At 34.4% G+C, this 72,089-nt stretch overlaps 2 protein-coding genes across 2 annotated transcripts; one reads left to right on the top strand and one right to left on the bottom strand.

Annotated features, from left to right (window-relative positions):
• Positions 1-39,991: 39,991 nt before the first annotated feature.
• LOC145933769 (growth/differentiation factor 8) lies at positions 39,992-62,722 on the bottom strand. The gene is made up of 3 exons (XM_083033759.1): positions 61,078-62,722; positions 43,473-44,082; positions 39,992-42,561 (listed from the first exon to the last, which is right to left on the bottom strand). Exons 1-3 carry the CDS (start codon positions 61,448-61,450, stop codon positions 42,342-42,344), a joined length of 1,203 nt encoding a protein of 400 aa, XP_082889885.1. The 5' UTR covers positions 61,451-62,722; the 3' UTR covers positions 39,992-42,341.
• Positions 62,723-67,680: 4,958 nt separating this feature from the next.
• LOC145934173 (uncharacterized) lies at positions 67,681-71,546 on the top strand. Its single transcript, XM_083034539.1, has 8 exons — positions 67,681-67,701; positions 67,834-68,055; positions 68,192-68,286; positions 69,023-69,160; positions 69,726-69,961; positions 70,197-70,417; positions 70,553-70,818; positions 71,147-71,546. Exons 1-8 carry the CDS (start codon positions 67,681-67,683, stop codon positions 71,544-71,546), a joined length of 1,599 nt encoding a protein of 532 aa, XP_082890665.1.
• Positions 71,547-72,089: the final 543 nt, after the last annotated feature.

Genomic DNA, 72,089 nt, shown 5'->3' with positions numbered 1-72,089 from the left:
ACGCTGGTGTCTGCATGGTACGAAAAGATTCTGTAATCAATGTACTATTAAAATGTATAATCGATGAATTTTTGGCTCGTCTTAAAATATTGGAAATCGATACTTTTTACCGCTGACCCTATGCGACGCAACCTTATTTTAAATTTATCAAGTAAAAAAATTTGTACGCTGGTGTCTGCATTGTACCAAAAGATTCTGTAATCAATGTACTATTAAAATGTATAATCGATGAATTTTTGGCTCGTCTTAAATTATTGGAAATCGATACATTTTACCGCTGATCCCATGCGACGCAATCTTATTTTATGTATATCAAGTTAAAAAATTTGTACGCTGTTGTCTGGTTGGAACCAAAAGATTCTGTAATCAATGTACTATTAAAATGTATAATCGATGAATTTTTGGCTCGTCTTAAAATATTGGATATCGATACTTTTTACCGCTGACCCTGTGCGACGCATTCTTATTTTATGTTTATCGTATTAAAAAATTTGTACGCTGGTGTCTGCATGGTACCAAAAGATTCTGTAATCAATGTACTATTAAAATGTATAATCGATGAATTTTTGGCTCGTCCTAAAATATTAGAAATCGATACTTTTTTGAAGCGGACCCTGTGCGACGCATATTTATTTTATGTTTATCGTATTAAAAAATTTGTACGCTGGTGTCTCTTTGGTACCAAATGATTCTGTAATCAATGTACTATTAAAATGTATAATCGATGAATTTTTGGCTCGTCTTTAAATATTAGAAATCGATACTTTTTTACCGCTGATCCCTTGCGACGCAATCTTATTTTATGTATATCAAGTTAAAAAATTTGTACGCTGTTGTCTGGTTGGAACCAAAAGATTCTGTAATCAATGTACTATTATAATGTATAATCGATGAATTTTTGGCTCGTCTTAAAATATTGGAAATCGATAATTTTTACCGCTGACCCTATGCGACGCAACATTATTTTAAGTATATCAAGTTAAAAAATTTGTACGCTGGTTTCTGTTTTGTAACAAATGATTCTGTAATCAATGTATTATTAAAATGTATAATCGATGAATTTTTGGCTCGTCTTAAAATATTAGAAATCGATACTTTTTTACCGCTGACCCTGTGCGACGCATCCTTATTTTATGTTTATCGTATTAAAAAATTTGTACGCTGGTGTCTGTTTGGTACCAAATGATTCTGTAATCAATGTACTATTAAAATGTATAATCGATGAATTTTTGGCTCGTCTTAAAATATTAGAAATCGATACTTTTTTGACGCGGACCCTGTGCAACGCATACTTATTTTATGTTTATCGTATTAAAAAATTTGTACGCTGGTGTCTGCATGGTACGAAAAGATTCTGTAATCAATGTACTATTAAAATGTATAATCGATGAATTTTTGGCTCGTCTTAAAATATTGGAAATCGATACTTTTTACCGCTGACCCTATGCGACGCAACCTTATTTTAAATTTATCAAGTAAAAAAATTTGTACGCTGGTGTCTGCATGGTACCAAAAGATTCTGTAATCAATGTACTATTAAAATGTATAATCGATGAATTTTTGGCTCGTCTTAAAATATTGGAAATCGATACTTTTTACCGCTGACTCCATCCGACGCAATCTTATTTTATGTATATCAAGTTAAAAAATTTGTACGCTGTTGTCTGGTTGGAACCAAAAGATTCTGTAATCGATGTACTATTATAATGTATAATCGATGAATTTTTGGCTCGTCTTAAAATATTGGAAATCGATAATTTTTACCGCTGACCCTATGCGACGCAACATTATTTTAAGTATATCAAGTTAAAAAATTTGTACGCTGGTGTCTGTTTTGTAACAAATGATTCTGTAATCAATGTACTATTAAAATGTATAATCGATGAATTTTTGGCTTGTCTTAAAATATTAAAAATCGATACTTTTTCACCGCTGACCCTGTGCGACGCATCCTCATTTTATGTTTATCGTATTAAAAAATTTGTACGCTGGTGTCTGCATGGTACCAAAAGATTCTGTAATCAATGTTCTATTAAAATGTATAATCGATGAATTTTTGGCTCGTCTTAAAATATTAGAAATTGATTTTTTTTGACGCGGACCCTGTGCGACGCATCCTTAATTTATGTACAGCAAATGAAAAAGTTTGTACGCTGTTGTCTGGTTGGAACCAAAAGATTCTGTAATCAATGTACTATTAAAATGTATAATCGATGAATTTTTGGCTCGTCTTAAAATATTGGAAATCGATACTTATTTGACGCGGACCCTGTGCGACGCATCCTTATTTTATGTATATCAAGTTAAAAAATTTGTACGCTGTTGTCTGGTTGGAACCAAAAGATTCTGTAATCAATGTACTATTAAAATGTATAATCGATGAATTTTTGGCTCGTCTTAAAATATTAGAAATCGATACTTTTTTGGCGCGGACCCTGTGCGACGCATACTTATTTTATGTTCATCGTATTAAAAAATTTGTACGCTGGTGTCTGCATGGTACCAAAAGATTCTTTAGTCAATGTACTATTAAAATGTATAATCGATGAATTTTTGGCTCGTCTTAAAATATTAGAAATTGATACTTTTTTGACGCGGACCCTGTGCGACGCATATTTATTTTATGTTTATCGTATAAAAAATTTGTACGCTGGTGTCTCTTTGGTACCAAATGATTCTGTAATCAATGTACTATTAAAATGTATAATCGATGAATTTTTGGCTCGTCTTTAAATATTAGAAATCGATACTTTTTTATCGCTGATCCCATGCGACGCAATCTTATTTTATGTATATCAAGTTAAAAAATATGTACGCTGTTGTCTGGTTGGAACCAAAAGATTCTGTAATCAATGTATTATTAAAATGTATAATCGATGAATTTTTGGCTCGTCTTAAAATATTAGAAATCGATACTTTTTTGACGCGGAACCTGTGCAACGCATACTTATTTTATGTTTATCGTATTAAAAAATTTGTACGCTGGTGTCTGTTTGGTACCAAATGATTCTGTAATCAATGTACTATTAAAATGAATAATCGATGAATTTTTGGCTCGTCTTAAAATATTAGAAATCGATACTTTTTTACCGCTGATCCCATGCGACGCAATCTTATTTTATGTATATCAAGTTCAAAAATATGTACGCTGTTGTCTGGTTGGAACCAAAAGATTCTGTAATCAATGTACTATTGAAATGTATAATCGACGAATTTTTGGCTCGTCTTATAATATTAGAAATCGATAATTTTTTGACGCGGACCCTGTCCGACGCATTCTTATTTTATGTTTATCGTATTAAAAAATTTGTACGCTGGTGTCTGCATGGTACCAAAAGATTCTGTAATCAACGTACTATTAAAATGTATAATCGATGAATTTTTGGCTCGTCTTAAAATATTAGAAATCGATACTTTTTTGACGCGGACCCTGAGCGACGCATACTTATTTTATGTTTATCGTATTAAAAAATTTGTACGCTGGTGTCTGTTTGGTACCAAATGATTCTGTAATCAATGTACTATTAAAATGTATAAACGATGAAATTTTTGCTCGTCTTAAAATATTGGAAATCGATCCTTTTTACCGCTGACACCATGCGACGCAATCTTATTTAATGTATATCAAGTTAAAAAATTTGTACGCTGTTGTCTGCATGGTACCAAAAGATTCTGTAATCAATGTACTATTAAAATGTATAATCGGTGAATTTTTGGCTCGTCTTAAAATATTAGAAATTGATACTTTTGTGACGCGGACCCTGTGCGACGCATCCTTAATTTATGTATAGCAAATGAAAAAGTTTGTACGCTGTTGTCTGCTTGGTATCAAAAGATTTTGTAATCAATGTACTATTAAAATGTATAATCGATGAATTTTTGGCTCGTCTTAAAATATTGGAAATCGATACATTTTACCGCTGACCCTCTGCGACGCAACCTTATTTTAAGTATATCAAGTTAAAAAATTTGTACGCTGGTGTCTGGTTGGAACCAAAAGATTCTGTAATCAATGTATTATTAAAATGTATAATCGATGAATTTTTGGCTCGTCTTAAAATATTAGATATCGATACTTTTTTGACGCGGACCCTGTGCGACGCATCCTTAATTTATGTATAGCAAATGAAAAAGTTTGTACGCTGGTGTCTGCATAGTACCAAAAGATTCTGTAATCAATGTACTATTAAAATGTATAATCGACGAATTTTTGGCTCGTCTTATAATATTAGATATCGATAATTTTTTGACGCGGATCCTGTGCGACGCATCCTTATTTTATGTTTATCGTATTAAAAAATTTGTACGCTGGTGTCTGCATGGTACCAAAAGATTCTGTAATCAAAGTACTATTAAAATGTATAATCGATGAATTTTTGGCTCGTCTTAAAATATTGGAAATCGGTACTTTTTACCGCTGACACCATGCGACGCAATCTTATTTTATGTATATCAAGTTAAAAAATTTGTACGCTGTTGTCTGGTTGGAACCAAAAGATTCTGTAATCAGTGTACTATTAAAATGTATAATCGATGAATTTTTTTGCTCGTCTTAAAATATTAGAAATCGATACTTTTTTGACGCGGACCCTGTGCGACGCATCCTTGTTTTATGTTTATCGTATTAAAAAATTTGTACGCTGGTGTCTGCATGGTACCAAAAGATTCTGTAATCAATGTACTATTAAAATGTATAATCGATGAATATTTGGCTCGTCTTAAAATATTAGAAATCGATACTTTTTTGGCGCGGACCCTGTGCGACGCAACCTTATTTTAAATTTATCAAGTAAAAAAATTTGTACGCTGGTGTCTGCATGGTACCAAAAGATTCTGTAATCAATGTACTATTAAAATGTATAATCGATGAATTTTTGGCTCGTCTTAAAATATTGGAAATCGATAATTTTTACCGCTGACCCTATGCGACGCAACATTATTTTAAGTATATCAAGTTAAAAAATTTGTACGCTGGTGTCTGCATGATACCAAAAGATTCTTTAGTCAATGTACTATAAAAATATATAATCGATGAATTTTTGGCTCGTCTTAAAATATTGGAAATCGTTACTTTTTACCTCTGACCCTATGCGACGCAATTTTATTATATGTATATCAAGTTAAAAAATTTGTACGCTGTTGTCTGATTGGAACCAAAAGATTCTATAATCAATGTACTATTAAAATGTATAATCGATGAATTTTTGGCTCGTCTTAAAATATTAGAAATCGATACTTTTTTGACGCGGACCCTGTGCGACGCATCCTTATTTTATGTTTATCGTATTAAAAAATTTGTACGCTGGTTTCTGTTTTGTAACAAATGATTCTGTAATCAATGTATTATTAAAATGTATAATCGATGAATTTTTGGCTCGTCTTAAAATATTAGAAATCGATACTTTTTTACCGCTGACCCTGTGCGACGCATCCTTATTTTATGTTTATCGTATTAAAAAATTTGTACGCTGGTTTCTGTTTTGTAACAAATGATTCTGTAATCAATGTATTATTAAAATGTATAATCGATGAATTTTTGGCTCGTCTTAAAATATTAGAAATCGATACTTTTTTACCGCTGACCCTGTGCGACGCATCCTTATTTTATGTTTATCGTATTAAAAAATTTGTACGCTGGTGTCTGTTTGGTACCAAATGATTCTGTAATCAATGTACCATTAAAATGTATAATCGATGAATTTTTGGCTCGTCTTAAAATATTGGAAATCGATAATTTTTACCGCTGACCCTATGCGACGCAACATTATTTTAAGTATATCAAGTTAAAAAATTTGTACGCTGGTGTCTGTTTTGTAACAAATGATTCTGTAATCAATGTACTATTAAAATGTATAATCGATGAATTTTTGGCTCGTCTTAAAATATTAAAAATCGATACTTTTTTACCGCTGACCCTGTGCGACGCATCCTCATTTTATGTTTATCGTATTAAAAAATTTGTACGCTGGTGTCTGCATGGTACCAAAAGATTCTGTAATCAATGTTCTATTAAAATGTATAATCGATGAATTTTTGGCTCGTCTTAAAATATTAGAAATTGATTTTTTTTTACGCGGACCCTGTGCGACGCATCCTTAATTTATGTATAGCAAATGAAAAAGTTTGTACGCTGTTGTCTGCTTGGTACCAAAAGATTCTGTAATCAATGTACTATTAAAATGTATAATCGATGAATTTTTGGCTCGTCTTAAAATATTAGAAATCGATACTTTTTTGGCGCGGACCCTGTGCGACGCATACTTATTTTATGTTCATCGTATTAAAAAATTTGTACGCTGGTGTCTGCATGGTACCAAAAGATTCTTTAGTCAATGTACTATTAAAATGTATAATCGATGAATTTTTGGCTCGTCTTAAAATATTAGAAATCGATACTTTTTTGACGCGGACCCTGTGCGACGCATATTTATTTTATGTTTATCGTATTAAAAAATTTGTACGCTGGTGTCTGTTTGGTACCAAATGATTCTGTAATCAATGTACTATTAAAATGTATAATCGATGAATTTTTGGCTCGTCTTAAAATATTGGAAATCGATACTTATTTGACGCGGACCCTGTGCGACGCAATCTTATTTTATGTATATCAAGTTAAAAAATTTGTACGCTGTTGTCTGGTTGGAACCAAAAGATTCTGTAATCAATGTACTATTATAATGTATAATCGATGAATTTTTGGCTCGTCTTAAAATATTGGAAATCGATAATTTTTACCGCTGACCCTATGCGACGCAACATTATTTTAAGTATATCAAGTTAAAAAATTTGTACGCTGGTTTCTGTTTTGTAACAAATGATTCTGTAATCAATGTATTATTAAAATGTATAATCGATGAATTTTTGGCTCGTCTTAAAATATTAGAAATCGAAACTTTTTTACCGCTGACCCTGTGCGACGCATTCTTATTTTATGTTTATCGTATTAAAAAATTTGTACGCTGGTGTCTGTTTGGTACCAAATGATTCTGTAATCAATGTACTATTAAAATGTATAATCGATGAATTTTTGGCTCGTCTTAAAATATTAGAAATTGATACTTTTTTGACGCGGACCCTGTGCGACGCATATTTATTTTATGTTTATCGTATTAAAAAATTTGTACGCTGGTGTCTCTTTGGTACCAAATGATTCTGTAATCAATGTACTATTAAAATGTATAATCGATGAATTTTTGGCTCGTCTTTAAATATTAGAAATCGATACTTTTTTATCGCTGATCCCATGCGACGCAATCTTATTTTATGTTCATCGTATAAAAAAATTTGTACGCTGGTGTCTGCATGGTACCAAAAGATTCTTTAGTCAATGTACTATTAAAATGTATAATCGATGAATTTTTGGCTCGTCTTAAAATATTAGAAATTGATACTTTTTTGACGCGGACCCTGTGCGACGCATATTTATTTTATGTTTATCGTATTAAAAAATTTGTACGCTGGTGTCTCTTTGGTACCAAATGATTCTGTAATCAATGTACTATTAAAATGTATAATCGATGAATTTTTGGCTCGTCTTTAAATATTAGAAATCGATACTTTTTTATCGCTGATCCCATGCGACGCAATCTTATTTTATGTATATCAAGTTAAAAAATATGTACGCTGTTGTCTGGTTGGAACCAAAAGATTCTGTAATCAATGTATTATTAAAATGTATAATCGATGAATTTTTGGCTCGTCTTAAAATATTAGAAATCGATACTTTTTTGACGCGGAACCTGTGCAACGCATACTTATTTTATGTTTATCGTATTAAAAAATTTGTACGCTGGTGTCTCTTTGGTACCAAATGATTCTGTAATCAATGTACTATTAAAATGTATAATCGATGAATTTTTGCCTCTTCTTTAAATATTAGAAATCGAAACTTTTTTATCGCTGATCCCATGCGACGCAATCTTATTTTATGTATATCAAGTTAAAAAATATGTACGCTGTTGTCTGGTTGGAACCAAAAGATTCTGTAATCAATGTATTATTAAAATGTATAATCGATGAATTTTTGGCTCGTCTTAAAATATTAGAAATCGATACTTTTTTGACGCGGACCCTGTGCAACGCATACTTATTTTATGTTTATCGTATTAAAAAATTTGTACGCTGGTGTCTGCATGGTACCAAAAGATTCTTTAGTCAATGTACTATTAAAATGTATAATCGATGAATTTTTGGCTCGTCTTAAAATATTAAAAATCGATACTTTTTACCGCTGACCCTATGCGACGCAATCTTATTATATGTATATCAAGTTAAAAAATTTGTACGCTGTTGTCTGATTGGAACCAAAAGATTCTATAATCAATGTACTATTAAAATGTATAATCGATGAATTTTTGGCTCGTCTTAAAATATTAGAAATCGATACTTCTTTGACGCGGACCCTGTGCGACGCATCCTTATTTTAAATTTAGCGTATTAAAAAATTTGTACGCTGGTGTCTGCATGGTACCAAAAGATTCTGTAATCAATGTACTATTAAAATGTATAATCGATGAATTTTTGGCTCGTCTTTAAATATTAGAAATCGATACTTTTTTACCGCTGACCCTATGCGACGCAACCTTATTTTAAGTATATCAAGTAAAAAAATTTGTACGCTGGTGTCTGTTTGGTACCAAATGATTCTGTAATCAATGTATTATTAAAATGTATAATCGATGAATTTTTGGCTCGTCTTAAGATATTGGAAATCGATACTTTTTACCGCTGATCCCATGCGACGCAATCTTATTTTATGTATATCAAATTAAAAAATTTGTACGCTGTTGTCTGGTTGGAACCAAAAGATTCTGTAATCAATGTACTATTAAAATGTATAATCGATGAATTTTTGGCTCGTCTTAAAATATTAGAAATCGATACTTTTTTGGCGCGGACCCTGTGCGACGCATACTTATTTTATGTTCATCGTATTAAAAAATTTGTACGCTGGTGTCTGCATGGTACCAAAAGATTCTTTAGTCAATGTACTATTAAAATGTATAATCGATGAATTTTTGGCTCGTCTTAAAATATTAGAAATTGATACTTTTTTGACGCGGACCCTGTGCGACGCATATTTATTTTATGTTTATCGTATTAAAAAATTTGTACGCTGGTGTCTCTTTGGTACCAAATGATTCTGTAATCAATGTACTATTAAAATGTATAATCGATGAATTTTTGGCTCGTCTTTAAATATTAGAAATCGATACTTTTTTATCGCTGATCCCATGCGACGCAATCTTATTTTATGTATATCAAGTTAAAAAATTTGTACGCTGTTGTCTGGTTGGAACCAAAAGATTCTGTAATCAATGTACTATTATAATGTATAATCGATGAATTTTTGGCTCGTCTTAAAATATTGGAAATCGATAATTTTTACCGCTGACCCTATGCGACGCAACATTATTTTAAGTATATCAAGTTAAAAAATTTGTACGCTGGTTTCTGTTTTGTAACAAATGATTCTGTAATCAATGTATTATTAAAATGTATAATCGATGAATTTTTGGCTCGTCTTAAAATATTAGAAATCGAAACTTTTTTACCGCTGACCCTGTGCGACGCATTCTTATTTTATGTTTATCGTATTAAAAAATTTGTACGCTGGTGTCTGTTTGGTACCAAATGATTCTGTAATCAATGTACTATTAAAATGTATAATCGATGAATTTTTGGCTCGTCTTAAAATATTAGAAATTGATACTTTTTTGACGCGGACCCTGTGCGACGCATATTTATTTTATGTTTATCGTATTAAAAAATTTGTACGCTGGTGTCTCTTTGGTACCAAATGATTCTGTAATCAATGTACTATTAAAATGTATAATCGATGAATTTTTGGCTCGTCTTTAAATATTAGAAATCGATACTTTTTTATCGCTGATCCCATGCGACGCAATCTTATTTTATGTATATCAAGTTAAAAAATATGTACGCTGTTGTCTGGTTGGAACCAAAAGATTCTGTAATCAATGTATTATTAAAATGTATAATCGATGAATTTTTGGCTCGTCTTAAAATATTAGAAATCGATACTTTTTTGACGCGGACCCTGTGCAACGCATACTTATTTTATGTTTATCGTATTAAAAAATTTGTACGCTGGTGTCTCTTTGGTACCAAATGATTCTGTAATCAATGTACTATTAAAATGTATAATCGATGAATTTTTGGCTCGTCTTTAAATATTAGAAATCGATACTTTTTTATCGCTGATCCCATGCGACGCAATCTTATTTTATGTATATCAAGTTAAAAAATATGTACGCTGTTGTCTGGTTGGAACCAAAAGATTCTGTAATCAATGTATTATTAAAATGTATAATCGATGAATTTTTGGCTCGTCTTAAAATATTAGAAATCGATACTTTTTTGACGCGGACCCTGTGCGACGCATCCTTATTTTAAATTTAGCGTATTAAAAAATTTGTACGCTGGTGTCTGCATGGTACGAAAAGATTCTGTAATCAATGTACTATTAAAATGTATAATCGATGAATTTTTGGCTCGTCTTAAAATATTGGAAATCGATACTTTTTACCGCTGACCCTATGCGACGCAATCTTATTATATGTATATCAAGTTAAAAAATTTGTACGCTGTTGTCTGATTGGAACCAAAAGATTCTATAATCAATGTACTATTAAAATGTATAATCGATGAATTTTTGGCTCGTCTTAAAATATTAGAAATCGATACTTTTTTGACGCGGACCCTGTGCGACGCATCCTTATTTTAAATTTATCGTATTAAAAAATTTGTACGCTGGTGTCTGCATGGTACGAAAAGATTCTGTAATCAATGTACTATTAAAATGTATAATCGATGAATTTTTGGCTCGTCTTAAAATATTGGAAATCGATACTTTTTACCGCTGACCCTATGCGACGCAACCTTATTTTAAATTTATCAAGTAAAAAAATTTGTACGCTGGTGTCTGCATTGTACCAAAAGATTCTGTAATCAATGTACTATTAAAATGTATAATCGATGAATTTTTGGCTCGTCTTAAATTATTGGAAATCGATACATTTTACCGCTGATCCCATGCGACGCAATCTTATTTTATGTATATCAAGTTAAAAAATTTGTACGCTGTTGTCTGGTTGGAACCAAAAGATTCTGTAATCAATGTACTATTAAAATGTATAATCGATGAATTTTTGGCTCGTCTTAAAATATTGGATATCGATACTTTTTACCGCTGACCCTGTGCGACGCATTCTTATTTTATGTTTATCGTATTAAAAAATTTGTACGCTGGTGTCTGCATGGTACCAAAAGATTCTGTAATCAATGTACTATTAAAATGTATAATCGATGAATTTTTGGCTCGTCCTAAAATATTAGAAATCGATACTTTTTTGAAGCGGACCCTGTGCGACGCATATTTATTTTATGTTTATCGTATTAAAAAATTTGTACGCTGGTGTCTCTTTGGTACCAAATGATTCTGTAATCAATGTACTATTAAAATGTATAATCGATGAATTTTTGGCTCGTCTTTAAATATTAGAAATCGATACTTTTTTACCGCTGATCCCTTGCGACGCAATCTTATTTTATGTATATCAAGTTAAAAAATTTGTACGCTGTTGTCTGGTTGGAACCAAAAGATTCTGTAATCAATGTACTATTATAATGTATAATCGATGAATTTTTGGCTCGTCTTAAAATATTGGAAATCGATAATTTTTACCGCTGACCCTATGCGACGCAACATTATTTTAAGTATATCAAGTTAAAAAATTTGTACGCTGGTTTCTGTTTTGTAACAAATGATTCTGTAATCAATGTATTATTAAAATGTATAATCGATGAATTTTTGGCTCGTCTTAAAATATTAGAAATCGATACTTTTTTACCGCTGACCCTGTGCGACGCATCCTTATTTTATGTTTATCGTATTAAAAAATTTGTACGCTGGTGTCTGTTTGGTACCAAATGATTCTGTAATCAATGTACTATTAAAATGTATAATCGATGAATTTTTGGCTCGTCTTAAAATATTAGAAATCGATACTTTTTTGACGCGGACCCTGTGCAACGCATACTTATTTTATGTTTATCGTATTAAAAAATTTGTACGCTGGTGTCTGCATGGTACGAAAAGATTCTGTAATCAATGTACTATTAAAATGTATAATCGATGAATTTTTGGCTCGTCTTAAAATATTGGAAATCGATACTTTTTACCGCTGACCCTATGCGACGCAACCTTATTTTAAATTTATCAAGTAAAAAAATTTGTACGCTGGTGTCTGCATGGTACCAAAAGATTCTGTAATCAATGTACTATTAAAATGTATAATCGATGAATTTTTGGCTCGTCTTAAAATATTGGAAATCGATACTTTTTACCGCTGACTCCATCCGACGCAATCTTATTTTATGTATATCAAGTTAAAAAATTTGTACGCTGTTGTCTGGTTGGAACCAAAAGATTCTGTAATCGATGTACTATTATAATGTATAATCGATGAATTTTTGGCTCGTCTTAAAATATTGGAAATCGATAATTTTTACCGCTGACCCTATGCGACGCAACATTATTTTAAGTATATCAAGTTAAAAAATTTGTACGCTGGTGTCTGTTTTGTAACAAATGATTCTGTAATCAATGTACTATTAAAATGTATAATCGATGAATTTTTGGCTTGTCTTAAAATATTAAAAATCGATACTTTTTCACCGCTGACCCTGTGCGACGCATCCTCATTTTATGTTTATCGTATTAAAAAATTTGTACGCTGGTGTCTGCATGGTACCAAAAGATTCTGTAATCAATGTTCTATTAAAATGTATAATCGATGAATTTTTGGCTCGTCTTAAAATATTAGAAATTGATTTTTTTTGACGCGGACCCTGTGCGACGCATCCTTAATTTATGTACAGCAAATGAAAAAGTTTGTACGCTGTTGTCTGGTTGGAACCAAAAGATTCTGTAATCAATGTACTATTAAAATGTATAATCGATGAATTTTTGGCTCGTCTTAAAATATTGGAAATCGATACTTATTTGACGCGGACCCTGTGCGACGCATCCTTATTTTATGTATATCAAGTTAAAAAATTTGTACGCTGTTGTCTGGTTGGAACCAAAAGATTCTGTAATCAATGTACTATTAAAATGTATAATCGATGAATTTTTGGCTCGTCTTAAAATATTAGAAATCGATACTTTTTTGGCGCGGACCCTGTGCGACGCATACTTATTTTATGTTCATCGTATTAAAAAATTTGTACGCTGGTGTCTGCATGGTACCAAAAGATTCTTTAGTCAATGTACTATTAAAATGTATAATCGATGAATTTTTGGCTCGTCTTAAAATATTAGAAATTGATACTTTTTTGACGCGGACCCTGTGCGACGCATATTTATTTTATGTTTATCGTATAAAAAATTTGTACGCTGGTGTCTCTTTGGTACCAAATGATTCTGTAATCAATGTACTATTAAAATGTATAATCGATGAATTTTTGGCTCGTCTTTAAATATTAGAAATCGATACTTTTTTATCGCTGATCCCATGCGACGCAATCTTATTTTATGTATATCAAGTTAAAAAATATGTACGCTGTTGTCTGGTTGGAACCAAAAGATTCTGTAATCAATGTATTATTAAAATGTATAATCGATGAATTTTTGGCTCGTCTTAAAATATTAGAAATCGATACTTTTTTGACGCGGAACCTGTGCAACGCATACTTATTTTATGTTTATCGTATTAAAAAATTTGTACGCTGGTGTCTCTTTGGTACCAAATGATTCTGTAATCAATGTACTATTAAAATGTATAATCGATGAATTTTTGGCTCTTCTTTAAATATTAGAAATCGAAACTTTTTTATCGCTGATCCCATGCGACGCAATCTTATTTTATGTATATCAAGTTAAAAAATATGTACGCTGTTGTCTGGTTGGAACCAAAAGATTCTGTAATCAATGTATTATTAAAATGTATAATCGATGAATTTTTGGCTCGTCTTAAAATATTAGAAATCGATACTTTTTTGACGCGGACCCTGTGCAACGCATACTTATTTTATGTTTATCGTATTAAAAAATTTGTACGCTGGTGTCTGCATGGTACCAAAAGATTCTTTAGTCAATGTACTATTAAAATGTATAATCGATGAATTTTTGGCTCGTCTTAAAATATTAAAAATCGATACTTTTTACCGCTGACCCTATGCGACGCAATTTTATTATATGTATATCAAGTTAAAAAATTTGTACGCTGTTGTCTGATTGGAACCAAAAGATTCTATAATCAATGTACTATTAAAATGTATAATCGATGAATTTTTGGCTCGTCTTAAAATATTAGAAATCGATACTTCTTTGACGCGGACCCTGTGCGACGCATCCTTATTTTAAATTTAGCGTATTAAAAAATTTGTACGCTGGTGTCTGCATGGTACCAAAAGATTCTGTAATCAATGTACTATTAAAATGTATAATCGATGAATTTTTGGCTCGTCTTTAAATATTAGAAATCGATACTTTTTTACCGCTGACCCTATGCGACGCAACCTTATTTTAAGTATATCAAGTAAAAAAATTTGTACGCTGGTGTCTGTTTGGTACCAAATGATTCTGTAATCAATGTATTATTAAAATGTATAATCGATGAATTTTTGGCTCGTCTTAAGATATTGGAAATCGATACTTTTTACCGCTGATCCCATGCGACGCAATCTTATTTTATGTATATCAAGTTAAAAAATTTGTACGCTGTTGTCTGGTTGGAACCAAAAGATTCTGTAATCAATGTACTATTAAAATGTATAATCGATGAATTTTTGGCTCGTCTTAAAATATTAGAAATCGATACTTTTTTGGCGCGGACCCTGTGCGACGCATACTTATTTTATGTTCATCGTATTAAAAAATTTGTACGCTGGTGTCTGCATGGTACCAAAAGATTCTTTAGTCAATGTACTATTAAAATGTATAATCGATGAATTTTTGGCTCGTCTTAAAATATTAGAAATCGATACTTTTTTGACGCGGACCCTGTGCGACGCATATTTATTTTATGTTTATCGTATTAAAAAATTTGTACGCTGGTGTCTGTTTGGTACCAAATGATTCTGTAATCAATGTACTATTAAAATGTATAATCGATGAATTTTTGGCTCGTCTTAAAATATTGGAAATCGATACTTATTTGACGCGGACCCTGTGCGACGCATCCTTATTTTATGTATATCAAGTTAAAAAATTTGTACGCTGTTGTCTGGTTGGAACCAAAAGATTCTGTAATCAATGTACTATTAAAATGTATAATCGATGAATTTTTGGCTCGTCTTAAAATATTAGAAATCGATACTTTTTTGGCGCGGACCCTGTGCGACGCATACTTATTTTATGTTCATCGTATTAAAAAATTTGTACGCTGGTGTCTGCATGGTACCAAAAGATTCTTTAGTCAATGTACTATTAAAATGTATAATCGATGAATTTTTGGCTCGTCTTAAAATATTGGAAATCGATAATTTTTACCGCTGACCCTATGCGACGCAACATTATTTTAAGTATATCAAGTTAAAAAATTTGTACGCTGGTGTCTGTTTTGTTACAAATGATTCTGTAATCAATGTACTATTAAAATGTATAATCGATGAATTTTTGGCTTGTCTTAAAATATTAAAAATCGATACTTTTTCACCGCTGACCCTGTGCGACGCATCCTCATTTTATGTTTATCGTATTAAAAAATTTGTACGCTGGTGTCTGCATGGTACCAAAAGATTCTGTAATCAATGTTCTATTAAAATGTATAATCGATGAATTTTTGGCTCGTCTTAAAATATTAGAAATTGATTTTTTTTGACGCGGACCCTGTGCGACGCATCCTTAATTTATGTACAGCAAATGAAAAAGTTTGTACGCTGTTGTCTGCTTGGTACCAAAAGATTCTGTAATCAATGTACTATTAAAATGTATAATCGATGAATTTTTGGCTCGTCTTAAAATATTGGAAATCGATAATTTTTACCGCTGACCCTATGCGACGCAACATTATTTTAAGTATATCAAGTTAAAAAATTTGTACGCTGTTGTCTGGTTGGAACCAAAAGATTCTGTAATCAATGTACTATTAAAATGTATAATCGATGAATTTTTGGCTCGTCTTAAAATATTGGAAATCGATACTTATTTGACGCGGACCCTGTGCGACGCATCCTTATTTTATGTATGTCAAGTTAAAAAATTTGTACGCTGTTGTCTGGTTGGAACCAAAAGATTTTGTAATCAATGTACTATTAAAATGTATAATCGATGAATTTTTGGCTCGTCTTAAAATATTAGAAATCGATACTTTTTTGGCGCGGACCCTGTGCGACGCATATTTATTTTATGTTTATCGTATTAAAAAATTTGTACGCTGGTGTCTATTTGGTACCAAATGATTCTGTAATCAATGTACTATTAAAATGTATAATCGATGAATTTTTGGCTCGTCTTAAAATATTAGAAATCGATACTTTTTTGACGCGGACCCTGTGCGACGCATATTTATTTTATGTTTATCGTATTAAAAAATTTGTACGCTGGTGTCTATTTGGTACCAAATGATTCTGTAATCAATGTACTATTAAAATGTATAATCGATGAATTTTTGGCTCGTCTTAAAATATTGGAAATCGATACTTATTTGACGCGGACCCTGTGCGACGCATCCTTATTTTATGTATATCAAGTTAAAAAATTTGTACGCTGTTGTCTGGTTGGAACCAAAAGATTCTGTAATCAATGTACTATTAAAATGTATAATCGATGAATTTTTGGCTCGTCTTAAAATATTAGAAATCGATACTTTTTTGGCGCGGACCCTGTGCGACGCATACTTATTTTATGTTCATCGTATTAAAAAATTTGTACGCTGGTGTCTGCATGGTACCAAAAGATTCTTTAGTCAATGTACTATTAAAATGTATAATCGATGAATTTTTGGCTCGTCTTAAAATATTAGAAATTGATACTTTTTTGACGCGGACCCTGTGCGACGCATATTTATTTTATGTTTATCGTATTAAAAAATGTGTACGCTGGTGTCTCTTTGGTACCAAATGATTCTGTAATCAATGTACTATTAAAATGTATAATCGATGAATTTTTGGCTCGTCTTTAAATATTAGAAATCGATACTTTTTTATCGCTGATCCCATGCGACGCAATCTTATTTTATGTATATCAAGTTAAAAAATTTGTACGCTGTTGTCTGGTTGGAACCAAAAGATTCTGTAATCAATGTACTATTAAAATGTATAATCGATGAATTTTTGGCTCGTCTTAAAATATTAGAAATCGATACTTTTTTGGCGCGGACCCTGTGCGACGCATACTTATTTTATGTTCATCGTATTAAAAAATTTGTACGCTGGTGTCTGCATGGTACCAAAAGATTCTTTAGTCAATGTACTATTAAAATGTATAATCGATGAATTTTTGGCTCGTCTTTAAATATTAGAAATCGATACTTTTTTACCGCTGACCCTATGCGACGCAACCTTATTTTAAGTATATCAAGTAAAAAAATTTGTACGCTGGTGTCTGTTTGGTACCAAATGATTCTGTAATCAATGTATTATTAAAATGTATAATCGATGAATTTTTGGCTCGTCTTAAGATATTGGAAATCGATACTTTTTACCGCTGATCCCATGCGACGCAATCTTATTTTATGTATATCAAATTAAAAAATTTGTACGCTGTTGTCTGGTTGGAACCAAAAGATTCTGTAATCAATGTACTATTAAAATGTATAATCGATGAATTTTTGGCTCGTCTTAAAATATTAGAAATCGATACTTTTTTGGCGCGGACCCTGTGCGACGCATACTTATTTTATGTTCATCGTATTAAAAAATTTGTACGCTGGTGTCTGCATGGTACCAAAAGATTCTTTAGTCAATGTACTATTAAAATGTATAATCGATGAATTTTTGGCTCGTCTTAAAATATTAGAAATTGATACTTTTTTGACGCGGACCCTGTGCGACGCATATTTATTTTATGTTTATCGTATTAAAAAATTTGTACGCTGGTGTCTCTTTGGTACCAAATGATTCTGTAATCAATGTACTATTAAAATGTATAATCGATGAATTTTTGGCTCGTCTTTAAATATTAGAAATCGATACTTTTTTATCGCTGATCCCATGCGACGCAATCTTATTTTATGTATATCAAGTTAAAAAATTTGTACGCTGTTGTCTGGTTGGAACCAAAAGATTCTGTAATCAATGTACTATTATAATGTATAATCGATGAATTTTTGGCTCGTCTTAAAATATTGGAAATCGATAATTTTTACCGCTGACCCTATGCGACGCAACATTATTTTAAGTATATCAAGTTAAAAAATTTGTACGCTGGTTTCTGTTTTGTAACAAATGATTCTGTAATCAATGTATTATTAAAATGTATAATCGATGAATTTTTGGCTCGTCTTAAAATATTAGAAATCGAAACTTTTTTACCGCTGACCCTGTGCGACGCATTCTTATTTTATGTTTATCGTATTAAAAAATTTGTACGCTGGTGTCTGTTTGGTACCAAATGATTCTGTAATCAATGTACTATTAAAATGTATAATCGATGAATTTTTGGCTCGTCTTAAAATATTAGAAATTGATACTTTTTTGACGCGGACCCTGTGCGACGCATATTTATTTTATGTTTATCGTATTAAAAAATTTGTACGCTGGTGTCTCTTTGGTACCAAATGATTCTGTAATCAATGTACTATTAAAATGTATAATCGATGAATTTTTGGCTCGTCTTTAAATATTAGAAATCGATACTTTTTTATCGCTGATCCCATGCGACGCAATCTTATTTTATGTATATCAAGTTAAAAAATATGTACGCTGTTGTCTGGTTGGAACCAAAAGATTCTGTAATCAATGTATTATTAAAATGTATAATCGATGAATTTTTGGCTCGTCTTAAAATATTAGAAATCGATACTTTTTTGACGCGGACCCTGTGCAACGCATACTTATTTTATGTTTATCGTATTAAAAAATTTGTACGCTGGTGTCTCTATGGTACCAAATGATTCTGTAATCAATGTACTATTAAAATGTATAATCGATGAATTTTTGGCTCGTCTTTAAATATTAGAAATCGATACTTTTTTATCGCTGATCCCATGCGACGCAATCTTATTTTATGTATATCAAGTTAAAAAATATGTACGCTGTTGTCTGGTTGGAACCAAAAGATTCTGTAATCAATGTATTATTAAAATGTATAATCGATGAATTTTTGGCTCGTCTTAAAATATTAGAAATCGATACTTTTTTGACGCGGACCCTGTGCAACGCATACTTATTTTATGTTTATCGTATTAAAAAATTTGTACGCTGGTGTCTGCATGGTACCAAAAGATTCTTTAGTCAATGTACTATTAAAATGTATAATCGATGAATTTTTGGCTCGTCTTAAAATATTAAAAATCGATACTTTTTACCGCTGACCCTATGCGACGCAATCTTATTATATGTATATCAAGTTAAAAAATTTGTACGCTGTTGTCTGATTGGAACCAAAAGATTCTATAATCAATGTACTATTAAAATGTATAATCGATGAATTTTTGGCTCGTCTTAAAATATTAGAAATCGATACTTTTTTGACGCGGACCCTGTGCGACGCATCCTTATTTTAAATTTAGCGTATTAAAAAATTTGTACGCTGGTGTCTGCATGGTACGAAAAGATTCTGTAATCAATGTACTATTAAAATGTATAATCGATGAATTTTTGGCTCGTCTTAAAATATTGGAAATCGATACTTTTTACCGCTGACCCTATGCGACGCAATCTTATTATATGTATATCAAGTTAAAAAATTTGTACGCTGTTGTCTGATTGGAACCAAAAGATTCTATAATCAATGTACTATTAAAATGTATAATCGATGAATTTTTGGCTCGTCTTAAAATATTAGAAATCGATACTTTTTTGACGCGGACCCTGTGCGACGCATCCTTATTTTAAATTTATCGTATTAAAAAATTTGTACGCTGGTGTCTGCATGGTACGAAAAGATTCTGTAATCAATGTACTATTAAAATGTATAATCGATGAATTTTTGGCTCGTCTTAAAATATTGGAAATCGATACTTTTTACCGCTGACCCTATGCGACGCAACCTTATTTTAAATTTATCAAGTAAAAAAATTTGTACGCTGGTGTCTGCATGGTACCAAAAGATTCTGTAATCAATGTACTATTAAAATGTATAATCGATGAATTTTTGGCTCGTCTTAAATTATTGGAAATCGATACTTTTTACCGCTGATCCCATGCGACGCAATCTTATTTTATGTATATCAAGTTAAAAAATTTGTACGCTGTTGTCTGGTTGGAACCAAAAGATTCTGTAATCAATGTACTATTAAAATGTATAATCGATGAATTTTTGGCTCGTCTTAAAATATTGGATATCGATACTTTTTACCGCTGACCCTGTGCGACGCATTCTTATTTTATGTTTATCGTATTAAAAAATTTGTACGCTGGTGTCTGCATGGTACCAAAAGATTCTGTAATCAATGTACTATTAAAATGTATAATCGATGAATTTTTGGCTCGTCTTAAAATATTAGAAATCGATACTTTTTTGAAGCGGACCCTATGCGACGCATATTTATTTTATGTTTATCGTATTAAAAAATTTGTACGCTGGTGTCTCTTTGGTACCAAATGATTCTGTAATCAATGTACTATTAAAATGTATAATCGATGAATTTTTGGCTCGTCTTTAAATATTAGAAATCGATACTTTTTTACCGCTGATCCCTTGCGACGCAATCTTATTTTATGTATATCAAGTTAAAAAATTTGTACGCTGTTGTCTGGTTGGAACCAAAAGATTCTGTAATCAATGTACTATTATAATGTATAATCGATGAATTTTTGGCTCGTCTTAAAATATTGGAAATCGATAATTTTTACCGCTGACCCTATGCGACGCAACATTATTTTAAGTATATCAAGTTAAAAAATTTGTACGCTGGTTTCTGTTTTGTAACAAATGATTCTGTAATCAATGTATTATTAAAATGTATAATCGATGAATTTTTGGCTCGTCTTAAAATATTAGAAATCGATACTTTTTTACCGCTGACCCTGTGCGACGCATCCTTATTTTATGTTTATCGTATTAAAAAATTTGTACGCTGGTGTCTGTTTGGTACCAAATGATTCTGTAATCAATGTACTATTAAAATGTATAATCGATGAATTTTTGGCTCGTCTTAAAATATTAGAAATCGATACTTTTTTGACGCGGACCCTGTGCAACGCATACTTATTTTATGTTTATCGTATTAAAAAATTTGTACGCTGGTGTCTGTTTGGTACGAAATGATTCTGTAATCAATGTACTATAAAAATGTATAATCGATGAATTTTTGGCTCGTCTTTAAATATTAGAAATCGATACTTTTTTACCGCTGACCCTATGCGACGCAACCTTATTTTAAGTATATCAAGTAAAAAAATTTGTACGCTGGTGTCTGTTTGGTACCAAATGATTCTGTAATCAATGTATTATTAAAATGTATAATCGATGAATTTTTGGCTCGTCTTAAGATATTGGAAATCGATACTTTTTACCGCTGATCCCATGCGACGCAATCTTATTTTATGTATATCAAGTTAAAAAATTTGTACGCTGTTGTCTGGTTGGAACCAAAAGATTCTGTAATCAATGTACTATTAAAATGTATAATCGATGAATTTTTGGCTCGTCTTAAAATATTGGATATCGATACTTTTTACCGCTGACCCTGTGCGACGCATTCTTATTTTATGTTTATCGTATTAAAAAATTTGTACGCTGGTGTCTGCATGGTACCAAAAGATGAAAAGATAAATATTATAATTGTTGTATAATATGTAATTAACGTACAAGCTGTGGATCGAGAATGCGCTACGAATAATTCGAAACATCATTCTATCTTTGTTCCATATTAGTAGCACATTCTCGACCGCAGCTTATATGTATAGTTGAAGGAAATAAATGGCGCGCGCGAAGCGCGCCCTTTGTAGTGTTCTAGTATTTTAAAAAGAGACAAAAAATAATTGATTGTTTTTTTTAATAGTACATTATATGCAGATTATTTCTGTACCAAATAGATTCGAGCCTACAAATTTTTTCATTTAATATGAACCTGAGTTTCAATGGGTTCGCAGCTATAAAGTATCGATTTTTAATATTTTAAAAAATGGAAAAATTAATCTTTTATATATTTCAGCAGTGTAATGTTTGCAGATTATTTTGGTACCATAAGCATACCAGCGTACAAACTTCTTGAGCTAATATACGTAAAATAAATCCGCGCCGTATAGGGTCCGCGGTCTAATTATTTAAATATTTAATATTTTAAAACGAGCCAAAAATTAATCTTTTATATATTTCAACAGTACATTATATGCACATAATGATGGTACCATCAGCATACCAGCGTACAAAATTTTTGATCCATTATACGTAAAATGAATTCGCGCCGTATGGGGTCCGCGGTATAAACACTTTAATTTTCAATATTTTAAAACGAGCCAAAAATTAATCTTTTATATATTTCAACAGTACATTATATGCACATTATGATGGTACCATCAGCATACCAGCGTACAAGCTTTTTGATCCATTATACGTAAAATGAATTCGCGCCGTATGGGGTCCGCGGTTTAAACATTTTAATTTTCAATATTTTAAAACGAACCAAAAATTAATCTTTTATATATTTCAACAGTACATTATATGCACTTTATTATGGTACCATCAGCATACTAGCGTACAAAATTTTTGATCCATTATACGTAAAATAAATCCGCCCCGTATGGGGTCAGCGGTTTAAACATTTTTATTTTCAATAGTTTATAACGAGCCAAAAATTAATCTTTTATATATTTCAACAGTACATTATATGCACTTTATTATGGTACCATCAGCATACCAGCCTACAAGCTTTTTGATGTAATATACGTAAAATAAATCCGCGCCGTATGGGGTCCGCGGTTTAAACATTTTAATTTTCAATATTTTAAAACGAGCCAAAAATTAATCTTTTATATATTTCAACAGTACATTATATGCACATTATGATGGTACTATCAGCATACCAGCGTACAAGCTTTTTGATCCATTATACGTAAAATGAATCCGCGCCGTATGGGTTCCGCGGTTTAAACATTTTAATTTTCAATAGTTTATAACGCGCCAAAAATTAATCTTTCATATATTTTAACTGTACCTTGTCTGCACATTATGGTGGTACCATCAGCATACCAGCCTACAAACTTTTTGGTATAATACACGTAATATTATTATGCACCGAATGGAATCCGCGGTTTAAAAATTTTAATTTTTAATATTTTAAAACGAGCCAAAAATTAATCTTTTATATATTTCAACAGTAATTAGTTAATTTGTTAATTAAATTTTAAAATAAAAATATATGTTATAGAAATTTAAATAATGTTATAAATAATATGTTGTAATACTATAATCTAAACTCGTATAATATTTTTTGTTACAAATCAGCTTATAATTGTCAAGAAATATTAATCGAGTTTAAAGTACTATAACATTTTATTTAAAACATATTATCATATTTTTATAATATTTATAATATATATAATTTATAACATATATATTTATAATATTTTTATAATTTTATAATATATTCTAATTTTAAAAATTAATTAGCAAATGAATACTTTAATCAGCTGATCTCTGTCAAAAAATATTAAAGCGTTAATTTGCTAATTAAATTTTAAAATAATAATATGTTATAAAATGTAAAATAGTAATATGTTGTAAATAATATGTTATAATGTCTTATTTGCTATTAATATTTTTTGACAAAGATCAGCTGATAACTGTCAAAAATATTAATCGAATTTAAAGAGTTACAACATATTATTTAAAACATATTATTATTTTAATTTTTGTAACATATTATTATTTTAAAATTTAATTAGCAAATTAATGCTTTACTAATATTTTTTGACAGAAATCAATTGATTAAAGAGTTAAGTTGCAAATTAATTTTTAAAATAATAATATGTTATAATTCTTTAAACTCAATTAAAATTTTTGACAGAAATCAGCTTACTGTCAAAAGATATTAATCGAGTTTAAAGTACTAGAACATTCTATTTAAAACATATTATTTTAATTTTTATAATATATTATTTTAAAAATTAATAAGCAAATTAATTCCTTAATCAGCTGATTTCTGACAAAGTTATTAATCACAGATAGGTCATTATAACATATTATTTACAACATATTACTATTTTACAGCATATTATTTTTAAATTTAATTAACATATTAATGTTTTATTAATATTTTTTGACAGAAATTAGCTGATTAAAGCGATAATTTAAAATTATTTTTTAAAATAATAAGATGTTATCACATGTAAAATAGTAATATAATATGTTGCAAATAATATGTTATATCTAATGCCATATCTACGATTAATATTTTTGATAAAAATCAGCTGATAATTGTCAAAAATATTAATGGAATATAAAGAATTATGACATATTATTCAAAACATATTATTATTTTAATTTTTATAACATTATTATTTTAAAAATTAATTAGCCATTTAATTTTTAATCAGCTGATTTCTTTTAAAAAATATTAATCACAGATAAGGTATATTACCTATAACATATAATTTACAACATATTATTATTTCAAAATTTAATTATCAAATTTTCGGGTTGCCCGGACCGCCGAGCCGAGCCGAGCTCCGAGCTCGCACGCCATTCTTACGCTGCGACCCCCACCACTACGACTTGGGACTCGGCCATCTTGTCGCAACGTGTGACGTGTTGCGCGGCTCGTAACTGGCAGTGTATGTGTGGCGTGCGAGCTCCATCGCTGCCACCCCCACCACTACGACTTGGGACTCGGCCATCTTGTCGCAACGTGTGACGTGTTGCGCGTCTCGTAACTGGCAGTACCAGTCCGGCGTCCGTCACCTGTACAGCTGTTGTTAGGTGCATTTTCGTTGTTCGCGATCAACGTTTGCACGCTCATCGCCGGTCCGCGACAATACAAGTGTGAGTTTAGTGTTTTCGCGTGCTTAATTATCGTACAAAACCGATTGCGTCGCGAAATCGTGTACCGACATCGTGATCGTGCGATCGCACGGGCGAGTCGAATTACCGTTGCGCTTTCGACGTGAATTTCCGGTGTTTTTCGGCGTTGTCGATCCGCGATTTCTACGTCGTTGAATTGTGATATATAAAACATAGCGAAATGTGCCTGTGAATTTCGTGGAATATCGGCGACTCCTGACCTAACCTGAGTGCGTCGCGGGGGAGTCGCCGCATCATCGTCGTTCGATGAGGTTAGGCCCACCTCCGATAAGTGGGCCTTGAAAAAAGCGACGACGCGAAAACAGAGCATCGGTTTTATTCGCGCGCGAATAAGCTCTCGCGATTCTCGCGTTTTCGAAACGCGTCGAAAATGTAATATCTAAGTCGCGAACGAAAGAAATAACGCGTGTGCAAGTGTTTCGAGTGAGTGCCATAAAGGAACGGTGCGGAGAAAGAGAGCGTGGTCGGTGGCCCGGGGAGGCATCGGGCAACAGCGGAGCAACGATAGAGTAAATATAATTTATAATTTATTTAACTTTTTATTATTTGTTATTTTTGTGAGATTATCTATTTATCTTGGCGATAATGATTCAAATTTTACATTGTTGTATAATAATGAATATAAAATATCCTGGATTTTATGTTTTGAAATACTTAGAATATTTAATAATAAATATAATAATTTTTAATAAATTAATAATAATAAATATTTGTATATGTATAAAATTCAATTTCTACATTATATGTATTATATTTAAGAGATATGTTTATGATAGATATAATTATTTATGTAATGCGTAACTAAATTCTTTTTTACTATTAAATATTTTAATTAAAATATATAATAGTAAAATATTTTAATTTAAATATTTTTTATAATTATTTCTATCTTTCTTTAAAAAATATTTCTTTGCAAATTATGTAGCTTTTTAATATCTTAAAGTAAATAACAAAAGTTAACTATACGCATAATACATATAATCATTTTTTGAAACATTAAAATTAATATTTAAATTTTCAAATTAATTTTAATATTTCAAAAAATGATTTGAAATATTATAAATGATTTAAATATTTTAATAATTATTTTATATAATATTTATACGTTTATATTTTACAGATTAACATTGTCTACAATTCCGCACATCAAATTGGTGAGTGTTGAATTATTTTAAAAGATTTTAAGATAATGTATTTGTGAAAATTATATCAGAAATATTTTAATACATATACATACATATATGTACAGAAAAGTTGCCGCCACCTCTAGTTGTAAGGTACTCTAATAATAATAATAAATATATGACACTGCTCGTGAACTCTGAATTAGTTATCTCTTTGCACAATATGTAACTCCTAATTATAGGCTTCTTCGCAAAATATATTCTCCAAATAACTCATTGTCAGACGAATTTTCAAGCGTATTAAAAGGTACAAACATATACAAATATTATTGATGGACATCGAGTTTATTTCTTGTTTAGAAAAATGCACACAGTTTTTAAAAATTTATTTATAAGAAATTACAATTAATACACTACAAAGTAAGAAATTTTTCTTTCTTTTATTTATTTTTATTCCAATTAAAAATAAAAAAAGATTTGGTCAAAATTTCAGTGAAATATGACGATGTGCGATCGGACATCGATCTTATTTTTTGTTTAGAAACATTCATACATTTTTAAAAATATATTTATAAGAAATTACAATTAATATACTATAAAATAAGAAATTTTTCCTTTCTCTATTTATTATTATTCCTATAAAAATGAGAAAAAAATTTGGGCAGAACAATATATCTTACATTGTCTATTCGAGTGCATGTTCTATGCACAATAGCTTACAAATTAAGCGATGTTTGATTGTTAATTAGCTCACATAATTATAATTTGTTATTTTTTATAATGTAAAATTATTTTTAATTTTCAATACTTGGATATTAAAGAAGTCATTTATTAATAATATAAAAAAAAATCTTTATTTCGATAGTAATATCTTATTTTATCAACTGTAGTAATAAACATGTAGGTAAATAATTCCATTAAAAAGTAACTCAATAAGCTTCTTAGAATTATTTTCATGATATAATTTATTCAAATAATTTATTTAAATAATTTATTCAAATAAATTAGTCATGAAAATAATTCTAAGAAGCTTATTGAGTTACTTTTTAATGGAATTATCTACCTACATGTTTATTACTACAGTTAATAAAATAAGATATTACTATAAAAATAACGATTTCTTTTTATATTATTAATAAATGATTTCTTAAAATATCCAAGTATTGAAAATTAATAATAATTTTACATTCTTGAGAATTCAAACAAATTTATATCTAAATATCTATTTATTTAAATATACATATTCTCTTTCTAAAAAAAGGCATGTTAAGTCGATTCTCGCAAGTATTGTTGCATCTTTTCCGCGATGCTGATAGACTGTCTCGATTCGCATTGTGCATTATATTCGTAGCATCGAGAGGCTGTCATTGCGAGTTAGTAGTTTGACAGTTTGTTTAAAATAAAATTAAATAAAATAATAATACGTATTAAATAATATGTTTTAATACTTTAAATTCGATTAATATTTTTGACAGAAATCAGCTGATAACTGTCAAAAATATTAATCGAGTTTAAAGTATTATAACACATTATTTAAAACATATTATTTAAACATATTATTTAATTTTATTTTGAACAAACTGTCAAACTGTTAACTTTCGCGATAACAGCCTTTCGATGCTATGAACATAACGTACAACGCGAATCGAGACAGCTAATCAGCATCGCGGAAAAGCAGTAACAATATTGCAATAATCGACTTTGCATATACCTTTTTTAGAAAAGGAGGATTTGGACATCCTTCTCCGCCTCTTAATATAAGAAAGTCTGATAATCACGTCTCCACAAGATGTACGAGATGATACGTAATCACGAGACTTGAAGATTTGTTTTTGTCACCTGATTGTACGTCGATTTTTCGCGTGGAATTATTGTCATCTGTAAAATTATATAAGATTATTATCGAACCGCGTTCGATTTATGAATGAATGGGCGTGCGGGGTGATGCGGGGAGTGAGACAGATCGCGGCTATACGCGCGCAGTAACACAGGTACGCAAAGCGTGCTCATTCACATAAGTAAGGAAACGCGGGATCGTGCCGCGCGGACTCTCAGTCACGTGTGCGAATCAGCTGTTCATCATCGCGTCGTGTAACTCGCGTGACTCGTACGCGCCTTCACCCGCGTACATCACCGGTAGAAATATCTCCGATAAAAAGAATCGCAACGAATTGAGACGCAAAAGATTGCAGAATATGAAAGCCGAAAATACAGCGCGATAACGTTATCTTGACATTATATAATGCACATATGCAATATTTTAGATTTATTTTAAAAAAAACCTAAATTTCTATATTTTTAATAAAACATAATTATAATAATTATAATATTTGTATATAAAATATTTTAATATTGTGTTTAATATTTATAAAATTAGATTTTTGTATTTTTATAATATTTTATAGAAGTTCTGGAAATTTGTTACAGTGATAATCTTTTCAAAGTTAATCCTTTTGTCTTTGAAATTATCCTTTCGGCTAAAACTATAGCCCAAATATATTTTATTTCTTTATCAAAAAATTAATATTTCTTTATTATTAAGTTGGCTTTTCTTAATCAAAGAAGCGGGCTCATTACAAACGTAACGGGGAGATTTTTATTTGCCAGTATTTACTCTTTAAATTTAAAGTAGAAAACCAAATTTTACCTATCACTATTTCTAGTATTAATCAACAACTTATTTTTTATAATCGATTATTTGAACAGTGTCATGTAAAACTTTGCGTAGCTTGAGAAATGCGCTGTTCGCTACCGCCCTCTCGAAATTACAGCTAGATTGCGAAACAGTAAGATAAAACAAGTATGCATGATAACAGAAGAAATATAGTTACGTATATGTATATTTATCAAAAAATTATTTTATCGCACTCTTTAATTGCACTAGACATTATCATTTACCCAGTTTTCTAACTAATTATCAAATTTACATTGATTAATTTTTTGGAATATAATGTGTCGAGTTTGCTTCTGATAATAGTACAATATAATTATCTTATTATAAATTTTATAATATGTATTGAAATTGTATATTTTTTCCTAATTTATATTAATTAAGTGTTCGCACGATTTATAGTAGGTACAATAATAATCGGAGCATTAATTCTATCACTTATAATATACATATACATATCTAAAATATCTTTAAAACATCTCGATTGTGCTTAAAAACAATTATTATTAAAATTTTCTCTATCATTCTTTGCCGGTGTAAAGCATGATAAAGATGTAGCATTAAATATAATTTGTTTTCCTTATTTAAATCACTCTCTTTAAAGATTCTTTGTACTAAAAATACCGAGAGTGGATTTATAGTGTACGCGCGTGTATTCTGTTATGTAGGCACAAAATCATATGCATAGAAAAAATTTTATTTAAAAAAATCAATGATATTAATCAAATGGAAAAATATTAATTAAATGTGAAATGACAATAAAATACTTTCATACAGTTGTATTAATGCAATCAAATATTTTTCATGGGTTCTGCAAAATATGATATTTTGGAGTAATGTTCAATTTTGGAGTAATTATTTCTGAAATGATTGAATCAATTAATTTGCAAGGGAATGGAGTTCTTCTTTATCTTCTTTATTCTTTATTAAGTAACTCTCTTCTCGACCTCATTGGCATATTTTATCATGGCAAGATGGCGCCTCGACGACGATCAAAAGATCTCATTGACTCATTAGCATCATTATCAGCATCATCATCATCATTATCATCGCATCATCATCCATAAGTCACTTTCTGTGTTTACACTATCGTTCGCCTCTCGCTACCGTTGACCTCCCGATCAGTCGAGGCTACTGACTCGGTTGAAGGAAAACGCGCTTACCTCACTGTCGAAAACGACGGCTGCAAATTGGCCACGGTCGTGTACCGTGGTCATCGTTGACTCTTTAGTTCTAAGTCAGCCAGCCCGACGTCGGCAAATGCGATCGTGAGGTCGCGAAGCGGGTGAACGGATTGACGTGACGCGCATCCGAGCGTGCGAGACTTACAAGATTGATCTATCATTGTCTTGTCTGGCCGCCGTCTGGACGGTTGATTGCCATCGAGGCAAATATTATTATCTTCCCAGAATTCTCCCGCAGCCGATTACAGATTTCGCGTCGTCTCGCGCTATAGCTACTTTGTAGAATATGGGAGAATCCAAGAAAAACAGAGATATCGGCTTATTTTGCGTGTAGAATTACGCATAAGTTATAAAGTTAGAAATTTTTCAAATTAGGGACTGCTTTAAAAAGTGAGAAGCAATCGAAAATTTAAAAAAAATGAAAGAAAAGGAAATATTGCAATATCAAGATTATGAAGATAAGTTTCTTTTATATGAGAGATATTTTGAATAGATAATTGCATGTTTATTACTATGTTATAAACAGAGGAATAGAAAATAATTCAGTAGTATTGATATATTGACACTGCTTAGCCATAACTGATGAACTCATGACTTTACGAGACAATTCTTATTCTATTTGATAACGCGATATAATTCTATAATAGAGATCTCTATAATAGAGATCTTAATAGTAGTTGTCAAATTTGCTTTTATTATTTCATTATTATACGTTAACGAAAGAAAATTATTAGACTTTTTCTACAAGTAGAGTAACTATATAATGAGGCTTCGTAATTAATATTTCTTTTATTGAAATAATGGAAAGAATTTGAATAAACATTGAATTTGTATATGTTCAAAAATTATTTTTGAATCTTAAGATGTTCTCAGTTTTAAGTCTTGCTCGTGCTTTTAAAATTTATAGCACAAGAATAAGAAACGATATACAATGCATATTACAATTTAATTATTTCTTAAAACTCGGAAACGTGCGAGCATCTTATATAAAAGTAATCATCAAGAATCATTTATATTCTTGATTTCCAAAAATGTCCAGGTACTTATGTATTGCATCTTCTATACAGATATATTATTATTTGCAGTTGTGCATACAAGTTTTAATAATTCTACGTCTGTATTATTATTAAATTTTTGAATGAAAGTTCTGAATTATAAAAGGAGCTTACAGACAAGTGTCTTCGAGTAGCTTTTCCATTATTTCAAAGCATCTAGACATAAAAATATTCGCGCTCAAAAATTATATCAGATTTGATTCTAATACAATATGATGATTCGATAATATTGCCAATTGGTCATTTATCAATGCAAGTGAAACCGATGAAGGATAATCTATACCTCCCTCCATCTCAAAACAAAATTTTCGTTATCCGACAAACAACGTTGAAAAATAAAGATGTAAAGTACGGCATGTGCATTCCGCTTGGACGATCAGAAAAAGATAGGAAAGAGAATAGAAAGTCGAGGAACTGACGCGCGCGGGGAAGAGGAATAGTATAGGGACTGTGGCGGTGAAGACGAGAGAGGGTGAGAAAAAGGGGGGAAGAAATAAAAAAAGAAAGAGAGCAAAGAGTTCGCGGTGTACGCGGCTTGATTGAATGCGGATGTGCGTGCAGCCGGTAGCCGGTGGTCGACAGCCCACGAATCGGGGGAAAATTATGGGTAGGTCCTCTTTCTCGTACATGTCGGTGCGGTTCGATGCTATCTGCCTTCACCTTCCGGGAATTTCGCGGTATAAATAGGAGGGCCGGCGTTATATGTGTGTTACATATGCGTGTGTGTGTGTGTGTATGTACGAACGTGTATATGTCTCGGCACGACTGCACCCGCAGTTGCAGCGGGTCTCTCTCCGTCGGTGGAGAAACCCAAGTGGCACCCGAATATTCGGCATCCGCGCGATTTATGCACCCCTCTTGTGCCGCCGCAAAACGGAATTCCAGCCGGCACGAAAGCCGTTCGCTACCTCTCGGCTGCCGCTGTTTTAATTGCCACGGAGCCACACCGGGGCGATCCGGTCCGCCGCGAAGCTTTCAACCCGGCGCCGCTCGTTCACCCCCTTTCAGCCCTCGTCCTAGCCGTCCCCGCGCCACGATTCCGCGATTCCGAGTTCTCCCCCTGTCGCGCTGAAATTACCGGCTAATTATTGGGTAGCGTCGTTATCCGCGATCGTGGTTTATTCATTAGAGCTCGGAATTTTTACGCGATAATAAATCCAGATGTGTGGCTGCCGGCGAATATATGTGTATGTATGTATATGCACGACGAGTGCCGCGTCGTGCCGGTGCGTTTGACAGCTCGTGGCTACTGAAATTATCACTGCACGCGCTCTCTTATGTAGTATTATGACTGTCGGAATAAAAAAAATTTATTATCGGGAAGATAAATACGTGTGCGCACCGTGCGCGAGTCGCGCTTTCAGAAGATCGTCTACGGGCATCTGTATCTACGGATGCAGTGACCTATAATGATATGACATTTGATATGAAATTATGCATATAATTTTTTTTCAATAAATCAAGAATCTTTAGTAACGTTATGTATTAAATATAATGAGAATATACGTGCGTTTTTCAGATTTCACTTCTTTTATGACAAGTAGAAAAATCAATGTCTTATTATTCTTGATTAATTGCCATCTATAAAATTTATTTGTTTTGAGATTTTTCTTGAAAAAAAATATAATTATTAATTGTAAATGTAATTGATTAGAATTTATATATTTGAAAGCAGGACATTTCCTGCGAGGCGAGGAAAGTAACCGAATTCCTCGTCCTCGAGGGTGGGAGGGGAGAAGAGGAAAACCGACAAGCTGTTCCTCCCCCATATCGGCATATCACTCGATAAAATTGACACACAAACGTGAGCTACTGCCGTCCCTTTTGTTGATGCAGTCCCTTTCGCCAACCCTTTAATCTCGATGTACAGTGTCGGTGGAGAGAAGGAGTAAGGTGCAACGCGGCCGGCTACTTTATACTCGGAGGCTCTACCTTGTTTGCCTGCCTGCGTGAAAAGGGGAGGGTATTACGGGGTTACTAAAGTATTGTATGGCCTCCCCAAGCCCCATAAGGATAGCCCTCAGGCACGCACCCCCGTTATCGTATGCGTATGCATTTTTCTTTTCTTTTCTTTTTTTTTCGCTGATGCGTGCGCGGGAGAGTTTGCAGCCCCTATATGTGCAGTGAAGGTGAAGGGGGCATCGGGTAACACGGGCAGGCAGCCACCCAAACGTCCGAAACCTGAATGCTCACCCGAGAGAGATGACTTGTACTCACGTAGCCTTCTTTTCTTTTCCTTTACACACGAGCTGTCCTCTCGTCCCGCTCTCGTTCTTTTAACTCCTTCCTTCCATTTCTTCTTGTTTCTTTTTTTTCTCTTTCTATTTCACTTGATCACCTAAAAGCACACCTGTATTTACGATCGATGTGAACCAACGTTCGGAAACAGGTGATTCCGATATCGCGTAAACGAGGCGCCCCGATGCGCCTTTGGCGCGTAAATAGAGACGTTTCTCTTATCTTTCGTGGTTATCGTTTGTAATTTAATTGCGAATCGCACAGATATATTTTAACCCTTGACTGATTCGTCTTTGAGAAACATAAATGTAAATCTTTTTTATTATATAGCTTCTTGCGCGTGTCAGATAAATTGATAAATTGTATAACTGTTATTAAATATTTTAATATTTGAGTATAGCGGATAAATTATGTAATTTACTAATGTATTTTATTAATGAACAGTGTTGTGCTTAGATGATTTTAAAATTAGCTAGATAAAGATGAGATAAAAATATGTAAATTCATCTTAGATAAGATGAAGATGATTTTGTTTTAAATGTATCTAGATAAAAGATAAAATTATATGACGATTCATCTAGATAACTTCCAGATAATATTATTTTTAAAATCGCTTATGTAAACAGTTAAAAAATGTAAATAAACAAAAATGTAATGTAAAATAAAAAAAATGAAAATTATAAAAGAGATATAAAAATATATTCATAGTTTTTTATTTATAAGTTTTTATCGTTTACTGCTCAAGTTCTACTATACTTAAAATATTTTCATGTGCTATGAAACTCTAAATCAAATTATCTGAATATTATTTTAGATAATTTAGTAAAGATAACACTTTTTTTTATCTAAGATGCAGATATAGATAATACATTTTTTAATTATCTATAAAGATAAGATAACGCCAAAATTTCATCTAGATGATCATCTATATAATTTTATTTAGATAACAGCAAACACTGTTAATGAATCGGAATCGGTCGAGAAGATGAGAGTGCCCGTTTTTCATCGTTGGTATAGTGTAATAGCGCGAAGAAGAGTCCGCGGCGAGGAGAGAGGATTCGGAATCGCAATGTCTTCGCCAACATATAACATACCGTGAGTGTTCCGGAGCTAAACCTAGAGTGCTAGAAATATACCTCAAGTTAATTCAAGTACATCGCCTTCGCTGTCGCTACGTTCCCTCTTTCCGTTCTTGCGAGCTTCTTTCTAATGTGAAGATGAAGATTATTTTAATTTTCGCTTACAAATCATTATTATCTATCTTCCTATAGCCACAAATTGCAATTGCGAGTTTCGCACATAATTATAAATCTAACACGAGTAACAAATTATATGTCGGATAAATGTTAACTTTAAATTACGAAAGAGATTAGATCAAGTCTCTGTTTCTTTTTCAAGTTAAAGTGTATTTTTTTAAACGTGATGTATACGTGTGAAGAGTTATCTGGATGCACTTTGTTCGATGCTCGAGAAGGAGGATCCACCCTCGCGAATCGAACTCAACTTCCTCTTTTAGATTCTTCATCGTTTCGACCCTCCGTGAAAGAAAGCCAGCAGATTGATGTCCCCTAAGTAGAAGGTATTATTTCATCCGCGCCCTCGAACGAAGGGATAAGTCGTTGGGTATATATATATATATATATATATATATATATATATATATATGTATGTATACTTGTAAGTACTATAACTATTATTCTAATCGTCATCATTTTCCTTATAACTTCCCTGTATTCATTTCAAGTCATCAACGCGAAATATAGTGAGAAATTTAAACTTTAATGCCATTAATAAATCGTATGAAATTTAATAAAATCTATTAATAATTGAAATCTTGATAAAAGAGAAAAGATATAAGACATTCACAGAAATTATCACATCCCCAATAGAAAAATACAAAAACGAATTCTGCAAAGATAACTACAATTATTTTTTTTAATTAGGATGAGAAATGCATATTTCCGAGAATGAAATGATGGCAGAAAACTGCAACAGCAAAATAAAATCGCGAGCAGTTCATGAAATTCGGTGTTAATTAATGTTACGATCGAGGTAATAGGACCGACCAATGGTAGTTGACGAAGAAGAAATTAAATTATACCATCGGAAAGTATATGAATACATAAGTAGCACGTAAGTGCAGTCGCTCGCGCCTTTCTTCGTTCGATTCTCTTTACTGCCGGGCTCTTCCTCTCCCTCTCTCTTTGATCTATCGTTCATCTTTACTCATAAAATGTAAATCCGTAAGAAACGGCCGTACTTCGCGTACGCTTTAAACCGGATCGTTGAATGGATCATAAAACGCAGCTAGAGACTACCGCCATGACAATTATGTCAAAGCCCGCGTGCTACCACGAATAATATTATTATTCCTACCCCCATTTCTCTCCTTCCCGTATATACTTCTCGTTTAACGGCCGTGTGTAAGAAACGCGCCCTAATGTCGGCCTACATCCGTTTTCACTCCTCCGAATAGCGAAAGCTCGCACGCAGGAGGGGCACGTTGCCACTTTTACGAGAGTAAATTCTTCGTCGACTGTTAAAGCCGTCAACATATCGCTCGCATAGCGAGTTACAAGCTCCGAGTAGCTCGAAATGCTATTTGATGTAATTACATTACCGAATTGATAAGGATTTATCTTTTAAAGTTATAAGTTCGTGATTTTTAAAATTACAAATTTATTTTAGAATTGCGATAAAACCGACTCTCGTTATGATTAATCATATGTTTATTAGATATTGGTTAAATATATATCAACGATAAATATCACGTCTCTCTCTGTCATGCCTGAAAGATGTTTCATCACTGCCACGGAATTATGAAAAAAAGATATTATCACTTAAAAGTGCACTCTGTGTAACACTTTTTTTATTATTATTTGCGAAGAGTTTATGTGTAGAATCGTAGAGAGCAATGCTTTCCTATTTTAATTTCTCAATTAATTATATTATTAATTAGAGAAATAAAAATAATATTATATATATGTGTGTAATATTTGATTATGACATTTTTTTGTCTATCGCTCTATACATATATGTTAACAGATTTGTCCGGCAGAATTTTTGTTCAGTAAATTTACATAGATGTTGGTAAAAAAAATTTGCAAATTTCGTTTCTTACGTTTTTTTTTTAAGTGGAAGGAGGAAAGTTAGGCGAGAATGTGTTTCAAACTACCAATTTAAATGCCGATCCGATGAGCCGATCCGGCCAATACGCCTCGCAGAGTGCAAGGTTATTAAGGCATAGTCTGGTCGGCGGCACACGGTCGGCTAGTTTAGGTAGATTGGTCCAGGGGACCAGTGCATTTTCGAGAGCTCATTGCCATCGATGGCAAGCTAAGCTTGTCCCCGGATTACTCAATGATTATTTATTCTCCCAGTGTCAGAAACACGATCTGCTCTTATCGCAAAGTAAGAAATGACTTTGCATTTCGCGATTACGATGAAAGTCTTATTTATAATTTATGTTTATGTGAATTCGAGGCGATGCATTTCATGACAAATTTTTACCGAAAAGAAATTAAGAAATATCAAAAAATATTTTCTTTCAGATTAAATTCCAATATAGTAAAAAATATCGCAATACGAATGAAGATATACTATTTTTGTATATTACTCATTTTTTGTACATCTTATTAAATTTTTATTAATGCGATTACAATTATAAATCTTCGATAAATATTTTTTCCTCTTGACGATATCATTTATTTTTACAATAAAAATTTTTATATAAAATGAAGAGTTTATAGTGTTTGTCGCGAGAGAATTTTTGATTTGCTTATTATAATCGTTACTCTTTCAAGTCTTTTATAATTTTATTCTGAATATTTTTGGCATACAACATCGGCTATTTTTGTACCAATAAATTCTGCAGTGTTTTCGGGTTAATGTCGATTTTGGCATTTCTGTTTCGGCGAAAGGGGAGCACTAACCTGACCGTAGGCAAGGACGAGTGCTCGAGGCGCCGTCGAAGAAAAACAATAAAACGAGAATTGGCACGTCTGGCGAAACAGTTGAGTGCCGTCAATTCATCTGGCCGACTTGCCAGGACGTGCATCTAACTATCGCATTATATGCATGAATTATCGTCACACGTCTCTGAATAATGCGGCTCTGACAATGTCACTGACACATACTTACGTATATCAAAAATTCTTGAAATTACAATAAATATAAGAAAGTTATGACGTCTTTATAAAGATTTATTTTAGATTTTATTATAAAAAATAATATAGTTATATTATTTTGTGTGTGCGCGTTGATTTCACACAATTCTATTAAATTATCAAGTATGACAATCATAGTAAAATCTATTAGAATAGATTAGATTAGAATTAAGAATTACAATATTGTGATAATATAGTCAAATTTTTACTTCCGAAATATAATATAATATTAATTATACAATGGCTAACTTTGTCAAAAAATTGCTGTTTAAATGCAAACATATTTTAATTCTTTTTAGAAGAAATATATGTATATACAAATTATATCTTTTTATATCAAACTTATATTTTAAAGTTTGATTTCTAATTACATTTATATGAATATATTTTAAAAACAACGCGTGCTAGATAAATTGTTTAATATTTAAATATGTAATTTTTTTCTGTATTTAATAGCTTTCGAATTGTTATATATATTTATTGCAAAAAACGATATTTCTCATTTAAAAAATTTAATTTATTGTACTCTCCAAGAAATGCATTTCGCTATAGTATAGCGCCGATCGCTTAAATAAATTTTTCCTGGGCATCCTTTCGATCCGGTTGGCCACAAATAAGATAACCGTTCCTTCAGTTTCACGTTACAATTGCCTCAATTATCGCAACTGACATAAAAGCCGTGACACAATTATAATGATCTATAAGAACAAAAACTGCATAAAAAATTCTGTATGTATATATATTAAATTTTACTCATTCTGATGCATTGCGAGATATCGATAAATATATCCGTAAAAGTTTTGGTAAACATGTTTTTAAAACACGCGTTATTTTATTGCCACGGCGTGTGAGTAACAGTTTTTTAGTCCACATTTTTTTTAAAAGAAATCGCGATATATCGAACAAAATTGTTCGTGCATTTGTGTGACAAAGGTAAAAACTAAGAAATAAATTACATAGGGAGAAGCGAGGATAGTTTGACAGATATTTATAAATAATTTTTCGGCTATGGTACTGAGATTTCATTTTGTTTTCATGTTGTGTTACACGTGATCGATAATTAAGAGCATGTGATTTACCACATTTACATTGATCACAATATTAACATTAATAACAATATGTTGAACAGATATTGCATCTATAATCGTTAGGCTGTGTATACACTTTATTTTAATCTGGTGCAAAACGATAAGCACGCTACATTGATGACAAATTCTGTTACTTTCAGTGTTACTTTCAGTAATGTATTTGTCGATCATTAATCATTAATGATAAACAAGTGATAATTGTATTTACAGAATTCCGTTCTGGTTCATAGCACAAATGGCGTAAACCATTGAGCCCGAATTTTTGGCATTATCTATATGCAGCGACATACTATGTATGCATACTCTAGATATATATAAAATCCTGAATATCGATACACGTAAACGTACACTTGTATCTCATAAATTTAAATATGCATTTCCCTACTTATATCATTATTCATTATATTTCATTTCTTTCATTATTTAATATTTTTCTTTTATATTTTACTTATTTTTATTATTTATAGTATAAAAATATGTATCTTATATATGTATATACTACAAATTTCTCGATCGCTTAAAGTTAACTTTAGTTCAGTTAGAGGAAATGTATTATAATATAACACAGAAACCAAAACATTATTATTATATTTGAATTATGCTTTAGTAGTATTTTCCTTCAAAATTTAAATCTTTAGAACATTTATATTTAAAATTCTTACACTTACTAATTTTATAATTTTTATTTGATAAAATATAAAAATACGAAAGAAACGTCTATATAATTTGTCTCGACGAGATTATTTGGGGGTGTAGGAACTTTGCACTAGTGATTTGGAAAACCAGTTTGATACGACGATTAATGCATGTATATTGCGAAAAATATTTTTCTTCATTCGGGGGGTGTACCAGAAATCGGCGAAAACATGACCGGGTTTAATTAGTGGGCAAAAAGAAATCGAACAATAATCGTTTTGTGCCCCCAAAGTTTATCAGCCGCTACCATGAATCTTGTATTGATTAAAGAGAAAGAGAGACGCATCGTTGAAACACGATTTAATAAAATGCAGATTCGTTATAGCAAGAGATATTTTTGCGTACGATTGCCAGATTTATCGCGTATCTGACTTTAAACATAAATCTGAAGTGCGTAACGCGTAAAAATAGTAAGGTACTTATCTTACAGCTGACGCACACATAAAATGCTTCAACTGTTAATTGAAAGTGGTCTCTTTGTCTCTTTTTTTAATTTTCAGTAAATTAAATAAGTCAACTTGTATCGCTGAAAAAAAAATCGCTTATATTTAAGAAGGGGGAAAAAAGGGGGAGAAATAAAATGTTATTCCGTGCTCATCGAAAAACCGTTTATTTCATGGAATAAATATTTTTCTATCTATGCTACCTATCTAGGAAGTACACATTATACATATAAGTATGCATTTTTTTGCCGTCCTCGTTCATATATTGGGGGAAAGATATATTTATATATATATTCCATTATATTTTTTTTAATTATTGATACACTGACAAACAAACGGAGAATGGATAGTGGAGGGGAAAAAAACAGTGATGAAGGAAGGAAAAGAGATGAAAAGATAGAGGACAGTTTGACAGGGGAAGAGATGAGTTACAAAAGAATCGATTTTTCAAGGAGCTTTCTCTTACATTCTAATGATTGCTTTATATAAAAATCGCAAAGTTTTTTTCTTTATAAACTCGTACGTGTATGTATTTTTTTTTTCCTTTAAAATCACATAAAGTTCAGGGACGGTGCGCGCAAGTCGATCGTGTATCGTATACTATTTTACAAAATGTAGCTACAGTGCACTTGACTCGAAGCCGAGGGATTAAAACGTGGAATTAAGTGTTACTTCGAATAGCGTAAAAAAATTTTTAGCACAATTTTGAAGATAGCAAGGATCGAAATTAATAGAATTTCGCTTCTCGATGCCTACAAGTTCAGTGGATAAATGCCACTTTGCCGCAATTATTTTTTTTTTTATTGACTAAATTTTATTGACTAAATACAAAGACCTAAATTCGTCGAAATTTTACTGGTTTCAATCGCTACATATAACTAGAATTGTTTAAGCGTCGGGGAGATACGTCTATACATATTGCAGCACTGATCCTTTCCTTCATTACGATATAATTAAGCGATGGTCGATTATGCGAGAATCAGAGAAGGATCCTATTGAAACCTATAAAAACTAATCGGACTTTAGATGTTATATTACTTGTTAAAGGATCCTTTACTGATCTTGTCTGAAAATATATATTGTCAATTTTTCAATCAACGTTACATAATGCACGAAACAAGAAGGGACGCATGTTGAAAAGAAAAAAAACGTCATTATCCCTTCTTAATAAGTGCATCTCCCGACGCGTTAAAATGCAGCTAATACTTAATAAGTCATGAAAGAAGCTACGAAAATCGGGCGCATTTCGCGAATAACGTTCATTTATCTAGAAGGAAACGTTCAATACTTATTTTCGCGATCGTGATTCATGGGAAAAGTTTTCCCGCGATATAAAGAGAAATTTCGAACGTATCGCGCCGTATATAATTACAATTTATTTAAAATCGTACTCGCGTTTTAGAAATAGCGGAGGACAGAGCCGCCGATATACGAGTAACATCCTTGTCGGGTCCTTTCAGGACCCGGGAATCTCAGCGAAGCAACACCACACACTCTTGCCTGTTACGACTTATTTACATAATTCGACACGCTCTCTCGCACACGCACTCTCACAATTTGCTATAAAAAAAAAAAAAACGATCATAATGACACAGAAACTATATATAATATTGTAGAAAGACGAGAGGGTGTGTGGGGGAGGAAAGGGAAAAGGGAAAACCATTAGAAAAACAACGATTTTACTGTACACCGAGATCTGTTGGCCAATACGTTTCCATCGATCGTCGACGATCTCTTTTACTTACAATTAGTGACAATGTATCTTGCTTCCTCGCATATAAAGGGGCAAGAATACATTTTTCGAATACAATTTTGTGACATTGAAAAAAATGCTCGAATTGTATTCTTCGCAATTTATTTAAAGTCTCGCGAGACGCAAGAGTGAAAAAAATTCAAAGTTTTCTCTTGCTTCTCACAAAACCGCGTGTTAAAAAATTTTCTACGGATATAAATTTTAAATCCATAGAGTGTTATAAATACCCCCGAGCTCTTTCTCTCGCTCCTGCACCTTCGAGGAATAGGCAAAAATCCCGTATCTCGAGGTCGTACACGCGGATCAGGTGCAAACGTATCGGCGTCTTAAAAATAATACCGTGACTCTAGGAACTATCCGCCTTGCCATGGACCACCGTCCTGGGATCACACCTGTCGCTGACGACACGAGTATCCCTTCTTGGCATCCAGCGCACAGTCTTGGAGGAGATCCTCGCGAATCACCACCCGTGCACTTTCTTTTACGTTTTCTTTGCTCTCTCTCTTTCTCTCTCTCTCTCTCTCTCTCTCCGCGCTCCGAAGGGATCCGCATCACGCGACCACTCTCCGAACAAGGCACTTTCAGTCTATCGGATGAGGAATCGCCGAGAACGCGGCGACGACATTTGACGACGACAATTGACGAGGACAACGATGATTATCGGAATTGATGAGAAGGAGGAGAGCATCGCGAGACGTTGCCTCGCACGGGACCCTCCACGTAGTCGTCCACGTCGCTCCCGTCGTCCCGTCCGACTCGTAGGTGGACTATGAGCAGCCGCACTTCTCGACCACCATGCCCGGCAGTCGCGAGAACACGATCTGATACTCGTTGTCGAAGTATAGCATCGTGATCTCGGACAGTTTCCTAGGCGCGCAGCACGGCCCGGTGTTGTTCGGCGGTTCCGCCAGACTGACGATGTGCGTGTTGGGATAGGCCGGAAGAAAAGCCATCGGACAGTCACCCGAACAGTAATTGGCATCGTATCTGCGACACAAGGATTTACGGAACCGATCGTTAATGCAAATTCCATCCAGCGCTAAGAGACTGACTTTTATTTCTCTTGTTGAGCCTTATATTATTAATTTTAGAAAGATATTAACACTGAAGGCTGAAGATTGATCAATTGATAAAACTCATCTGAAAAGGCTTTTCTTCATCTTGAAAACAAATGATATGGATGATACAGAGATTGTATACAAATATTGTGAATTGTGCATTTCAAGCTAATTAAAACGATGACACTTATCGCAGAATACAATTAACTTTGTATTCTGCGATAAGTGTCATCGTTTTAATTAGCTTGAAATGCACATATATGTGCGTGCGAGTGCACTACATAGGAGATATTTTTAGATCGAACGTGCGCAATAACAGTTTAGCATTGTTGATGTAGAAGTTGTTCTACGTGCCAGCGAGAAAGCTACAGTTCCTGTATTAAAGCCGAGTTGGCTCAAATATTTTCTTTCGGAGAAATCTTTACGAGTATACGTGCTTAACTAACGATGCATTAATCGTTTCGCGAGTCAGAATATATATGGAAGTGTTTTAGAATATTCTACTAAACGGGCATAAAATATATCGAGCTAATAATTCAAATAAAGGAGTTTATTATCATTTTTTTTCAATAAGAGACTTAAAAACAGGGAGAGAGAGACTTCCAGTAAAACATGTTTTTACTGTGGATTTATCATTAAATCTGATTATTTGATTCTGATCTTTGATCTTCACATCTATCTATAAAATTGAGCTCGAAATATGCGGAAAAAAAAAATGCGGACCAATAATGGCACTAACAAGAAAATATAATTTATCGACTGACGAGCAAACCGGTTTTCTCAAGATTAAGAAATCTTGATAAAAAAACGATTGATAAAAGAAAAGAAAAATGCACTCACTTCTTAGGTGCGATTATCCAGTCCCAGCCGAATTTTTCAAAGTCCACCGTGAGCTTATATCGGCAACACCTAGTCTCCTGGCTGGCCTCGTCGCAATTGAGTCCCACGTTTCTCTTGATCCTGGAGCTTCTTCGCGAATCGAGTTCCTGCATCTGCACCTCGAGATACGGCGCGTATTCCGCGCCTGGATTGGTCTCGACCGGGCGGGCCGAGTTCCTGCGATGATTCCCGCCGGGTCCGATGATCTTCAGGGCCACCCCGAGATTGTCCCGGGGATGTTTGAACCACTCGGCCACCATTCGTTTGAGCTCGATCGTGATCCAGCCGCCCCGTCGTCCGAACGGCCGAGGGTGTTTCGTGGTGAGAGGGGGGCCCAACAGGGGCCCGCCGGTCTCGGTCGTCCCCCGGAGGATCCTCTGCAACGTGATCGTCACCGGACTAGCGTCCTGACCTTCCAGATCGATCGCCTCGCCGAGCTCCGCGGCTTCCTGATTCACACCCCATACCCACAGGGACAATTCCGCCCTGGTAACGCGATGCTGAACAACTTTATCGGAGAATTTAAAGTAGAGTAAGTCTAAGTTGCCCTTTGAGTGCCTTAGCCTTTGATCTGAAAAAAATAGAAAAAATAAAATTTACATAATATATTAATCACATAATATGTATAATACTTATCTCTCTCGCATCCACAATCGTATACAGGGTGTCCGGTGGTTCGCGTTTCACCTGTCGTGGGCAGATTCCTGGGATCATTTGGAGACGATTTTTCCTCAGCGAAAATGTCGAGGCACCAATAATTTTCGAGTTATAAGCGATTGAAAATAAAGGGTTTTTCACAAACTAAGCCTTGTGGAAATAAAATATTAACAAAATCACATTCTTCAGTTAATTTCAGATAGAGTTTATTTTAATAGAATTTTAATTTAAGGCTTAGTTACAAAGATACATGATGACAAAAATTGGGAACATGCAAAAAATGATGACCTCCCTCGACATTTTCGCTGAGGAAAAATTGTCTCCGAATGATCCCAGGAATCTGCCCACGACAGGTGAAACGCGAACCACCGGACACCCTGTATATATAAAATAAGTAGATGAATAATTATTATATATATATTAACTATTTATAACTTATTTAATATATGTATAAGAAAGAAATATGAAATTTTTAACTTCTTTACTGCATACGATCGAAGAAACAATTTTTGAAGTTCTCTTTTTTAATTGAAAATAAGAATACTGAGATTGCATAAGATCTTAATTGCACATAATACTCGTCAGATGTTTATTTTTAATACCTTTTCTCTCAATAATATAATTTTTAATCGTGTACGATTATTTAATGCTGCGTAGTGGAAATGCATTAGGGTATGATTCGCGTCAATAATTATGTTGGAAAATTCCAAATAGGAGATATAGTGTCTCATTGATAGTCTTGTTGATGCGCTACACACGCCAGCGGTGATAAAGTGCCGTTTTTTTTCTCTCAACAGTCCGAACGTGAATGCGTTTTTTCGGGTTTTCTTTTTGAACATAGGACTCGTCATGTCGTATCCCGCATTGCATCATCTTATTATTCGTGAATGAAAGATCCTCATTGCAGTCGATATACTAATACATGCTCGATACTACATAATTCGATAAAGTAGTATCGCTGCACCGTTTTAATGCCTTCATGACCACTTTGTGTTATCTACAAATATTGGATAACGTGAAGTAGAGAATTAAAAATAAAACATATAAAAAAATATTTATTGATTCTCCCCGACGTATAAACAAAGATACCGAATAAACAAAGTGATGCGTTTTTTGATATAAATACAATTTTTGATCGCGTTTAAACATCGCAATCTGCCAGACATAAAAGATATTCGAGAGAGACAGAGAGAATGGTTGTTTTCTTATATGCACACTTATCTATCTAAAACTCAAAAATATGCATCTTGATATATTTCTGCAGTGGCTAGAAAATAATTTCACAAATCGAATATGCGCCACGGTTTTAGAGTTTTTTCTTTTTTTTTTTCTCTCAACTTCTAGCAAGATAAAGATGTCAAAATACACATTTCTGCATTCGCAAAAGTATCAATCCAAAGATCACTACATAGTACAAGCTACATATTACAACAGCTTCGTTGAGTCGCTGTAAAAGGTTATCGGGAATAGAAAATGAACGCGATAATCATTTACGTATTCGAGCTATTTCAAGTGCATTTGAGTACAAAGTTGAGACGCGAAATTATTTCCTTTTTATTAATGGTACAATGACACGATCAGCAGGAAGGAAGAGTTCATAAAAAAACCTAGATAGATATTGCAGAAGAAGCAGTAGCAGACGATTTGCATCGATCATCATCATTATCATTGCGTTACATTATTGGCGGAGATTGCAATGACTGCTGTAATGCGCGCGAATAAATAATTATTTCTAATTGGTCGATAACCAGACGAAAGCGCGATAAAGTGGCGTTATTAGAAAACACTGTGTTTTACATTGCGGGATATACGAAAGTTAATTGATGCGTGATAATGCGTTTTCTATGATCGGAGATCTTATAACGGACATAATGTCGATTCCCTGCGCGATTTGGCCTTTTTACGATTGAAAGAGAGCCCATAAATTACATGTAATAATCTCATATATACGTAAGCGTGCACACGTAGATATGTACGATCGGCCGATATATAGGCGTTCACTTTTTCAAATAAGTTTATCAGAAACGGGAGAGCCGCAAGACACTTCCTTCGCCGATCGCGATATACTTTCTCGACCGATCGAATGAAACATACATTTCATGCGTCTCTTTTTCTGATTGCCGGTTGATAGCGATTTAATGACGTCGCGAAGCGCGTTTCCTTGAAAATCGTTATTTTCGTTAACGACTTGAAACGACTTCCGATGATTACATTATCGGCGGGATACACTTGCGGAAAGATGAAAAGAAAAAAGACAAAAATCGATCGTCCGCGATCGATTATATTCGTGTCGTTCTGTCCTCTTTTGCTCGACACGACGATATCGCGAACGAACATCTTCGGAATCACGTGGATTCCGACGAGCAGCGAATCAGCACATAATCATTGACACGAGGCAGTCAAGGAGGAATCTCTTTCGGGTCGCACACTTTCTACGATTATAAATATTCAAAGATAAAACGCGCAAAAATTTTCTGTATAAATAAAATAGAATTTCATAATTTCGTAGAATTTTTTTAATTTATCGCGATTCTGCCAAAGGTGGAGTATCGCTCTCCGAGTATTTAGTGCTGTAGATTTTTTTTCGCACATTGTACAATTAATTCAGAAAAAAAGATTCAATCTCTTCGCAGTTTTCTCCGCGCTTATATTCGACGTTATGTAAAAAGATAGATCTCGAGAGAAACTACACGAGTAGTTAATATATTTTATCTCGTAAAACCGATTGCAAAACCTTTGCTTCTCGATATTCTTTTGATCTTGTCTCACTCGTTGCGAACTAGTTTCGGTACAAGATCGAGATGAGTTGCAGCGCGATTGCATCGGGGAATCGCGAACAAAACAAACGCCGGCAAAAATCCGAAGGATGCGGTCGGTGTTTTCAAAATAAGAGGATCCGTCAATTTAGAAATTTCTTCCCTCTCGTCGAACCGCGGCGTATGTCGTGGCTGGGCAAAAACCCGCTTCGCAAATAAAATCCCGCGCAGGATTTCCTCGTGATTGTGATACCCGCTCGAGGGATCGGCAATAAATCAGGAAGAGAGAGAGAGAGAGAGAGAGAGAAGTCGCGTCCCCGGGTCGTTTCTTGTCGATCGCGCGATCTCGGTGACACACACGTGCGTCCGACATTTACCCCGATGACCGACGTTAAAACCCGATCCCGGAGAGCGATCGATCGCGGATCGATCGATCGATCGATCGATCGGCGGCGGAAACGCGAATAAAAGAGGAGGGGAGGGAAAAAGAAGAAAGAGAGAGGCGGCACGACAGCGGGCAGATTTATATACACCGGTAAGAGACTCTATTCAGGCCATCGCTCGGTAAGACGACCGCTTCCACGAAGAGTAGAGCCACCTCAAATCGTACCGTTATACGGGAGCGAGCGAATGTTTTTCTCCCGATCGATCAATCAACGCGTTCGAGAGATACGCGACTTTGAGCGCATCTTCTAAGCCGGCCGCGCTCGTCCTGGTATTCGACTGGTTCCTCGATCTCGCGATCGGTCGGCTGTAAGAAATTTTCCGCGAAACTTATGAATCTCGGACAGCATTTCCCGAATTAGGGGACACGACGCGATTCGAGGAAGATTTAAAAGAAAATGGTTTTAGATGATCGTATTTAAAAAAAATAATAGTAAATCGGTCGAACCATATGGATCGAAGAAAATTTTCTTTCACATCTCTGAAAGTGCATTTATATGCTTATTTATATGCTTAGACATAATTCATTTATACGCAGATAATCTCATGATATAATTTGCATAATTCTCTCAATAAAATTAGTTAATATATTTTTATTTCCAAATTATAATTCATTCTTCGTTATTATATAATATAATTGAAATCTTTGAATGATATTTATTTGCTGAAAATTTATTAATTATTCTATATGCAATATTTTTAGTAATTTGTTATTATATTATTCATGTATAGGTAAATATTAATTTCTGTTTGATGAATAATATTTATTTAAATATTTATAGAAGTGCGATGCGAAAGAGAGAAGAGAAGCAAAATAGAGTCTACATTTATTAATTTACCCTGTAGCAGTAAATCATCCCTCGAATGAAATGTCTTTCATTATTCGACATACGAAAAGCTGGAGACACACAGCTTCGACTTTCCTCAATTTTGCATGAAAATTCGACGAAATTGCGTGGGGGAGGTTTATTTTCGTTAACGTTTTACGAGAGCAACCGCGAGAGACGGACGCGATTAACCTTGCGGCTCTCCGCGTTTTCGAGCACATTCGAATAATTCGATTATCATCTCTCTCCCCGCGGCTTCTACCCTCGTCTCGCCTTTTATTCGCCGTCACTGTCACTGTCACCCGTCAGTGCTGTCTTGTGCAACGATCTCGTCTGACGCGGGCGCAGAGAGACTCGCATCTACCATCTATCCGTAGACATCTACATGATGCCACCACCGTCTACCCGTCACACCGTCTACCGCGAGGACTAATTATTATTAATCACGTCAACTTTACGATTACGGGGACGGGTCCTCCCCGTCGCGCCCTTTGCGCTTTTGTCGTGGTTGAAAGTCGGCGAGAGAAAGTTTGACAGTCGAAAACGTCTTTCACGTATTGACTCTACCGGTTGATGTTTCTACGACTAATCCGTTTCACAATTGGTCGATTCTATGTCAATTATTTGCCACGGTGAATTATAAATTTTCAATATCCGGCTTCTTATATCTGGCTAAAAAGTAAAAGCTAAATAATATTGTAGTAATATCGGAGTATTGTTGAAGAGAAAGCAATCGTCTCTCTGCCACGATAATATCTTATTTAATAAAGTGTAAGAACACAATTCAATTACTACGTCTTCGATTTAGATTACGTTATCGGGAATTTTATCGTGAGAAATTTACGATAAAGAGAAATTTACCCCAAGCTTTGCGTATAATGTTTGCCATAAATCATCAAAGCAAAAACTAAACTCATTAGAAGTTTTCAATTATAAGTCACTTCGCATCATCATCTTTAGTAAGACTGTCTCGTACACGTGTATTTATGCTCGTAAAGAAAATATTGTAACGCAATATTTAGGATACAGAAAGAGCGATGTGAAATTAAATGAGCATCGGGATTAAATGAAATCGGGCTGTTTTGGCCGAGAGAACGTCCCGATCATACAGAGTCTACGAGGAACATGTGCGACGATTTGTGATATTTTTAAACGTCGTCGCCGCCCTTACGTTAGCGAGACGTAGCCGGAGAATGAAAGAAGAAGCGGCCGATAGCGGCGAAAAGTGCATCTCTCTCTCGGGGATGCTGGACCCGGAGGGAGAGAGAGGGAGGGGGAGGGGGAGAGAAAGACCATGCGTCGTAAATGGTAGGAGGTCGTTCCGTATCAATTATTTCTTCGCTTTATTTATAGGCAGGGCCACGACACCGCGGTATCATCGTTGTTTTCCATGATTTCCATACCCGTTTCAACGGGCTTTTCTGCCTCGACTTTCCCGTTTATACTATACGCGATTCTACGACGCGACGTACGTCGACAAAAATCGCGACTCAGTTCCGCGACTAGCGAAACTCCGATTATTATATGTGGTATAGGTCGATAGACGCTAAACGAGCGATAAGTTCTAATTACCAGAGATTAGACATCATTTGCTTTCACAACAAACTTTTCGAGCGACTTCGGTCGAAGCGGAGATATCGACTAAATCAGAAACGCACATAGATATCGCCTACAAGGAACGGAATATTAATATGTCACGAGTATAATTGATAAAAAAGTATAGTATATAAATAATTTATCAAAACCAACAATCCATCTATAATATTTACTTCGACATATAGCATATGTTGTTTTCGCCGATCGACTATGAAATATATGTATGTAGATACGATATGCTAGAAGAGCAAGGAGAACGAGCACGTTGACTTTATTCGTCGCCGAAGTTTCGTACGGCAGCCGCAGAAAGTCTTTCCACGTTTGTTCTACTGTGCAATGCGAGTGACCTCCGCGTTCGCTAAAATCTATATTTATCCCAAGCGCTGAAGCACGATGTACTTAGTGGCTTTGGCTTTATTGTTTTCATCCCGCGCTCATCCTTCTTTTTGTCGTTTACCTTTCCCACCCCTGCCTGCGCCGACAACTGTCACATTTACGGCTGTCAGATTTATTTGTGTCTGCGTGACACACGCATCGGTTTGAAAATTCGCGTCGCGTTTCGTCACGTGCACTTTCCAAATGTGTAATATTCTCGAAAATTTATAATTACCCGACATTCAGAAATTTTTAAATGTGGACGTATCTAAGGATGATGATGATAAATAAACTGCGTGAACAGGCGTATTAAAATGGCTTATATTAGCTTTCAGTTTAAAAATAAATTGCTATAACATTATTTTTTAACTATACAATAATACACACGTAGTAGAGATATTATATACCTTCGGAAGAATTTTAGGAAGAGGATCATATGAAAGAAGTTATATAATTATCAGCGAGATAAGAAGAGTATAATTAAATTAAATCATTTCAGCACCTTCGGTGAAGGTGAAAGATATCTCGTTGAGTCGCCAAATAATCCAATTTTATCGCAATTATCTCGCTCTTATTTTTTTCTCTATACTGTTTCTCCGAAGAAACACAATGAATTAAGAATCTCTCTATGTCGACTGAAGCATCAAAATTCGAGCGACATTACCGCAAGATGCTCGACTCGCGAAGTTTTTGGCGAAGGGCGCTCTTCTTTTTTTCGCTCTCGACTTTAAATATAGCTCGAAACTTCTCGCGCCAGACGGTCTGTAGCCTCGTCTGGACGAAAATAAGCCATGTTTCCCGCGTCCTGACGATCTTTCTTTCCATTTTTTTCCGGCCGATGCCGACGTAGTGACTCGTGTGTCATGTTACACGGTGCCTCCCCTTGTCCGACCTTCAAGCACGAAGACGAGCAGCAGGAAGGAACGAGAAGGGATCGGCGGAAGATAGTGTCGCACGAGGATGCAAAAGTGGCATAGCTTCGGCCTTGAGACGAGACGGCAAAAATTATCATCGCATTCGAGAATACGCGAAACTTCTTTCTTGCAGGATTTAGAAAGTATAATCCTCTGTTACACGAGATTCGAGATAAATCTGTTACATCCAATTATATTAAAGTAGGCATAATCGCGGCAGACATTATTATTTGCCTACGAGAACATAGAAAAAAATGCGTATATATTAAATATAAAAATTACACACAACATAACGATATTAAATATAATTGATATATCGTGCGCACTTGACGCAGTTCTCGCCCTTTAATTAATTGATTTAATCTCGCGACAGGATCGCTTGCTTGCGCCGAAAGGAGAAACGGGTTCTCGCGAAGGAGATGTCGACTTACACGCATCCAATTTGCCTAAACAGCCAAGGGCAGTTGGAGGCAAGAGGAGGAGGAGGGTTTTGCGTGTGTCTAGACGAAAACGTCTGCCTCTACGCATACCTACCCGCTCGCCAGGAGCGTTGAACCCCGAAATTAATGTTGTAACGCAATGTCGTATCTCCCCGTCCCCGTCCCCGTCTCATCCCATCCCCCTGTGCCGTTTCGTTGCGCCTAAAGCCGCTCGATAACGTGCCCTCTGACTTCGTCTTGGGAATACCTAATTGCACTAATGATCCTGCGAGCCCACGTAGGGCGCGGGGGTGAACGACCCTTCCCGGATTTGTCGCGTGGAGAACGCATTCGCGTTCGATAGAGGCGCGATTCATCAGCTGTTTCGCTCGAAGGCGTAACAGGCGCAAAATCTTGCTGTCAAAAATTTCTAGGGAAACTAATCCTCATTCAATCGCATCGGAACGTATATTGCATACCCGCTTATCTAATGCCGACAGGCAAATTAAAAAATGACAAATTTTATCTACATTATATAAATTTATTAAACCAATTTTTTAAAATAAAATTACTATTTCTAATTTTACAGCTAATCTATTTTCCTAAAAATACTTGGAGAAGAATGTTGGTGTAGAAAATTCGAGCGCTAAAATCTGAAAACATTTGCACCTAAAAAATACTTGCAACTTTATTTATTCGATTTCGCATCGAGTCGTCTCGCTGACGCCTTTGTTAAAAAGTTTCATCCCCCTTGTACATCTGCGCGACGCCAGATTTATCGTGCTAGCGTTCTCGCGTTAAGTAATTACCGCGTTGAACACGATCGATGATAATTCTAAGCAATTCCCTGCTCACACACGTCCGGGGGAAGAAGAAGAAGGGAAGGGAAGAGGGAGCATTCGCTATACCTATCTACCCGAGTACTTATCGTTTTTTTCCGGTGGCGGAGCGAACGCGCTCGCTCGAAACGCAACGCACCCCCGTAAAACACGCTCCTCCGAGGGATCACCTCTTCCGGGGCGAGATCGGCCGGCACCGGGGCGAGACCGGACGTAAAAACTGCCGTCTCTTCGAATAATCTGCATCGCGTGACGCGGGGTTGGCCCGCAATTGCGCGCGACTGCACTTCGACAGTATAACAGCGTAACTCGATAAAATTCGCATTTGGGTCACGCGTACCGGTTCCCTCTCTCCTTCTTTCTCACTTGCTCCTTGTATTCTTTCTCCCTTTTCCTCCTGGTCTGTTTCTTCGATACCCTCTTTTCCCTCGAAAGGGTGCCTCGCGGCATCGCGTGCGTTTATGCGCCCGCGTCCCCTTCTTACGGAGAGAGGAGACCTGCCAATGCGCTATAGGGGCAGGGGGACGGAAAAAGACGGAAACGCCTGTACTTGCACCCCCGATTGCTTTCTCGTTCGTGTCCAAGTAAATCTGTCGGATAACAAAAGTTTTCTCACGCAGGAAATCATACACGAGTGTTCCGACCGCTGTTAAAATAATTAGACTCAGTACATTTCCTTGAAAATATTACACATTAATTCTTTCAAACATATCCGCTCTTCTCCGAAAAAGACTTAAATAAAAAAATTTTTTTAATAATAAAATTGATACGAGAAAAATAAAAGAAATGATGAAAACTATGCTGCATCACGCGTGATGAATTTAAAGATTAATTACACGTATGATTTTACGATCTTTTTACGCTAGTGAGATATAAACTTATAAAAATTATCGATTTCTAATTCTATCGAAAATCTCTGAGAAATCGAATGATATATCTATATCTATATCAAAATTCAGTGAAAAAAAGCGTAGTGAATGAATACTAGAAGCACAAACTCCTGCCTGTGAGTTTGCTAATTACAGTTATTATCTGAATTACCGTTATTAATCAGATATATCAGATTATCAGATTTGCCAATTTCGTCGAAACTGATTTAAGACCAATGTAGAAAGGCAATTAAGGGATAATAGCAGGAGGATAGGAAGTGATTGTTACGATTGTGACATATATCTCGGAAAGAAAAATGAAAATAAATATACATATGCATGTATGGTCATGTAAAAGATAAATACACAAATAGTGAAGCAAACTCAGCTAATACAATAGTATGAATGCTTTATAACTTTCCTCCTGTTCTAGAGCTCTATTGAATCCTACATTTGCTTCTGTATAGTATGCTTTTTAATATAATACTATATATTTGATTAAAAAAAGAAACAGCTTCTTATAGGATAAGATTTAATGATCTTCTATATCAAACTTTTACGATAGACAAAATATTACGGAATTACAAGATCATATTCTTCTATTTTGGAATGTGTTAAACATTTCTAGAAATAGATGTAAAAATAGATTGTAACAAAATAAATCTATAGAAGAATTAATTTAAAAATTGATTTTGCCAAAAAATGTCTAGTTTAATGTTTTTAAATTTGTTTGTTATTTATATATGTAAAAAAGTTTTTAAAAAGTTTATTTATAATATATACATGTAATTATATATGCTTTGAAAAATATTGCATCGTATCCAGATAACGTTAGCAATATTAATTTGTGGAAACTTTTTGCGATAACGGATATGTATTGTGAAAACAGTCAGAAAAAAAAATATTTTGGAAGATTGTCTGGGATGGTCTTGGACACGCGGATTGTCTTTAAATAATTTTTAATTATGACAACGGTCATGCCCTTGTCTGCTTAATTATCAAAATGCACGCGCGTTGTTACACATTCAAAAAAGAATAAGAATAGAAAACACAATAATGATGATAATTTCGGCCAATTTATATAAGCGTTTTATATCTGTATATGCTATGTGTATATCGCTATAGATAATTACAATAAAAAGTCGCAAACTCGATTTTGAGTCCACGTGAAGAACTTTGAAACAATCTGGGACGTAAATATGGATATAGTAAAATAACTTTTACATAACTCTAAAAAGAGCACCACAAAGATCGAAACAAATAATTTTTATTTTAAATTTATAAAATCTATTGATATATGTATGTATTCTCGTTTTCTTTCCTCTATTTCTTCTCCTAAATTTGTTATCTTACAATTAGAAATATTGAGAAAATCTTTTATATCGATAATATATTTACAAAAATTTCGATTTTTTTAAATAAAATTAAGTAAATATGTATTTTTTTCATAATTAAATTTATTTTATATATAAATTTTAATAATTAAATTAATATACAAGCATAAAATTAACTTTTATATATAAATATTATATATAAAATGCAAATTAATTTTTACTATGTTTCTATTCCTTCTCTGTAGCAAATCGATTTTATGAAGGCAGTAATATGATGATTATATAATAAATATTAAAAAAGTATTAATTCGTGTTTACGTAAGACATGGAACAAAAATTTTTCTTCGTAACTCGATAGCGCAATATTAGCGAGTATGTGAATTGAACGACTGGACAATTATAATTATATCGTTGGATATCTATAAAAATATTTCGACAAAATTTTATTTCATACGATCCTCTTTTATAATTATCTTTTGCTACATATTGCCTTCTTCGAGTTTCAAGGCGTGTCGACCGCTTTGAACAATCATCGTTCCAGCTGACTAGAATAAATTGCTGTCCTAGAGTAGCTCCGGGCGCTACGTCATGGAGCGCTAAGCTCTATCTCAACATAATGTAGTCCTAACAACCGCCAGTCATCTACAGACAGCTTTAACGCGATAATGGGAGATGGACCTGACCTAGGCTCTGCATCAGCCGTGACCTTCGTTGGAGGCCGGTTCGTCGTTCGCACACGTATGCATTCGCGAATCTTGCCGATCACGTGTAGTAATATATTAGAGAGAATGAGAGAAAGAGTCTCACAACGAAATTTCTCTAGAAAATTTATTATTACCCAATTAACAATTCAGTATTAAAACTTTATACAATAGATCGCAGACTGAAGAATTCGTTATGATAAAGATTAGGCTGTCTCTTTGTGCTCACCGCCGCGTAATCTCTCGATGACGTTAACCAAAATTATTCCTATAGGAAATATTCGCACACGTCGGTCCGATAGTTGCTGCGATTGATGAACTGTCTTTGAAATGTTTACCTCGCGTGTATCGGCGACGCATATTAAAATGATACGATAGGGGACTAATTAAATGCATAAAAAGTTCATTGACAGAAACATCACCCTGTGTAGATGAAATTAATAGATTTCATCGTCGTAATTAGCAGAAAACGAATTTTTTTCCCGGAATCTTGTTTAAAAAGATCACCACATGGCACTCGACGTTTATTATCCAAATTGAAATGATAATTTCGTATATTTTTCTGCAGGGGATGTTTCACATTGGCATTTTGGCGTTGCAATTTAACTGTAAAGACTTCAATTAATATGAGTTACGGTGGTTCACATATGTATTATGTTAGATTGACCGGATATAATAACTATTAATTAATTCTACAAAAAGAAACCGAAATTATATTTTTTAAATATATATTATCGATATAAAAGATTCTCTTAATATATTTTTAAGATAAAAAAAGAGAATTAGGACTTACTTTTAAACTTACTTTTTCTTCTAACTTTTTTTGAAAATTCAATTTTAAACTTCTTTTAATCAAAATCGATTCAAATTACAAAGGAGTATGTAATATAAAAGATCTGTCTCTGTATGTGATTAGTGAAAACAAATGATTGCAATTTCTCAAACTATCTTAAAGTGCTGATTCGGTCATTGATGAACAATGACTTATCGATACATCATGTGTTGTCACGTCATATATACACATTTATGTGTGTACGTATATCTGTGTACTCTGACAATCTCACAATCTGATCGACTTGCAGCAAGAGGCGATCAAGATCACTTGATCTCTTGAGGACGTCAGGCAAAAACCGCCGGTCGTTTTACCGAAGGAGATATCAAGATACAGAAAAAAGGTACACGTGAAAATTGTAGAAAACAGATGTGGATAAAGAGTAAAGTAGGGAAGTGACTGTGAAGGAGAATGCAGAGTGTAATCGATGACTTCAAAGAGAGAAAAAGAGGAAAACGATAATAGAAAAGGCTATTGAGAAAAGAGGTAATATCTGAATTTTTGGAAACAGATCGAGAAAAAGAGTCACGTTACACATCGGGATACTGAATAAATAACTAGTAAAAAAATTTGTAAATAAAAAGCGGGTGAAAAGTAGCAAAGATAAAATAAGGAAAAGATTACGGCGAAAGTTGAATAAAACAGTGACAAACGAGAGAAAGTACAACGAATACGACTCATATAAATAAGAAAAGATATGAAAATGCATTGAAAACAAGAAGCAAAGATATGAAAATTGCAGATTAAAATAACATAAATTAAACAATTTATATGCGTGCGTAAACATACAAGCGATTTGTGCAAATTTATGAAAACAATGATACATAGAATTAGATGCAAAAGTTAGGTGCAGTTAGCATCAATCTCGTAAAAATAATTAATGCACTCTTGATCTCCCCAGTATACAAGTCCTCTATACTTTGAGACTAAATAAAATCAAAAAAATATCCTCTAACTTTCCTTAAATTGTCATCGTATAATTGATCAACAAAACTAATTAGCGCGCTTATGTATCAAAAAATATAGAAAGCTCTAATATACTTATAAATAAGCATAAAAAATCTAGAAGAGAAAATGTAAAAAGCATATTGTCATTAAACAAGACGCAATTAATAGAATCAAAGTATCGTAGGAGATGCGTATAGAAAAGACTCGGCGAGGCTCGCGAAGGAAGGAAATTCGCACGAACGAATTTCCAAAGATCGTTCCCTGCAGCGGGACCGAGATGCTCGAAGAGAAGAGACAAGAGGTCGTCGGTGATAACCCGTTGCGAATATGATATACCGGTCAGGGATTCTTTTTTTAGCATTCTTTCGATGCTATTTTCTATTCAAATTCGACGGCGGCCGATATCGAAATTTAATTGTTATTGGGTGTAGTACGCGCGTTTTACGCACTGTACTCACGCACCGTACGTAAAAAAAAGTGCCATGTGATCCAGTTAAATATATGTATTTCTTTTTTTTTTTTTTTTTTTTTTTTCGTTAAATCGTTCCGGTTATTAATCTTACCGATAATGCCAGACAGTGGCGTAACTTCGCACTCTCGTTTGCGCTCTTCGTCTCGTTCGTGTTATCTGCACAACACTAAGTATATGCGAACTTATTTTTGGTCGTTGCAATGGCAAGATCAGTTTAGGAAGCGAATGACATTTATTGACACACTTTAACGAAATATATGGCGACTTAGGAAGAGTTTAGAATATGTTTAGTATATTGATTATAAATTCAAGTTATTTATAAGTAAGTGCAATCTACAAATAAGAGACTGTGATTTATACAGCGAGCACATTTTTTAGATAGATTAATGTTGAATAATTTTTTAAAATTGTGAACATTTTTTTACGACCACTTTTCTTTTTAACTCTCATTTTAATTCCTTTCTGGAAGTTTATTTTTTGATAAATACTTCATGAAGCTCTTTCTATTGTTTTAATTATATTTTTACATAGGAGAAAATAACAGATATACATTTCATTCTATATAATACGTCTAAAAATAAAATTTTATAAACACATCTCTCTCTTTTTCATCAGTTTTTTTTCTCTATAATAATTTCATGTTGCAAAATGCTGTCAACATTTTCATCTCACAATGTATGAGATGTATCTCTAATCTCCAACCATTTTAATAGTAATCCTACTATATATATTAAAAAATTATAACAATTTCAATGACAGTTATTTTAATCTCAATGATATGACACTCGTGCGTAATTAATAACAAATTTTCCAGCTTATTCGCCTCTCTGTAATTTATCCTCAACGTAAACTGAGGGTGTAACACTTCATCATGGTTCACCAGCAACGGCCTTCGAACAACCGTATGTAATTAGTGACCCACCCGATGCGACGGCAATGTGCAATGCAAATTCGCTGCAAAAGCCTCGATCTTTGGGTCTCTCACGTATTCCGATTGCAGTACTTGAAAATAAAGCTATAATTAGCACGATAATAATAAATGGCAAGGCTTATATCGGAATGCCAAAGTGTCCGTAATCACGCGATACCCGATAATCGTCCACAATATGGTAATCGATGCGCCGGTGAACTCTGTCAAATTCGCCGTCTTCGAGACTGATGCGCGCGGAAAAGAAAAGGCGGGCAAAAATTATGCTAATAAAATTCAAATTTTGTTCGAAAAAGCACCGAAGCCCGATAGCCCCGAAGAACCGATCGGTTCCTCTCCTAAGCAGGTCGTTGATCTTATTTTGTTTCTTTTTTTCCTTTTCGCGAACATACGGAGGCCCTAATAGCGGGTTGCGGTCCTACCGACACTATTACGTGCTTAGCAGCAAGTGGCTCGAAGGCACTTTCGCCCGAGGGACTCGTGCGGCGACGGACTGCGTTTGGAGCTCTCCTTCTGCTCCTTAACAAGTGTATATTATACACGAAACGCATACGGGGTGTCCCCGAAAACACGCAATGTTCTTAAGCCTTTATCAGTATAGTCGAGTGAGCCCTGTGATATTTCACATTTCCAATTCCTTTTACGTAGAACACTTTGCAGACCTAGTCTTATCTGTAAGCTTTCTAATTTTTTATTGAAATTTTGTATTTTGTATTTTGTATTATTATAGAGTTAATTAAAAGTCAAAATATTTCTCACTTAATCCTTGCAATAAGAAAATACCCACAAAAATTGCAAAGAACTGTCAAAAGATCCGAAATATGCGAATTCTGAGACACCTAGTGTAAGATATTATATAGGGACTAAGGGGAGAGAGAGGTCGGAGCCTCGATAAGGCCTATTATCGCTTTGCGAAAACTCTCAAAACGTCAAAGCGATCAAAGTTGTCAGAAGTAAAAACCGAAGGTCTAAAATTATACCATCAACGATTAAAGAGTCCAATTTTAGTCAGCATTAATCATTTAGATGCGTTAATATATAAAGCACTCAGAAGAGAACACGCCATATACATATATACTACTAATAAGACTAAATTGATATATAACAGGTTTAGGGACCAAATTATTTGATTATATAAACTCTATATATAAATAAAAAAGTAAAGAATTAAAAAAAAAATTATTTTCAAAGCTTTAATCTTTAAAATTTTTTTAAATGTTAAATACTTATTTCAAAACGCTATATTTATTCATTTTTTTCGATTATTATAAATTACACAAAAGGTTATCAAAATAAAGAATTTAAAAATGTTTATTCGAGATCAAAATATTAAGAAATTATATTACTTTCTATTCCACATTCGCGATGTTGAGTTACAAAGCTAAGTAATATCATGACAAAAAATAAAAAAGTGTGTGAGAGAAAAAAATACAAACATTTTAAAAACAATCCTCGATTTCAAAGATTAAATATTTAATTTTTTACTAAATTAAATTTATTTTATACGATTTTAATTCTCACTTATATTTTACAGAGATTTATCAAATTTTTTATGTTCTGAAGATTTACCTGCAGTAAATGCAAGTTATCGGATAAATCTTAGAGCAATATATCCGATATGTCTAAGAGCCAGTTATATAATTGTTACTTTAGCACTACAAACATACATACACATACAAATATATTTATATGTATAAATATATATAAAATTATATGACGCTCATCAATGATGATAATACGATGCAATTATGTACAACGTGTAAATACGCTGGACAGATCACCGAGAATTGTTAGAATAACTGAAGTTACTTGAGAAGTTACTGAGGTTACTTAAAGTTGTCAAGGAAAACACGATCGGTGTGTCACGTATGAAACATTACCATTTGAGATAATTAATTTTGAATAAACCATGGCGAGATAAAGATCTTACCGCAGCCTGGCGCCATGGATAACGTTACCTTTTACTAACATAAGTTACGCAACGAGTTTTTGCATAGTCGTATATTAAAATTAAATATCTTGCAGAAAAATGATCGCAACTCGACTTATACATATATATTGTATTTGATAATTCATTGCAGATTTTCAATATCGCATTACATCTTGTGTATATTACAATATCTGGTGTACATTAATTGATTACTATGTAGAATATGACATTTTCGAGAAATTTTAAAATTTAAATTTTCCATTATTTATTTTCAGATTTATGATGTATATATCATAAAAATTAAAATTGTAATTAAGCTAATATTTTTGCATGTGAAATTAACATTTTGATAGTATCTAATTAGAGGTCTTTAAGTTTTTTATTAAAGACTTGAGAAAAAAGTAAATCATACGGGAAATCAAATTCGCGTACTAATATTTTTCTCACAGAAACAAATAAGAATAAAATCTAATAAAAATATATAAAATTACATATGAGTAAAATTGAAAAAATATAACTTTAAAATGATAATGTACAGGATGTTCGAAATTGAGGCAAATTATTTATCTTCTAACAAATATAGAAAGAAAAGTTGTAAAATAAAATGAAATAATATATGAATTTTTCATCTTCTCATACTATTTATTATACATTCATTGGTCTGGAAAAGTTCTCGTAAATATTTTCTAATCACCGAAGAATGTAAAAAGGAAGAAGAAACTTACGTGGCTGCGCCAAGGCAATGACACTCTCCGTTTTGGCGGTGTACTCGTCAACCTCTTCGTGGTGCGTGATACCAGGTTCAAGTGGTTGAGGCTGATCGGCCTGCATCCCGTATATGTCCATCAGCTTCGAGATCGGTGGGATCCTTGGCAGAGCCCGACCCGTCATGTTGGGCGCCTGTTTCAAACCGAGCTTGTTCAGGATCTGTTCCTTGATCGCCTCCAGACTGAGCGCGCGGATCTCTTCGTGCATCCTGCAGGCGTTGCACGAGTTACCGGCCATCGCCAAGTGCCGGCCATGGGTTCTCTCGATGCCGGGGGCATCGAAGGCACCGAGGAGGACCAGCGAGAGTAATAGCAGCGCTCTCGTGACCATCTTGTTCAAGGTCGCCCTTGGTTGAATCAACTACGATCGGCCTTCGTCGCGACAAGAATGATCAGATGATCGATAGCATCGTCGCTCGTCGCTCCTCGAGTTTCTCTTGTTTTCCCTCCGAGAGACCGATCTTAGATTTTCTCGTACTTTCCACGTACTTTCTTCTATTTTCGACGACGAAAATCGTTTATCTTCGATAACGATCCTTACAGAGCTTCTACTTCTTCCTGCGTACTTCCGGCTTTCTTCGCGAAAAAAGTCTCTTTCCTCGTCGCACCGCCGGCTTCTTCCTGAACTTGCGCAACCATACGTTCTCCTCTTGCAGGAACTCTTTCTGGTCCCTTTATCGTGAAGCTCGTCACCGTCCCCTGAAGACGATGCTCCGCCGCAAGAAGGCGACCGGCCTCGATCACGATCGCGATCCACACGATCCAGTTTCGCTTTCTTTCTTCTTACGTCGCGAAGCTATTAACTCCGTGGATTCTCGTGAATCTTCGACAAGGGAACAAATCTCTTTCACCTATGCAGAAGATATGATCGAATCGAAAAGATATCGCCAGATATTTTCCGAGCGGTTTGCTCCACTTTTTATGGTGTTCACCAAAACCGTTCTCACGCACACCAATCACTGCGAGAGAGAGAGAAAAAAAGAGAAAGAAAGAGAGAGAAAGAGAGAAAGAGAGAGAGAGAAAATCACAAGGCACTTTAAAGTATCTCGTCGAGATTTTGTGCAAAGTGTCCTGGAGATCATACGGTCCGGTGCATCTTCGTGACCTTCAACCCTAGCACCAGCCTACTGTCGGTCCAAGACACGCGTTGTCGCGTGATCGTTTCAGTGACAGTTCCCGCTTCCTGTCAGTTCATCTTTAGACGTCATGGCGCCAAATCCGACCTGGTTACCTCAACCTTCGGCGATGGGATCAATCCCCTAGGTCCCTCGCTCGTGTCTGTCGCGCGACTATTCGTCACCCTTCCTGTCCACGACGTTACACTTCCGGTACTCTGACTCGGCCGGCACCACCGGGTATACTATTGTTGCGGGTACCAGTCTCTCGCGCTAACCAGCATCACCCTCAAATCTGGGAATCATCAACCACCCTCTAATATCCGGCCGGGATCCCGAAGAGAAGAAGGTGATGAAGAAGGTGATGAAGAAGGTGATCGTGTGCGAGGGGCAGCGACGTGACGGACTGGTAGAACCCAATGGATCCTAAGAGCTTGCCGGCCTGTCAAGCACTGAGACAGGAGGCGCGAATTCTCACCGCATATATGTCCGAGGTGGAGGCCTTATCCTCTCTACTTCTTCTTTCTTCTTCCCCTTCCCTCCCTCTTTCTCTCTCTCACTCTCTCTCCCTCTATCCTCTCCAGCTACTTCGCCATCTCCCTCCTTCGCGCGAACGTCTCTCTTCTCTCTCCCGTAGAGTATCTTACGCACTCGCGTTGTAGGGGCCGAACGTATATCTACACCAGCCGCCAACAAATGTCCCCCTTTCCTCCCCCTCTGCCCACCCTTCTCTCTCACTATTCCCCGCCGCTCCCAACCCTTTCCGTCACCGCTGTCGCCGTCGCCGTCGCCGTCGTCGTCGTCGTCGCCGCCGCCGCCGCCGCGAATGCCTCCTCTCCTCCCCCGACCCCTCTATCGCTCGACTGTCGCACCCGGCGTGACCCGTCATACGGACCTCTTCTTCGTCCCCTCTGGCCGCTCACGCCACCGCGATTTCCTCGCGAAGTACAACGCTTTAACTTCGTTCTCTACGCGCCGCGCCGGTTTGCAAATCGTTGACCGGCAACGCGACGGTCCGTCAAAGATTGTCACCATCGCCGAAAGGATTCACACGGGCACCGACCGTCAGTCGTGCCCCCCTTCCTCTTCCTCTCCCCTCCCTCATCCCCTTGTGTCAATGAGTTAAGTCGAGACGATGAGGGATATCGGGATCATGTAGCGCGCTCCTCGATTAACGTACAGAAAAGTTGCGGAAGGCCCTTCGAAAAAGGAACTCGAGTCGATCTGAGGATAGGGCCCATTTTAACGAGCCTTTAGTATACGATTAATTACTTTTGTATCTTGTGTACAATTATCTAATTCGATCTTTGCTTAATTTCTATTATTAATTATTTTTTTATTAATTTTATATTGTTGCTGTCAAATTATTAATATTATTAGAATTGCATTTATCATTATTACTTCATCATTAATTTACAATCATCATTAGTAGTTTTAAATAAAAAAAATTAGGTATGATTTTAAATTACTCTTGTATATCCATACAATTATCTGTACAGTTCAATCTTTGCTTAATTTCTGTTATTAATTTTTTTTTATTAATTTTATATTATTGCCTTCAAGCTACTCATTATTATATACAATTACAATTATCATTATTATCTCATCATTTTAAAACTATCACGAGTATCTTCTAAATAAGCTACATAAAAAAATTAATATATGATTTTTTAAATTACTCTTATCTATACAATTATCTTTACAGTTTGATCTTTGCTTAATTTCTTTTTTATTAATTTTATATATTGTTATACTGTCAAGCTACTATTATTATTACAATTGCAATTATCATCCCATCATCGATTCAAAACTGTCACTTCGAATAAAAAAAAATTAGTACATGAAAGTGAAAAAAATTCGAAAGTGCGTTCCATGTCGTTCGTTGGCCGCATGGAAATGTTTTATGCATCGTCCGTATATCACGCCATTAAACGAGAAGCGATCGCATCCGTTCGACTGTGAAATCTTTTATATTTTTATTCCTTTTTTTTAAGCCACGCGCGAAGAGATATCGGCGCGGACGACACACGCTTACTTTATCGCGTATACTGTATATAAAACTTTTAAATTCGCCTTCGTGTTGCACACAATGTTGTGCGAACGTGTGCAATTTGTGCACGGTCTTGACCGTGCGCGCGATCGATCGATCGATCGATCGAATCGAATCTTTTATGCTTATTCGAAATCGAGGGCACGCAGGAGCTAGTACGATGCACGATAGCAAAATATGATGGCGGGAAAGGAAAGAGAAAGAAGAGAGAAGAAGGGTGAAGGGGTTGAGAGATGAAGAGATCGGGTCCAGCGAACGCGAGATAGCTGCGTCCAAGTCCAGGCCAGGTGGCATTTGAAATCCAAATGGGGCCTCAAAAAGATTTAAATCCTGCTGCGCGCAATCGAAGATGCACCGCGCCGTGTATTCTAAATCGCCGATCTCTTTGCATTTCGCATACATCTTCCTCGCGAGCGAAACCTGGAGAGATTTAGGATAGGCGCCGCCGATTGCATCGGATCGTTGAATCGTCTTACTCATACCGAGTTACGTGCTCTGTTTCTTGGTAAGGTAGAGTTTTGAATTGCAAAAAACGCCGGAACGTACTTCGAGTCTTGATGATGTATAGAGCAGCTTTCTTCTAGGCAGAAGGCAGAAGTCGAAGAAAGAGAGACTTGGATATTATTTTTAGAGAAATGAGAAGACAATTCAAGAAACGCGTCACATAAATAAAAAATAATTAAGTTCTAATTACGAGTTTTTGACAAACAAGCGCTTCAACCGGATAATGGAAGAAATATAAAGAGTATCCAGGGGGTGCTTGTCTAAAATAATTTATTTCCGTTAAAAGCGACATATCCTTCTTGAGTATTATTTAAAAAAAAAATGAAAAGACAATTCAAAAAACGTGTCGTACAAAGAATATAATTACGTTCTAATTAAGAGTTTTTGACGAACTGACAGATAAACGCTTCAGCTGGGTGATGGAAAAAATATAAAGGGGATCCAGGAAGTGATTGTCTAACGGTAAAATAATTTATTTCGATTAAAAGCGACGTACCTGTGCGTGTCGGAAGATGAAAAGTGAAGAACGCTCGGCCGTTGTGTCCCACCGAAATTTCTGTGATATCTGTTTAACGCATTGATCGTCAAGTAATGAGTACCTTGATCGGCGACGAACTCTGTCATTATATCTGATTTAAGGATCATCATATCTGAACGACGGGTCGCCCTTACATTGTAACTGCCACTACTAAGTGCATTATGTCGTCCAATGAAATTTTATAGCTACCTGATTACATCAATCTCCATATTTCTCCTACTCGTTTCGTCCTTTCTTTTTTGGAATCAATTATAATAATTTGCATACTCCGGAACGGAATTGCTTATAGCTTCGCCGAAGATATTTTGCGATTGCTTCTTTTCTGACGAGACTTGACCCGTCGGATCACCGTTATCGTACAATATACTTCATCTCTTTGCTCGTTTAGAATTCTTACTTCTTAAAAAAAAACTCTTTCTAATTTCTAAAAGCTAATTGTATTTGTAAGTCGAAGGCTCTGATATTGAATATCCACAAAGCTAATTAAAAGTCAGGAGTTAAACAAAGCGCAATTTTTTTTCTTCTAATAAGATTTATTATTTAGATAAAATCATATGTTTCGATCTCTCGATTGGATCACCATCAGCAGCTATTAAATAGTTAGATAATATAAAACGTAAAGTCGTGGAATATAAAATGATAGTTCATATATAGATGTACGTATATCAAAGTTAAAAAGTGCATACGCCCTTCTATGATCTTAGCAATCTCTACGATGAACGATTAACAAGCCTCCCCTCTAATCCAGCTGTTGAGGAGGGAATTATCTGGCCAGATGGTTGCTCGAAAGCATTACATAATGTCCGAACAAAATCGGCAGATCAATGCGTGGGCTGGAGAATAGCGTCAAGCATTTAAGAAAAAAATTAAAAATAAAAATTTGTAAGAGAAGGCGACTTATCACATTCAGTGTCGAAAGACATCGAGAGCCACATAAGACGGAACGCAACTGTCAGTTAATTAAACGGAAGTACTTAACATTGAACGCATCTTTATAGGGAGCTTACGTACTATAGTGTTGCGCAGCTCATTTGTCAGAATGTCTTTATATCATAAATCGTAATTTACGATTATGTGTATGCTATCCTTGAATCCTAACCACAGGCTTCAATTTTTTTGAGAATATCGAAAATTATAGGATGGTGAAATAAGCAAGATATTCGGTATTTTCGTTGCTGTTCGAATTTTTCTTGTTACTATGTACTATGCAAGATTAATGAGAAAAATCTATTAAGAAATCTATTAAGAACACTTATGGAATTCTGCACATCGAAATGTACGTAAATCAAATTATATATGACATTATCTTATCCATTCACATGCAAACTAATTTTTTATTTTGCATATAAAATTACAAATTAAATTTCAACAGTTATTAATTGTATTCGTTAGAAAAATGATTCAGCACTCTCTTACATCGAGTACATAAGACATAAGACATAAGAAATTTCCGCTTCTCGATACAGATGAATATAATATCTTGTGCATTAACTAATTTAACATTTAATTGTCATGTCATTCGCATATTCAAAACTTGCGATAAATAATAGCTTTCTGAGAGAAAATTGATTTGTTTCCATATTTGACAACGAGACACAAAAAATAAATCTGAAATATTTGATATAAAATATAAAAACAAAGGTATGTATTTAATATATGCTTTCTATCTAAAAGGATTATAGAATTTATTATTTGTATCATATATATGATACAGCGTTCGCCAAGCATTGAAGTCTTTATCAGACACGCGTTTCTATCACTCTTTTTGAACCTACAATAAAAAGCGATGTATAATATTTAGATAAAAAATATAAAGTATTTATTGTCACACAAATAAATGAATTTATTTAATCGAATAAAAATGATGCGTGGTATTTGAAGTCTTTTTTATCACGTCTGCAATGAAAATATTTTAAAAAATATTGTTTCTTAATCTTTTATCACTGAAACTAAGTTACCGGGGATTCCCAGACAGTTATCTGAAAATTTTACATAACTGTGAATAACAATTTCACAATAATTCATTGGAAGAATTATAACATAATCACAGTATTAAATATACAAACAAAAATATGTTTTATAGTAAACATACATTATATATCATATTCAATCTCTTGAAAAGATATAATTATCACGTGTATGTAGTACAACACAAATTTTCTCACGCACACTTACACTTGGCGATAATTGACGCGCCGCAACAAATTGACAACAATAGCTTTTCACCTTCGGCGACAAACCTGTCAATTATTACTCTATTCACGCGACAAAGAATAATATAAGAATTCACGTGATTTCCAGTCTTGTTCGCGCAGTAAAACTGGAAACGTCAAAGCATAAAATGAAACGCCACGATGAAGCATCTCTTTTTATTGGTATTGCGATATTTTGTATTGTTTTTTAACAATTTAAATAATTTATTTTTCAACTTTTTGATTGCAAAAAAATGGTGGCGATTTTATTATATGCTTTGATTAATTATATCACGTAACGGACGACGATTGCAGGTGATACTTCCATGTGTTGTGGGGGAGATATGTCTCAGACTCTTGCGGAACAGCCAGGAAACTAAGTTCATCCGGATGGAACCGGGACACGTTTGGCGTTGGAACGCGATCACCGAGGAATTCGAGCAGCTCGAGGTGCTAAAATGGAACGACACTGCTTTCTGCAGCGTTAACGCGATAAACGACATACGCGGAAGGACCCTCGTCGTCGCCACGGATTTCGTGAGTATCAGGATCTCCGATGATCCTTTGCTTGTCGGGATCTTCGATGATCCTTTTCCTCGTCGTCGTCTTTCCGGTCCGCGATTATCGAGTTTGAAACGGTAGCAATATTATCCAAAGAAAAATATCGTTGTAGAGGAGTCCATATATCATCATAGATACGAATAAGAATGAAGTGACGGGATTAATAGGAGATACCTGGACGACGTTGGAAGAAGCTTTGAAGTTCAAGTTGGTATTGTTTGATACATTTGGTTTACAATTAAATATTTATATTCTCTTTTTTCTCAAAAGATGGAGAATACATTTTTCGAAATTATTTATCTGAAATATTTTTCTATAATTTTGTGCAGAGAGGCAGACAAAAATCAATTAGGTTTTCCAACTTTTGAGAAAGAGAGAGAAAAAGTCACTATATGTATATTTATGCTTGATACAAGTAACACTGACAGCGGACTCGTATATATAAAGTATTTAAAAATTCTGTATAAATTTAGATTGACGTGACAGCTATCGAGAATCAAATATTTATGTTGACAAAAGATTTTTCACTCAAGCAGAGATTATTTCGGGAGGCCAACAAAGTACCCTCTTCCTCTCCCGCGTCGGTCTGTATATAGACGAAAACAACCGTAATATCGCCTTGACGGCAATTTTATACGGACGATTTTCATGACGACGCGTCTTCAAAGGGGTATGTGTGACGAAGCCGTACGTAGAACCTGCCCAATTTTCCGCGTACCACCCACACCCACGTCGCCGCGCCGGTGTGGGTCAAAATACTCGCATGATTCATTCGTCTAGACAGGTATAAGTATAGTATCAGGATGGAAGTATGGAACGCGCGGGAGGGAGAAGAGCGAAAGGGGTAAAAAAGGGATACGTTACGCGGTGTGGTAGCTAAAGAAAGGGGAGGAGAGTGAGTGCGCGGCACCGTAATAAAGGCGTCTCTTCGACGAAAATGCAGGACGATTTACCGAAGAGCGAAACGGACGGCCAGCGCAACCCTGATGAATGGAGATACTCACGCACTGCTGATCGCCATGGCGATGTACTCGCAGACGTCGAGTTATTACGCCTACAGCGTGCCGCTCATGACCAACTCGTAAGTCGAACATCCAGCCAGCCAGTTAATTTGACCACCAATCCACCCCTTCGTTTAATGCAACGCGAGCGACGAGCCTTCTCCGGGTGGCCAGGCGAGGGATGGCAGGGGGTGGCAAAGGGATGAAGGGGCGACGCGAAAGTTTTTTTTTTTTCAACTTGCCGCTTTTACACCGGTCGTTAACCCGTTCCGGTTAGTCCACCTAGAGATGTATAATACGCTCTGCGATCGTATCTTGGCTAATGACTTTCTGATTTCGTTTTCTCTTCGCGTGGCGGTCGCGTTCCTCGAAAGCGATGGAAAGAGCGGAGATAAGTTTTCGCATCGCGATCGTTATCCGGAATAAACTTGCTTATCACGCATACGACGGTATACACTGTAACTGCGCTTATCATAGTAAGAGATAATTTCGATCTTGTTCTATGTAATTTTAATAATATAATCGCCGCGCGCGATTCTCCGGAAACTATATTTTCCAAAAGTCCCGTTTAAATAATGATTTATTAAATTGCGTTCGCGCACTTTTCTAATTGTAATTCATTATTGTTAAATTTTTCATCCTTAGATACGCTCTATTTGTTCAGTCGGAGGGTGCGACTATCACCAAATGGTGGTACATTAATATCTTCAGCCATGGTTTATGGCTAGCGTCTCTGATATCTGTTATATGTATTGCATTCAGTATCATGGGAATATATCATGTAAAGAAGCTCGTCTATGTTAATTACAAAGAGTTCAACGACGAGCTTTCCACATTATCTTTCAATTTCATTTACGTCTTAGGTGGCATGACCGGTCAAGGTAACGTATAAGATGTGCAAATAAATAATATATATATATGTATATGTTCAAAAAAGGTGGATTTTTGAAGTGCTACTTATTAAAACTTTCTAGTTTATTTTACGAGTATTACATTACTCCTAAAATTTGGTACCATCTTTTTTGTACATTCTATATATATGCATGCGATCAAAACCGTACAAATGAATGGATGAATAAAAATACGACAAGTAAATTTATCGTGTTCGTTATTTAGGATTTGAGAAAATATCGACAAGTTGGCCCCTCCGATTAATAATTCTATCTTTCATGGTGATGGGGATGTTGTTGTCATGCGGATTTTGCAGTGCTCTTACTTCCAGTTTGGCGAATATAGGAAACTCCGTTCCTCTGGATAATCTCGGAGACGTGGCGATGAAGAGGACACACACGCTTTGTATCAGAAACAATAGCAGTGCATATCGTCGCTTTACAGTAGTACGTAAATGATGGAAATACCTAAAGAAAAAATGCATAAATGCAACGCAAATTTTTTTGTGCACAGCTTTTCGATTAGAAAGTATAAATGAAGAAGCCATCTCACGTGTCTTGGGGAATTTTAATACTTTACAGGATGGATCAGAGAAAGGTGAGCTACAAGCCGCATGGAAGGGATTGGTGAACAATGACTGTCCCGAAATAAAAGACGATGCGACTGTCGCTTCGAAATTATGCCGTCCTGATTTCGTCTATTTGGAAGTACCCGCCTTATTTCTGCCAATTTATCGTAAAGTTGAGCACAATTGCCACATAATACAACTGCCCGACACTTATTGGAGTGTCAGATTGACGTTTCTGCACGCTAGAGTAGCGCAACATCGGCAATTAATTGACACTTAGTGAGTATCATTTTTTTTCATGTTATCTTAAAATACAACTCTCGGTATATATAAAAAAGACTTATTTGCGTGTCGAAATAAAATCGATATTTTTGGGAAAAATATATTAATTTATCAATTCTGAGAGATTTTTGGTCATTCATATCAAAATTAATTAATTAATTAATCATTTATTGGTCATTCTATTGATTATTTATTCATTAAATTATATACGTAATTTGTAAATTACGTTGAAATTATTTATTATGCGATTATATGTTATTAATTATTAATTAGTTTTTTATTTAATCCTTAATTTAATACAAGATATTTGTAATTCTGTCGATAGCTTAATGCGTATGCGTTCAGCTGGAATATTCAGATATCTTGAAAAAAAATGGATTTCAGAAGAAACTTATAGTCGATCCAATTATCTTCACTCGAACAGTTTTCAACCGGTAGAATACGTGCACATTCATTTAAATATTTGTTTTTTCTTTGTGATGGTTGTTATCAGTATATTCATTTGCATTTTGGAAAACGTGTGGTATAAATTGCAATGGAAAAAGAACAATTTTAATTCGATATTATTGGAAATATGCGATAATAATTTAAATGTAACGAAGACACGTCATAAAGCGAGATCAAGATATAAAAGGTCTCGAAAGCTCAACTCGATATTGTTATTTGGAAACATGAAAAATCCTACATTTCTTCAGAACGTAAGAGTACGAATTAATCGATGGTAAAAAAATATCGCGTTTGTGATTATAAATATACCTGAATCTTATATCAACAATATTATCTCTATATTTTCGATAAACGAGATAGTCCACATGAGTATTTCAAAGCTAATATCTCAAACATGTCTTTAGTATCATAAAAAAATTACATGCACCTATGTATAATCAAAATAAAAATTTATTATAATAAACAATATTGTTTATCTCATTAATAGTATTTTACATAATTTTTGGCACATAATTTCTCAATAATTCAACTTGGGAAAAAAAAAAATCTTCACTAAAAAGAATACCGTTTGGAAAATATGGTAATTATGCATCTTAGGGGAGCCACCTCCGATTATTTTGACCTTGACATATGTTGTCAAGGTCATGATCCTGAGTAACCTCCAAAAGGTTTTAATCTACGCTCGTCATTAATTATAAAGTTATTCACGAAATTAATCCACTTCACGCATACACTTTTCCACGCAAAGCGACGTTCTACATGGTTTTCAATTTCGGTTTTCAATCACACACACACGGGAGAGGGTGCAAGGGGGCCTTCGC

Source organism: Prenolepis imparis, unplaced genomic scaffold (assembly GCF_030444845.1).
Source record: "Prenolepis imparis isolate NDT839.2.m4 unplaced genomic scaffold, iyPreImpa1.0 SCAF_3, whole genome shotgun sequence".
Taxonomy (NCBI): domain Eukaryota; kingdom Metazoa; phylum Arthropoda; class Insecta; order Hymenoptera; family Formicidae; genus Prenolepis; species Prenolepis imparis.
The sequence above is the reverse complement of the archived record's forward strand: the minus strand, read 5'-3'. Positions and strand labels throughout refer to the sequence as shown.

Bases quoted from the DNA above. Each gene is read 5' to 3' on its own strand.
- LOC145933769 (XM_083033759.1), bottom strand. From the start codon at position 61,450: ATGGTCACGAGAGCGCTGCTATTACTCTCGCTGGTCCTCCTCGGTGCC. The intron at 44,083-61,077 runs GTAAGTTTCTTC...TATTTTTTTCAG, and splicing joins CATTGCCTTGGCGCAGCCAC to ATCAAAGGCTAAGGCACTCA. The intron at 42,562-43,472 runs GTGAGTGCATTT...CTTGTGTCGCAG, and splicing joins TGGATAATCGCACCTAAGAA to ATACGATGCCAATTACTGTT.
- LOC145934173 (XM_083034539.1), top strand. From the start codon at position 67,681: ATGAAGCATCTCTTTTTATTG. The intron at 68,056-68,191 runs GTGAGTATCAGG...ATATCGTTGTAG, and splicing joins TCGTCGTCGCCACGGATTTC to AGGAGTCCATATATCATCAT. The intron at 68,287-69,022 runs GTTGGTATTGTT...ACGAAAATGCAG, and splicing joins GAAGAAGCTTTGAAGTTCAA to GACGATTTACCGAAGAGCGA.